The sequence below is a fragment of the Budorcas taxicolor genome, chromosome X (assembly GCF_023091745.1).
Source record: "Budorcas taxicolor isolate Tak-1 chromosome X, Takin1.1, whole genome shotgun sequence".
In the NCBI taxonomy this organism is placed as follows: Eukaryota; Metazoa; Chordata; class Mammalia; order Artiodactyla; family Bovidae; genus Budorcas; species Budorcas taxicolor.
The window spans coordinates 142,359,478-142,431,566 of record NC_068935.1 but is presented as its reverse complement, the minus strand read 5'-3'; the positions used below and the strand labels follow the sequence as shown (position 1 = coordinate 142,431,566).

The 72,089-nt window shown below is 43.4% G+C and overlaps 1 non-coding gene across 1 annotated transcript; it reads right to left on the bottom strand.

The window, feature by feature from the left end:
• Nucleotides 1–57,019: 57,019 nt before the first annotated feature.
• On the bottom strand, nucleotides 57,020–57,092 carry TRNAR-GCG (transfer RNA arginine (anticodon GCG)). Its single transcript has one exon. It is a non-coding gene; the product is annotated as a tRNA-Arg (tRNA).
• Nucleotides 57,093–72,089: the final 14,997 nt, after the last annotated feature.

The following is a 72,089-nucleotide window of genomic DNA, read 5'->3' as shown; positions in this document are numbered from 1 at the left end:
CCTTGTGGCCAAATTAAAATTTAAAAAGAAACAGAAATAGCATTGTGACAAATTCTGAAAAGACTAGGAAAATGATCCACATAGAAACCAATGCAATACTGTAGAGCAATTATCCTTCAATTAAAAATAAATTTTAAAAAATCTAACAAAAACTGCTCACATACATTCCTTCAATGGGCAAGCATTGACAATTATAAATACACATACAACTTGACTTGTTTTTATTTTTTAATGGATTTTGTGTTTACCACTTGGAAATGATATCGGCGTGTCTCTTCGACCTTCATTCTCCAAGGATCTCTAATAGCTTCCATGCCAAGCAAATCCACAGCACACGGATTTACAATTTCATTTCGGCTCCATTAGTTCTGGATGGTGACTCTTTAAGCCTGTTTGGTACATGATGCCACGGAGGAGATTTTGTACAACACTTAGAAGGTTCTTCAGTGTCTTTACTCATCAACAGCTTTCATAACTGCCAGACTTTACTTAGCAATGAATTTATACACTCTCTGCTTTCTTGTTGATTGAGGAGCCTCTTTTATTTCCCCCAAGAGCCCCGGTCGCCGTGACGACTGCCCGTTCAGCTACTATTTCGAGCCATTCTGAACTGATTTAAAATTCAGAAGGTCCTCCGTGCACTTGGATAAAAAGCAGGAGCCCTTTCTGCCCTTTCCACTCTGATAAAAAGCAAGAGCCCTTTCTGTTCACAGGAATAGAATATTTTGTACCTGTATAGCACGAAGGGCTTTAAAATGTGATATTCTGTTTGGTGACATTTGATGAAAGGAGAAGGGAAAGCAATGTTTCACTGAGGATGAGGCGTGTACGGGGGATTGCAGACAGCAGGCAGACCTCCCCAGCTGTTTCTTCCAGTGGTGACATCTCATGTTTTCCCAAGGTTGCCCTGAGCTTCAGCTTATAATAAAGTACTGCAGAGCAAGGCAGGTAAAGAGAGGGGTTTGCCCAGGAGGGGGTCATGCCCAGCCTAATTTATTGTCAAGCGCTGAAAGTGCAGAGACACCCTCTGCAGGGGTCCCTGCCGTAAAGGCGGTCCCTGAGACCTGCCCTCTCGGCGTATGAACGGCTGTGACCATCGCCTTCCGGGGCTTCACGCTTTCATCAGCTCTCTGATGTCTCTCTGAGCAACACCACCCGCGCTCTCCTCCAGCCCATCCTGGGTTACAGAAATATCTGACTTCGTGCTAAGAATAAACCTGCTTGCTCTACTTTCAAACCTAACTTGGGTTACTGGTTGCTTCAGGCAGCACAGAAATATCTGAAATGGCTTGAGCTGATTCCTTTGCATGTACATACCGGTTCTGCTGCTGCTGCTGCTAAGTTGCTTCAGTCGTGTCCGAATCTGTGCGACCCCGTAGACGGCAGCCCACGAGGCTCCCCCATCCCTGGGATTCTCCAGGCAGGAACACTGGAGTGGGTTGCCATTTCCTTCTCCAATGCATGAAAGTCAAAAGTGAAAGGGAAGTCGCTCAGTTGTGTCCGACTCTTAGCAACCTCATGGACTGCAGCCTTCCAGGCTCCTCCGTCCATGAGGTTTTCCAGGCCAGAGTACTGGAGTGGGGTGCCATTGCCTTCTCCGGCATGCCAGTTCAGTCGTGTCCAACTCTTTGCAACTCCGTGGCTCCCCTGTCCGTGAAATTTTCCCAGGCAGGAATACCGGAGCAGGCTGCCACTTCCTTCTCCAGGGCATGTTCCCGATGCAGGGGTTGAACCCACATCCCTCGTGTCTCCTGCATCAGCAGGCAGGTTCTTCACCGCTGAGCCACCTGGGAAGCCCACTGGTCTTAATTACTTTGTAGTTTTAATTTTGGCATGGAAAATTCTACTGGTGGAGGTTATATGTGGTTTCTTTGGCTTCCCGAGTTAGGAAATAAACAGCTGACACTTATATTATACAACTGTGAAAAATGAAGCAAGATCCCCTGGAGAAGGAAATGGCAACCCACTCCAGTACTCTCGCCTGGAGAATTCCAAGGACAGAGGAGCCAAAGACAGAGAATCCTACAGTCCATGGGATCCCAAAGAGTCAGACACGACTGTGCAACTAACTTTCACTTTCATGAAAAATAAAAGTGTTTGTCACTCAGACGTGGCCGACTCTTTGCAACCCTACAGACTGTAGCCCACCAGGCTCCACTGTCCATGGGATTCTCTAGGCAAGAACAATGGAGTGGGTTGCCATTCCCTCCTTCAGGGGATCTGCCCCACCCAGGGATCAAACCAAAGTTTCCTGTGTGTCCTGCATTGGCAGGCAGGTTCTTTACCGGCTGAGCCACCAGGGAAGTCCAGCTGAAACCTTTGACCACTGGTTAGTTAGCAACACACATGACCTTTCTCTAACGATCTTGTCACTGGGGGACTTCCTGGTAGTCCAGTGGTTAAGACTCTGCAGTTCCAACACAAGGGGCCCAGGTTTGATCCCTGGTCTGGAAATTTAAGATCCCACATCCCATGCCAAGGGAGAAAAAATGCTCTCCAAAGAGCCTTTCTTGTGAGCTATTTGGCTCTTGAATGAGGAAGCAAGTCTCCACCCAAGAGACTATTAGACACTTTCAGAATCACCCAAAGCTGTGTTCTTTTTATTTTGCTGAAGTAATTTCCCTCTCTGCCTTGAACTGTACAGTCAGTAAACTGTAGAGTTGGCAGGTGATTAAGTATGAAGAGAACTTCCCGGTAAGGGAAAGGAGGTATGATCTTTTTGCCAAGGAGAGAGGGGCTCTCACGGTGAGAGAATCCCAGATAGAACTGAACTTGGCCTTGAATGGCACGTTGATGACTAGAAAAATCGAGGGCTGTGTTTCAGAGCATAGTTAAGATTTATAAAGTAGTTCATACAAATGACACGTAGCTTTTGTGTGCTTAGTCACTGGGTCATGTCCAACTCTTCACGGTCCCAGGGACTGGGCCCCTCCAGGCTCCTCTGTCCATGGGAATTCTCCAGGCAAGAATACTGGAGTGGGTTGCCATGCCCTTCTCCAGGGGACCTTCCCAACCTAGAAATCGAACCCAGGTCTCCTGCATTGCGCACAGATTCTTTACCAGCTGAGCCACCAGGGCAGCCCCCACATAGTATAGAGGATAGACTTTTGACAGGTCTGACCTATATACTTTGTGGGATTCCCTGGTGGCTCAGATGGTAAAGTGTCTGCCCGCAGTGCGGGAGACCTGGGTTTGATCCCTGGATTGGGAAGATACCCTGGAGGAGGGAATGGCCATCCACTCCAGTATTCTTGCCTGGAAAGTTCCATGGGTGGAGGAGCCTGGTGGGCTACAGTCCATGGGGTCACAAAGAGTGGGACACGACTGAGTGACTTCACTTTCTTTTTCTTTGACAGGTCTGACAGAAAGGACACAGCTTGAGACTTCACTGGTTATTCACTTTCACTGCTAAAGGGCCCAGGTTTAATCCTGGGTTGGGGAGCTAGGATCCCACAAGCCTTGGGATGCCACTGAAAGGAAAGATAAAGAAACATAGTAGTTTTTTCTCATAGACTTGGGGAAACAGTTACTAAAGAAATGATTAAAATAGCCATAGTTACCAAGCACATCCTGTTAGATTAGAAAATTGGGAAATACGACCCAAGTAAAAGTTGTAGGGATTGGAACAGTTCTAAATCTGGGGAGAAAAGAGACTAAAGACAGTAATTGTCTTCATTATTGACACTAATCACGTTGTTCAGTCACCCAGTCGTGTCCAAATCTTTGTGACCCTATGAACTCAGAGTTTGTTCACACTCATGTCCATTGAGTCAGTGATGCCATCCAACCATCTCATCCTCTGTTGCCCCCTTCTCCTCCTGCCCTCAGTCTTTCCCAGCATCACGGTCTTTTCAAATGAGTCAGGTCTTCGCATCACGTGGTCAGAGTATTGGAGCTTCAGCGTCAGCATCAGTCCTTCCAATGAACATTCAGGACTGATTTCCTTCAGGATGGACTGGTTGGATCTCCTTGCAGTCCAAGGGCCTCTCAAGAGTCTTCTTCAACACCACAGTGAAAACTATCCCCCACCCACCTAGAGAAAAGCTCAGGCAGCAGCAAAGAGATCATTAGACACTTAGCCAGTGCAATCAACTATTTATTAATTTAAAAGATTTCCCCAGATAAACACCCAGGAGTGGGGTTGGTGGGTCCCATGGTAACTCTCTTTCTTGTTTCTTAAGAAACCTTCATGCAGTTCTCCATAAATGGCTGTGTCAGTTTACATGCCTATCGATGCTGCAAGAGACATCACCCTCTCCGGCATCCATTTCTGTAGATTTTTTTCTTTTCGATGGCCATTCCGACTACTGCGATGTCGTACTTCACTGCAGTTTCTATTAGAATTTCTCTATTAATTAGTGGTATGGAGCGTCACTCCATGTGTGTCTTGGCCATTTAGGACAACTGCCTTCTGATTTTGATCAGCAGACAGACAGAATAATGCTCTTCTGAGAAAACAGAGAATTGATGGGGTGAACCTAGCGTTTTGCTTGAGTGCGAATTCCTGGTGGGCGCGTGGGTGAGCGAGCGGCTTAGAATAGTCAAGCGGCTCTTCTGAGCTGAGAAGGCGCTGGTCTCATTTGTTAGAACCTCAGGTGGCTGGAGTCTGCTGTGGGGTCAGGCAAGCAGGGTGAGGAAGCTGTACTACCAGGCAGCCCCAAATCTGGAAGGGTGTCCTCTGGTATCTCTCTGTGACTGGGCTGGTATGGACACAGAGCTACAGGTGTTGCCAAGGAGGTGAGCCAGGGAAAGAAAGAGACAAGCAGAAGCGAAACTTTGAGAACTCGAACAGCCTACCCAGTCAGAGCAGGTCCGTCAGGTAGCATCTCATTGTGCATGGCAGAACTCACTTAGTCAAGACAAGCACAGAGACACTCACTTGTAAATGTTCTTGGAGGGACAAATGAGAACATTTTACTAAGCATTTACCTCTAGGAGCCAGAAATGGGCTTCCCTGATGGCTCAATGGGTAAAGAATATGCCTGCAACTTAGGAGACGTGGGTTCGGTCCCTGGGTCAGGAGGAGCCTTGTTGGTGCAGGAGATGGAGGAGATTCAAGTTCCTCAATTTTCTTGCGTCATAGCTCAGATGGTAAAGAATCTGCCTGCACTGTATGAGACCAAGGTTTGATCCCCAGGTGGGGAAGATCCCCTGGAGGAGGAAATGACAACCCACTCCAGGATTCTTGCCTGGGGAATCCCATGGACAGAGGAGCCTCTCATCCCATGGACAGAGGAGTCTGGTGGGCTACAGTCCATGTAATCACGGAGTTGGACACGACTTAGCGACTGAGTAAGCACGAGGCTTCTGCTGCTGCTGCTAAGTCGCTTCAGTCGTGTCTGATTTTGTGCAACCCCATAGACGGCAGCCCACCAGGCTCCCCCATCCCTGGGATTCTCCAGGCAAGAACACTGGAGTGGGTTGCCATTTCCTTCTCCAATGCATGAAAGTGAAAGTGAAAGTGAATTCGCTCAGTCGTGTCTGACTCCTAGCAACCCCATGGACTGCAGCTCACCAGGCTCCTCTGTCCATGGGATTTTCCAGGCAAGAGTACAGGAGTGGGTTGCCATTGCCTTCTCCGAAGCACGAGGCACTGGAGGACCAGTGTTTTGGAGGCACTGAATGGCTTGATGTCTCACGTGGTTGTCCATTTTTAATGATATCTTTTTCCCCTCATTGGATCTGACTTTTGCAATGTACCTTTGAGCCTGTGAGAGTGTTAGCCGCTCAGTCATGTCCGACTCTTTGTGACCCTGTGGATGCTAACCTACCAGGCTCCTCTGTCCGTGGGGATTCTCCAGGCAAGAATACTGGCGTGGGTAGCCATTCCCTTCACCAAGGGATCTTCCCAACCCCAGGTCTCCCACACTACAGGTAGACTCTTTACCATCTGAGCCATCTGACTTTTACAATAAAAAAGGTCAAAATAAGTTGTGTTTGGGAAATAGTATACATCCTTTAGTGTGTTTCTTTTATATGGAGTGTATATATTTCAGATAATATTATATTTCATATAATATTCCATATATGATATTCCATATATCTTGAAATATATGCAGAATGATCTTTTTACATGATTTCTCACCAGTCACTATCGCCATGAAAACTTCAGCTTCCAAAATGTCCTGTTGAAGAAAAATGGCCAAGAAATTAGAAGCCCTGTCTAATAACCTAAAAAACGATGAGGAAGTTCATTTTGGATGGTACACTGTATAGAGAGCGGTCCTTTCAAATGAGGCTTGTTGTCAGAAACAGCTCAAGAAACAGGTTACAAATTCTGCACTCAGGCTTCCTTTTCTGCTGACAGTTTTCTAGGAATACATGTGTTCAGACAGGAATGGGTTTGTAGACATACCCCCCCCACCAGGCTGTGAGGATAATGCGTCCTCAACCAGATTATTGCTGGCCCCAGACCTCTAATGCAACACGAGGAGAATCGTGTTATCAGCACAATTCAGTTTGATAAAGATTGAATTACTAGATGAAGCAACGTTGCGGAAAAGCCCAGAAATTAGGGAGAGAAATTGAGCTAAACAAGAGCAAACAGGACATGCATTTCTTTTCCACGGTTATCCTTAAAGCATCTTAAGGTCTTGGGAGTTTTTGTGGACTAAGGGACTTGAATGCCGTTTCAGTTGTTACATTGAAAAGTGGATACAGTATCAATTATTCGGGATGGTATTATTTTGCTTGACAGGCAGAGTTGAAATGTGTTGATTATTTGTACACATTCTTGGACATCTAGCTTTCCTGGTGGCTCAGCTGGCAAAGAATCTGCCTGCAACGCCAGAGATCTGGGTTTGATCCCTGGGTTGGGAAGATCCCCTGGAGAAGGGAAAGGCTACCCACTCCAGTATTTTGCCCTGGAGAATTCCATGGACTGTATACTCCATGGGGTTGCCGAGAGCAGGACACAACTGAGAAACTTTCACTTCATTTCACTTTGGACAACTAAAGAAATATTTAAGCATCGAAAGGAATAAATCTGAATTAAAAAAAAAAATAGTAAGGGACCACTGGTCCAGTGGTTAGAACTCCAGGCTTCCACTACAGGGGCTGTGGATTTGATCTGTAGTCAGGAAACTAAGATCCCATATGCTATGCAACGTGGGCAAACAAAAAAAGAGGAAGAAAAAATACATCTTATGTGACTCACACATTTTATGGGCAGTTCCATTAAGAAGCAGTTTCCAATGCTGCACTGAACTCTGTGTGTGTGTGTGTGTGTGTGTGTTGAACTGATTTAAGGACTCCAACTCTCAACTTATCTGAAAAGTAACGCATGCCTTCTGCTGGATTTTGCTAAATGTTTTATGTTGAAATGTTAAAGTTTGTTGATTTGGAAGTGAGGAATGTAGCCTTCTATCTTTCAGTATTATTCTCTGTTGTTTCACTGAATTTTCAGCTTCTGTCCACCACTTACGCACCATAAAAGTAATGATAACATGTTTGAGGCGTTCATGTTTCCAAAAAGACCTTTTATTTCTGATTTGTGTGTGTGTGTGTGTGTGTGTGTGTGTGTGTGTGTGTGTGAGCTCAGTTGTGTTCAATTGCTTTTGACCCCGTGGACTGTACCCGCCAGGTTCTTCTCTCCCTGGAAGTCTCCAGGCAAGAATACTGGAGGGGGTTGCCGTTTCCTCCTCCAGGGGATCGTCCCGACCCAAGGATCGAACCCACATCTCCTGCATTGCAGGTGGATACTTTACCACTGAGCCACTAGCTATTTTTATTGACTCATTTTCCCATCTCCTGATGGCTTTCAAAACACCTACCATCTCCTCAGTCTGTTAGGGGAAACTAGCTCACTATCATCCTTTCATGAGTCAATTTTGGTCACTTAGAATAATAGGAGGCTAGTTGTATCACAATATGTTAGTATGTGTGTGTTATATTTTTGCAGTAATTCTGCCACGTAATTGTAAGCAGACACCTTGCCACATACATTGGCGTTTCTATGCTATATTTGCCAAGGCTCAGTAGACAATGAGTAAATAGTCAATCCCCTCTTTATTAATGCTTTCCTTTCTTTAATACAAAATATGTTTACCTGACTACCTTCAGAAGATGGAAAGTTCCTTAGATAGCAACAAACTTCTAGTAAAAGTTAGTCACTCGGGCATGTCCGACTCTTGGTGACCCCATGCACTGTAGCCCACCAGGCTCCTCCGTCCATGGGATTCTCCAGGCAAGAACGCTGGAGGGGGTTGCCATTGCCTTCTCCATTTTCTAGTAAGAGCATATAGAAATGTCAGTGTCCTTCCAATCAATTCTCACCTGTGTCCTTCCAAAATAAGTATTATGCTCTCATTATTTTATGATTAGGTTTGCAATCGTAGTTTCCCTTCTGAAGGCCTTTTTGGAATCACAGGTCCTTCAGCAGGGGGTGAGTTGTTGTTTCTCAGTCATTAAGTTGTGTCCAGTTCTTTGTGATCCCATGGACTGCAGCAACACCAGACTCCCCTGTCTTTTGCTGTCCCCTGAAGTGTGCTCAGATTCATGTCTCCTGAGTCTTTGATGCTATGCAACCATCTCACCCTCTGATGCCCCCTTCTCCTCTTGCCCTCAGGCTTTAGGATTGACTGGTAAGGGTTGGGTAGGACATGAATAAGGAATCACCAAGATCCTATGTAAATTTGGGGGTTTTACCTCACTGTTATATACATACATCAAAGCATCAAATCATATGGCTTAAATATGTGCAGTTTAATATATGTCAGTTATACCTTAATTAATGCGTTTCAGAAACGGGCTCCATCATTAAAACGAATTGAAGATATATAACAGTGTTGTGAAAATTTTCCATGTAATTACTTCTAGCTGCTTACTGACTTTCTAGCTAGTCTATCAGTTATTAAAGAGGGGTATTGAAATCTCTGCTGCTGCAGCTGCCAAGTCAAGTCAGTCTTGTCTAACTCTGTGCGACCCCATAGACGGCAGCCCACCAGGCTCCTCCGTCCCTGGGATTCTCCAGGCAAGAACACTGGAGTGGGTTGCCATTTCCTTCTCCAATGCATGAAAGTGAAAAGTCAAGGTGAAGTTGCTCAGTCATGTCTGACTCAGGGGCCCCATGGACTGCAGCCTACCAGGCTCCTCCAACCATGGGATTTTCCAGGCAAGAGTGCTGGAGTGGGTTGCCATTGCCTTCTCCGATTGAAATCTCTAATTCTTTGCAATTCTGTTTTTCTTTTTTTCCTTCATGTAGTTTGAAGTTCTTTTATCAGATGCATAAGATTGAAGAGTCTTATGTTTGTTCCTCAGCCTTCTGGCTAAGATTAAGTGTGGTATGGGGGTTTCCCAGATGGCTCGGTGGTAAAGAATCCACCTGCCAATGCAGGAGACACAAGAATTGCAGGTTCAAACCCTGGGTGGGGAAGATCCCCTGGAGGAGGGCATGGCAACCCACTCCAGTATTCTTGCCTGGAGAACCCCATGGACAGAAGAGCCTGGCGGGCTGCAGTCCACGGAGTTGCAAAGAGTTGGACAGGGCTGAGTGCACATGTTCTCCTGATGAACTGAACCCTTTATTATTACAAAAAGAGCTTCTTTTTCCAAACAATAGCTTTTGCCCTGAAAGCCTATTTTATCTCATGCTAATTAGAGATTTCTCAGTGCAATTTTGATTAACGTTAGCTTGTTACATTCTTATCACTTTGTCTTAACCTTTCTGTCTATTTTATGTGTTTCTTGTAAACAGAATAAAGTTAGGTCTTGCTTTCTATATGTTCTGAGAATCTATCTTTTAATGAGAAGTTTGTTAAGCTTTTACATCTAAATTGGTTGTAGTCAAGAATAAATGCACGATCACTTTTATTTATTTATTTTTTTGGTCCATCTGTTGTTTGTTCCATTTACTCTCATTTTCCTCATCCTTTTGCATTGCCTGAATGATTCTTATCCTCCCATTGTGTCCCATTTGTCATCATATTAGCTCTAATTCTTTCTTTTACACATTAGCTCAAAGTCTTTTTCTTGTTCTATTAATCATTGACTTAGTTTTTATAGTAAAAGTCTTTAGCTTGTCACAATTTACTTTCAAGTGATATTTATTACATTGCTTCATAGATGGTATAAGAACTCTGGAAAATTTTTACTTCTCTTCTCTGGGAGTGACTAACTTCAGTTTCTCCTCTTCTGAATATAGTGCCATGTCTTCATGCATTTGAGTTTTCCATATGCTGTAAACCACAAACTACATCTTAATTTTTGTTTCAATTTCCAATGATCCATTAAAGAGATGAAAAAATAAAATAACCTTATGTGCTTACACATGTAATTTTTTTTAAAAAATATGTATTTATTTATTTTTGGTTGTGCTGAATCTTCATTGTTACACAGGGTTTTTCTAGGGACACACGGGCTTAGTGGTTCCACAACATATGTGATTTTCTCAGACCAAGGATCAAAACCGTGTCCCCTGCTTTGTACAACCAGGGAAGACACACTCATGTACTTTTTATTGTACTTCTTTATTACTAGGATTAGATCCATATTCCCACCAGGTAAAATTTCTTTTTTTGCATGAAATTTCTTATACTACAGGTCTGCTTCTGATAAACTACCTCAAAATTTCATATGTCCAAAAAAAGAAAAATTTTTTTTAACTCTCTGAAAGCAAGAAGTATTTTTTACTTGGTATCAATTTCTAGGTTGACCATTTTTTGTTTGTTTCAGTTATAAAATTTTCTGTGAGTATTCTTGAAGTCTGTTCTCAGACACGGTTGAAAACAGTTTGATCTTTCTAGATTTTGCTTTTAGGATTTTTTTTTTCCTGGAAGGATCAGAGTTGTACTCTGTGTTTCTTCTCAGTTTGAGTCAAGGGCTCTTGAGGGGGTGAAGTGTAGAGTACACTTAATTTTTTTATATGAACTATTCCACGGGAGACCGGCATGAGAGTGTACGCTGGATTTCAGAGTCTTGAACTCACTGATCAGGGGACCTCAGAAAATGAAATAAGTTAATTGTTTTTGTTGGTCACTTGTTAAGCTGTGTACAGCTCTTTGCAACCCTGTGGATTATAACACTCCAGGCTTCCCTGTCCTTCCTTGTCTCTTAGAGTTTGCTCAGATTCGTGTCCATCGAGTCGGTGATGCCATCCAGCCATCTCATCCTCTGTTGTCCCCTTCTCCTCCTGCCCTCAATCTTTCCCAGCATCATGGTCTTTTCCAATGAGTCAGTTCTTTGCATCAGGTGGACAAAGGATTGGAGTTTCAGCTTCAGCGTCAGTCCTTCCAATGAACATCCAGGACTGATCTCCTTTAGGATGGACTGTTTGGATCTCCTTGCAGTCCAAGGGACCCTCAAGAGGCTTCTCCAACACCACAGTTCAGAAGCATCAATTCTTCGGTGCTCAGCTTTCTTTATAGTCCAGCTCTCACATCCATACATGACCACTGGGAAAGCCATAGCTTTGACTAGATGGACCTTTGTTGCCAAAATGACGTCTCTGCTTTTTAATATGCTGTCTAGGTTTGTCGTAACCAAACAGCTGCTGCTCCATACACAAAGAGGGGTTGCAAGCCTGTGGACTGTAACCCACCAGGCCCTTCCATCCATGGGATTCTCCAGGCAAGGATACTGGAGTGGGTTGCCACTTCCCTTCTCCAGGGGATCTTCCCAACCCAGGGATTGAACCTAGGTGTCCAGCATTTCAGGTAGATTCATTCCTGCCTGAGTCACCAGGGAAGTCCATGAATTTTTACATCCGCTCTTAATATAAAAGGAATGTCACACAGCAGATGTTCACAGGGAAATGATCTATCGTTACATGTATTGCAGTGAAATGATTTATAGTTACGTTGGGTTGTGAATCTTTCTACATAATAAATCTACTAAATGAATACATTCTGATGATAAGCCCTTTAAACTGGAATCTTTACAGTTTGTTTTTCCTTTTTGAGAATCCCACACTTGGTTGAACGTTTATATTCATTGCTCCTTGAAACAAGACTGGCTTTCCCCTCCGAGATATCAGCTTGAGAAGGTGATAATAAAGATAGACATTCTTGTGGTTTTTTACCAGTTGTAAAAAGGAAGCACTTTTAAAAATAATTGTATTTATTTGGGGCAGTGCTGCATTGCTGTGAGTGGGGCTTCCTCTGGTCTCGGTGAGCAGGGGTGCTCTCTAGCTGTGATGTACAGGCTTCTCATTGCTGCGACTTTTTCTGGCTGTGAAACATAGGCTCTAGGAAATTCGGGCTTCAGCGATTGCAGCACGTATGCTCGGTATTTACAGCTCCCAGGCTCTGGAAGAGCAGGACTTGTGGTCCACCGGCTTATTTGTTCCATGGCATGCTGGATCTTCCAGGACCAGGGATAAGACCCACGTCTCCTGCCTTGGCAGGCGGATTTTTATCTACTCAGCCACCGGGGAAGCCCCAAGGTGAACATTTTTGCTAAAACTCTTGTCACAGACACAGCATGTGTGGGATTCAGTCCTTTATTGGGGAGCTGAATCCCACATACCTAGAGGTCAAAGAACCAGAACATAAATATCAAAAGAAGTACTGTAACAAGTTCAAGAAAGACGTTAAAAATGATTAACAGGGGGTGGGGGTAGGGGCAGGGAAAAAAAATCTTGAAAACAGTTTTGCATTTTGGCATTTTCAGATACGACAATATGCTCATTCTTCATTCTTTAATTGTTTTATCATTATTTCTTTTGGCTTTTGCTGATGTCATTTTTTTTAATGCCTTCAAGTACCTAATCATTGCAAATGGAGGACCAGACGTTATACATGAAAGCATAGGAATAACTGTAGGTCTTGAATGACTGTTTCTTCATTCAGGGGGAAAAATAAAATAAAATAAATTGCATTTGCTGCCACTAGATGGCTGTGAGCATTGCTAACCCTAGATGATCACAACATATTTTCCAGGGTTGATTGAGTTTTCACTCTGGTGCTGGGTAGACTTCGTCTACTCACACTTATCACTAGGATATAACTTTCAGGATCTCCATCCAAAAACACAGAAAATCATATCAGTGCCTGTGGGCACTGAATCCAGTCTTTCCTGCACCATGTATGAGGCTATTAAAATATTTGTCCACCATCACAGCATTTCAGCTGCCTCTTCAACAGTTAGGAGACAGTCTTAGGAGAAAATCACCACAAAATGCCCTAAGATTTGACCTAATAACTATTGTCACACTTTAAAAAATTATTATTTTTTTAATTTTTTTTATTTTACTTTACAATACTGTATTGGTTTTGCCATACATTGACATGAATCCGCCATGGGTGTACATAAGTTCCCAATCCTGAACCCCCCCTCCCACCTCTCTCCCCATATCATCTCTCTGGGTCATCCCAGTGCACCAGCCCCAAGCATCCTGTATCCTGTATCGAAACTAGACTGGCGATTTGTCCAGCTTTTCTAGTGTTTTTTTCCATTGTAAATTTTTATCTCATTTCTCTTTGTTGTTCAATCGGGTCCAACTCTTTGCGACCCCGTGGACTGCAGCATGCCAGGCTTCCCTCTCCATCACCAGCTCCTGGAGTTTGCTCAAACTCATTTCCATTGAGTCGGTGATGCCACCCAACCATCTCGTCCTCTGTCGTCCCCTTCTCCTCCCGCCTTCAGCCTTTCCCAGCATCAGGGTCTCTTCCTTTCTCTAGTTTGCCATTATCTGAAAGATACACTCTCAAGAGCTTTTCTAGCCCTTGCGTTTTCATCTTTCTTCGTTGCCAGACCTGTTTTCTGCTGATTGTTTTGAAATTAACTACGGAGAGCAGGAGCTAGTCAAGGTTTCACAGCGTTCTTCAAGCAGCTGAACAAAGCAGGGCTTCCCTGGTTTCCTAATGGTTAGGACCTTGCCTTCCAAAGCAAGGGGTGTGAACTCCATCCCTGGTCGTGGAGGTAGGGGCTCACATGCCTTGTGGCCAAAAAACCCCGAAAAACCTAAGGAAGAGAAACAGTATTGTAACAAGTTCAATAAAGACTTCAAAAATGGTCCCCATCCAAATAAAAAATAAATGACTTAAAGGAAAAGTTGAAAGAATTAAGCAAAGAATGTTACACCACCACTATACTTATTTTTCAGAAAGTCTTTTTTTTTTTAAGAACTGAAGACACAGCATCTGAACATCAGTACAGCTAAAGTGTCGGTGAAATGTGTGTTTCCCAGGTGGCTCAGTGGTAACGAATCCGCTTGCCAATGCAGGAGACTTGGGTTTGATCCCTGGGGTCGGGTAGATCTCCTGGAGAAGGAAATGGCAAACCCACTCCAGTATTCTTGCCTGGAGAATCCCATGGGTGGAGGAGCCTGACAGGCTACGGTCCATGAGATGGCGAAGAGTCAGACACGACTGAAACGGCTTAGCACACAGCTGTCGGACTTGGAAGCAGGTGGGCCTCCCTGGTTGTGGCATGTGGGCATGGTCAGCCTGGGACCTGTGGGACGTTAATTCTTGAAACCCAAGTCCCCTGCTTTGAGAGGAAAGTCCTGACCTCAGGGTTTTGCTTCCTTGTTGGTTTTAATCCCCTAGTTTGGAGAAGGCAATGGCGACCCACTCCAGTACTCTTGCCTGGAGAATCCCATGGGTGGAGGAGCCTGATGGGCTGCAATCCATGGGGTCGCTATGAGTCGGACACGACTGAGCAACTTCACTTTCACTCTTCACTTTCATGCATTGGAGAAGGACATGGCAATCCACTCCAGTGTTCTTGCCTCGAGAATCCAAGGGACAGGGGAGCCTGGTGGGCTGCCGTCTATGCGGTTGCACAGAGTCGGATATAACTGAAGCGACTTAGCAGCAGCTTGATAAAACAGGTAATCTCTAATGGCGGTGATACAACCAATGGGAAACAACTGGTGACTAAAAAGCCTGTTTCTCAGTATTTCCATGACAAGCAAGTCAACTTTCTCGAAACATTTCCTTTCAATTCAGTTCAGTCATTCAGTCGTGTCCAACTCTTTGCGACCCCATGAATCGCAGCACGCCAGGCCTCCCTGTTCATCACCAACTCCTGGAGTTCACTCAGACTCACATCCATCGAGTCTGTGATGCCATCCAGTCATCTCATCCTCGGTAGTCCCCTTCTCCTCCTGCCCCCAATCCCTCCCAGCATCAGAGTCTTTTCCAATGAGTCCGCTCTTCTCATGAGGATTTCCTTTAGACACCATGGTTTAGGAATCTCAAACTTATTTAAATATCAAGTATCCTACTGAAATGGAGAAGTTCTTTTTTTAAAAAAAAATTATTTAATTGGAGGCTAATTACTTTATAATATTATGGTGGTTTTTGCCATACATTGACATGAATCAGCCATGGTTCAGGATGGGGATGTTCTTCCAAAGGAAAGTTCTATTGAAATCACCTTCCCAGTATCTTAGCTACAGTTTGGAGACAATACTGGAATGAAAAAAAAAAAAAGTGATGAATATAAGCAGACTCATGATGTCTCTGAACCACAGGACATGACAGGAAATGGAAATTGTTGTTGATCAGTACTGGAGGAAAAGCTGGAAACCTAGACATTGTATTAAAAAGCAGAGACATCACTTTTGTCCACAAAGGTCTATATAGTCAAAGCTATGGTTTGTTGTGTACAGGTGTAAGACTTGGACCATGAAGAAGGCTGAGTGCCAAATAATTAATGCTTTCGAACTGTGGTGTTGGAGAAGAGTCTTGAGAGTCCCTTCGACTGCAAGGAGATCCAACTAGTCCATCCTAAAGGAAATCAGTCCTGAATATTCCTTGGAAGGACTGATGCTGAAGCTGAAGCTCCAGTACTTTGGTCACCTGATGCAAAGAGCTGACTCACTGGAAAAGACTCTGATGCTGGGAGGGATTGGGGGCAGGAGGAGAAGGGGACGACAGAGGATGAGATGGTTGGATGGCATCACTGACTCGATGACTTGAGTTTGAGTAAACTCTGGGAGTTGGTGATGGACAGGAAGGCCTGGTGTGCTGCAGTCCATGGGGTCGTAAAGAGCTGGACATGACTGAGCGACTCAGCAACAAATATCAGAATGAGAGCCACCAAATCTTTGAAATTTCAATAGTTTTGGGTATCACAGAATTATTCCGTACCCAAAGTAGGAAGACAAACGTTAAGCATTTCAATAAAAAGGGTATTAGTCAAACATCTATTTCAAAAGCAGGTTTTGTGAAAACAGAACGTGCTTCTATGGAGATGTTTTGCATTAATGTGAGGTTTATTTTTAGCTCCCTCAAGGACAGCTGCCAGCTAATGACTGAAAACCTGCAACTCTGTGGGTCAGTGCATCTTAAAAAACATTGCGTTACTATGGAAATTTGTTTTTGGAATGAACTGTGCAAGATTATACCTAACAAATAGACAGAGAGGAGTGCAGTGTTTCACATATCTGTTAGATGAATTCACGGTATTTTTCTAAGCATTATCTGGTATGTGGTAAAACAGTATTATTTGGGGCATAAAGGTTTCCAATTTACATAATTTCAGCGAAAGAGCTAAATATTCAGACTGTGTTCCTTTGTCGGGGAGAGGAAAAACAAAATGTCAAGCCATGGCATTTGTGGAATCTGATACATATTTGGAAAGTGTCAAAACTCGTGTTTTTTTTATGACCAAAGCATAGTAATGTACCTGTTAAAACAGTTTGACCCTGGTTAATTCCTATTAACCGTATTAACTGTTAACCTATATTATTAACGACTAACATTATTATCAGATATTCATGCTTGCTAAGTCACTTCAGTCGTGTCTGACTCTTTGTGACCTTGTGGATTGTAGCCTGCCAAGTTCCTTTGTCCATGGGATTCTCCAGGCAAGGATACTGGAGTGGCTTGCCATGCCCTCCTCGAGGGGATCTTCCCGATCCAGGGATCGAACCCATGTCCCTCACGTCTCCAGCATTAGGCAGGCAGAGTCTTTTCCACTAGCACCACCTGTTAGCAGTTATTAACTGTTCACCAACTATTAACCTGTATCTATTAACCGTATGAACTATGGGCTTCCCTGGTAGCTCAGTCAGTAAGTCATCTGCCTGCAATGCAGGAGACCCAGGTTCAATTCCTGAGTCGGGAAGATCCCCTGGAGAAGGAAATGGCAACCCACTCCAGTGTTCTTGCTCAGAGAATCCCATGGACAGAGGAGCCTGGCAGGCTACAGTCCATGGGGTTGCAAGAGTTGGACACGACTTAGCAACTAAAACCACAAAACCCATATGAACTGCTCACCTATATCAACTCTACGATGAGTGATGAAGTATTGATTCATGATTTGCACACACATCAAGGAAGGAACTTAAACCCATGGTACACGTCCGAGTGGGCCATCTGTTTATGTGTTGGACCGTGAAGAAGGCTGAGTGCCGAAGAATTGATGTGTCTGAACTGTGGTGTTGGAGAAGACTCTTGAGAGTCCCTTGGACTGCAAGGAGATCCAACCAGTCCATTCTGAAGGAGATCAACCCTGGGATTTCTTTGGGAGGAATGATGCTAAAGCTGAAGCTCCAGTACTTTGGCCACCTCATGAGAAGAGTTGACTCATTGGAAAAGACTCCGATGCTGTGAGGGATTGGGGGCAGGAGGACAAGGGGACGATGGAGGATGAGATGGCTGGATGGCATCACTGACTCAATGGACGTGAGTCTGAGTGAACTCCGGGAGTTGGTGATGGACAGGGAGGCCTGGCATGCTGCGATTCATGGGGTCGCAAAGAGTCGGACACGACTGAGCGACTGAAATGAACTGAAACATCACAGCTTGTTCCCCATTCGTGGGAGACTCCAGTCCAAGGAGGATCCCTCTTGTATGCTTCTTGACTTGACGGGCCTGCACATCCTAGGGAACACAGTGAAGAAGTGAGTTTGAGACCTCACAGATACTGCTCTTGAGAAATGATGTTCCAGTTTCTCTCCTACCTTATCTTCCCCTGGAGAAGGAAATGGCAACCCACTCCAGTATTCCTGCCTGGAGAATCCCATGGATGGAGGAGCCTGGCGGGCTACACTCCATGGGGTTTACAAAGAGTCAGACACATCTGAACGATTTTTACTTCATTTATCTTCCCCGCTCCTTCCACTATGGGAACACATAGGATTTTTTGATTAATGATATTTTAGGATTCGTATATGTATATTTGTACAACAGATTAACCTATCTTATTATGTTTGCCTGGCTTTATGAAAACCGGCAAGACTTTAGGATGCTTTTATAACCGCGTTGACTGGCTCTATTTCTAATATAATTTATAACGTGCTTACGTGCTCGGAGAAGGAAATGGCAACCCACTCCAGTGTTCTTGCCTGGAGAATCCCATGGACGGGGGAGCCTGGTGGGCTGCCGTCTATGGGGTCACACAGAGTTGAACACGACTGAAGCGGCTTAGCTTAGCTTAGCTTAGCTTACGTGCTTAGTTTCACCCAACTCTTTACGACCTCATAGACTGTCACCCACCACACATCTTTTCTCCAGGTCTCTGGGTCTGTTTCTTAGATAAATCCATCTGTGTCATATTTTAGATTCCACATACAAGTGATACCATGGAATACTTGTCTTTCTCTGTGTGCCTTACTTAAGTAACTGCGATGCATCCGTGTTGCTGTAAAAAGCTATATCTCGTTCTTTTTTATGGCTGAGTAATATCCCACCACGTATACGTACCGCAACGTTTTCATCCTTTCTTCTGTCAAAGGGCATTCAAGTTGTTTCCATGAGTTTGGGTTTTGTGAATAATGCTCCTCTGGACACTGGGGTGCATGTATCTTTTTTAGTTAATGTTTTCTCTGGATGTTTGGCCAGGATTCTGGTATCAGATAGTAATTGTATCTTTAGTTTCCTAAGGAACCTTCATTGTGTTCCCTATCGTGGCTGTACAAATTTGCATTCCCACCAAAAGAGTAAGAGAGTTCCCTTTTCACCACACCCTCTCTAGTACGTATCGCTTGTAGACACTGTAATCAAGGGGATCATTAAAGTGTGAGGTGATTCCTCACTGTCCATTTGACTTGCATTTCTCCAGTAATTAGCGATGTTGAGCATCTTTTCATGTGCCTCTTGGCCATCTGTATGTCTTCTTGGGAAAAAGGTCTATTTAGGTCTTCTGTCTATTTTTTTTTTTTTTTTTGATTGGGTTTGTTTTTTGTTTGTTGTTGACTTATATGAGCTGAAGAGTCTTTTATAACATAGTGAAAGGGAAAGTGACGTCGCTCAGTCGTGTCCGACTCTTTGTGACCCCGTGGACTGTAGCCTATTAAGCTCCTCCGTCCATGGGATTTTCCAGGCAAGCGTGCTGGAGGGGATTGCCATTTCCTTCTCCAGGGGATCTTCCCGACCCAGGAATTGAACCCGGGTCTCCCATATTGCAGGCAGATGCTTTACTGTCTGAGCCACCAGGGATATGGAACTGCTAAAAACTCGAAAGAGTACAGATGTCCACTAACAGCGGAATGAATAAATTTGTTGTTGTTGTTCTTGTATAGTCCCTAAGTCGTGTCTGACTCTTGGGAACCCAGTGGACTGTAGCCCAGGGGATCCTCCTCACTGAGGGATCAAACCTGTGTCTCTGGCATTGGCAGGTGGATTCCACTGAGCCAGCCGCAAAGCTCTGAATGAGGAAATACATGGAAACTATTTCCTGTAAACACATCCCTGAAATGATGGAAATGAATACCTTCTTGCTACACCACACCTAATCTCCTTTCACATTTGAATGTCTCCACTGTAAGGATGGGCCGAGACATCTGCAGTTAGAGCAAACTTGCAGAATCATTTCCTTGGTGTTAAATCTCAGGGGGAGAAAGTTGCCATTTGGAAGAGAGTAGACATCTCTATCAGAGAAGGCAATGGCACCCCATTCCAGTATTCCTGCCTGGAAAATCCCATGGATGGAGGAGCCTGATGGGCTGCAGTCCATGAGGTCACTGAGGGTCAGACACGACTGAGCGACTTCACTTTCACTTTTCACTTTCATGCATTGGAGAAGGAAATGGTACCCCACTCCAGTACTCCTGCCTGGAGAATCCCAGAGACAGGGGAGCCTGGTGGGCTGCCATCTATGGGGTCACACAGAGTTGGACACGACTGAAGTGACTTAGCAGCAGCAGCAGCAGACATCTCTATGGGAAGTAGACATCTCTTTAGCAAAAGGTAGGCTTGTGAAGTCCTGCTCAGGTTCTGTTTTTTGATTTGGGGATAGTGGTAGTTGTATATTTGGAAGATCCCCTGGAGGAGGACATGGCAACCCACTCCAGTACTCTTGCCTGGAGAATCCCATGGATGGAGGAACCTGGTGGGCTACAGTCCATGGAGGTGCAAAGAGTTGGACATAAGTAAGCATGCAAGCAAGGAGTGCAACACATATCTAATAAACCCATGGAAAACAAAAGTATTGTGCATTTCCTTGCATATAAATTTTATGATTAAAATGCACCTCATTAGGAACTTCCCCAGTGGTCCACTGCATAACACCTTGCCTTCCAATGAGGAGGTAGCAATTCGATTCATGGTCAGGGAGCAAAGATCCCTCATGCCTTGTGGCCAAGAAACCAAAACAGAAAGCAGAAGCAATATTGTAACACATGCAAGAAAGACTTTAAAAATGTTCCACACCAAAAAAAAAAAACCACTTTAAAAAAATTAATACATCTTATTAAAGTGTATGACATTTTAATTTCAATAATCTTAAAGAAGGAAATGGCAACCCACTCCAGTATTCTCGCCTGGGAAATCCCATGGAAAGAGGAGCCTGACGGGCTACACTCCATGGGGTCACAAAGTGTCGGACACAACCGAGTAACTAAGCGAACAATGTGTTTGTGTGTGTGTGTGTGTGGCTTGGCGCATCTGAAAATAAAAAATGGAAGTAGATTCAGCACAGTGTTGCAGATACCTCTGGGAGTATACGTGTACTTTACTGTTTGTTAAGTTTTGTAAACTCCGTGTGTCAGTTTATAGCTATTAAATTTTTAAGGAAAACAGTTGCAGTGAGATTGCAAATAAAACCAGCTCATTTTTGACAGCATTTTCCAATAAACCTCTGTGAAGTTCTGCCACTGGAAAAGGTGAATTTTGTGACAGCTTCAAGTCTGCCTTGCCGGCGAAAATCTGTGGCTATATGCAGTGTATTCCCAATGCAATGGTTTATTTTGTACATTGTAGTTGGTCCCTCTTAATCCCGAATAATCCTCCTCTGGTCTCAATCTCCCAGCTGGTGGCCACTAGTTTATTTTCTGTATCCGTGAGTCTGTTTCTGTTTCTATACATACATTCATTTGCTTAATTTTTTTAGGTTCAACACATAAATGATATCGTATGTATTTGTCTTTCTCCCTCGGACTTAAGTTCACTCAACGTGATAATCTCTAGGTCCATCAACGTTGTTGCAAAGGGCAGAATTTCATTCATTTTTATCTTCCTTCAATTTAGAAATTTCTCCTTTTTCCCCTTCTGCATTTTGCATCTAACCCAACTCCAGTCCTTTTCAATCTCTGTGATCGTAACTACATCAAATAGTTAAAACACACACACACACAGGCATCAACAATGTTAACTGATTTGTCCATAAACTCAGTATAAAACTGTAGGTAACGTTGATTGCTCTTAGATCCCCTTTGTCAATGCGATGAAATGTTCATATCCAGAAAAATAATGCATTCTGTGGCATTCACTTATAAATTTGTATGCGAAAAAATCTTTGAGGTAATAATTCATGAATCGGCTGGTGAGCAGAGGTAACTATTCACAGTGATGCATTTATCTTAAAATAAACAAGCCTAATAATAGACTTTAGGGCAAAACACTTGGTACACAGGGGAAGTTATGTTCTGACAGGATTTTCCAATAATGTTATTACCTAACCAGGTAGACACAAGACAAGTCTGTAGGTGAGTGCCTCTGTAATGGATTCAGCTTGCAGTGGGCATTAATCCTTTCATGGTGCACATTCTGCCGCTTTGTGTGGTCAGACGGAGTGACAGACAGTGGAGCCGCCAAGCGTCAAGCCCCAAGCAGGCACCTGGGAACATCAGTCAGAACCCCTGATGGCAAATGACCAGGTAAAGCCTCAAACCATTTTCACAAACTGACATATCTTTTTAAGCGTTTATTTTTAACTGCAGGATAACCGCCTTAACAATGTTATGTTGGTTTCCGCCATGCATCTACAAGAATCAGCCATAGGTGTACATATGTCCCCTCCCTCCTGAACCTCCCTCCTATCGTCCACCCCATCCCACCCTTCTCGGCTACAGACTGGATCATTTTTATCCACCGATGATGTACAGGAATGTGGTCCAAGCTGGCATCTCTGTGGACCAAGCCCACATCTCTGTGAACAAAGTCTTCATTTCTGTGGGCCGAGCCTGCATCTCTGTGGACCAAGTCCCCATCTCAGTGGACAAAGCCCCCATCTCAGTGGGCCAAGCCTGCATCTCTGTGGACCAAGTCCCTATCTCTGTGGACCAAGCCTGCATCTCTGTAGATGAAGTCTTCATTTCTGTGGACCAAGTCTCCATCTCTGTGGACCAAGCCCCCATCTCAGTGGGCCAAGCCTGCATCTCTGTGGACCATGCCTACATCTGTATGGACCAAGTCCTCAATCTCTGTGGACCAAGCCTGCATCTCTGTGGACCAAGCCCACATCTCTGTGGGCAAAGTTTTCATTTCTGTGGGAAACGCCTGCATCACTGTGGACCAAGTCCCCATCTCATTGGACAAAGCCCCCATCTCAGTGGACCAAGCCTGCATCTCTGTAGATGAAGTCTTCATTTCTGTGGGCCAAGCCTGCATCTCTGTGGACCAAGCCCCCATCGCAGGGGGCCAAGACTGCATCTCTGTGGAAGAAGTCTTTATTTCTGTGGACCAAGCCTGCATCTCTGTGGACCAAGCCCACATGTCTGTGGACAAAGTTTTCATTTCTGTGGGCCAAGCCTGCATCTCTGTGGACCAAGCCCCCATCTCAGTGGACAAAGTTTTCATTTCTTTGGGCCAAGCCTGCATCTCTGTGGACTAAGCCCCCATCTCAGTGGACCAAGCCCCCATCTCAGTGGACCAAGTCCTCATTTCAGTGGACCAAGTCCCCATTTCAGTGGACCAAGCCCCCATCTCAGTGGACCAAGCCCCCATCTCAGTGGACCAAGCCCCCATCTCAGTGGACCAAGTCCCCATTTCAGTGGACCAAGTCCCCATTTCAGTGAACCAAGCCCCCATCTCTGTGGACCAAGCCCCCATCTCAGTGGACCAAGCCCCCATCTCAGTGGACCATGCCCACATCTCAGTGGACCAAGTCCCCATTTCAGTGGACCAAGTCCCCATCTCTGTGGACCAAGCCCCCATCTCAGTGGACCATGCCCACATCTCAGTGGACAAAGTCTTCATTTCTGTGGGCCAAGCCTGCACCTCTGTGGACCAAGTCCCCATCTCAGTGGACCAAGCCCCCATCTCTGTGGGCCAAGCCTGCATCTCTGTGGACCAAGTCTTCATTTCTGTGGGCCAAGCCCGCATCTCTGTGGACCAAGTCCACATTTCAGTGGACCAAGCCTCCATCTCAGTGGACCACGTCCCCATCTCTGTGGACCCAGCCCCCATCTCAGTGGACCAAGTCCCCATCTCTGTGGACCATGCCCACATCTCTATGGACCAAGTCCTCAATCTCTGTGGACCAAGCCTATGTCTCTGTGGTCCAAGCCCTCTTCTCTGTGCAGTATGCTGCTGCTGCTGCTAAATCGCTTCAGTCATATCTGACTCTGTGCAATCCTGTAGATGGAAGCCAACCAGACTCCCCCATCCCTGGGATTCTCCAGGCAAGAGTAGTGAAGTGGGCTGCCATTTCCTTCTCCAATGCATGAAAGCAAAAAGTGAAAGTGAAGTCTCTCAGCCATGTCTGACTCTTAGCGACCCAATGGACTGCAGCCTGCCAGGCTCCTAGGTCAATGGGATTTTCCAGGCAAGAGTACTGGAGTGGGGTGCCATTGCCTTCTCCATCTTTGCAGTATACTTCTTCACAATCTGCCCATTTGGATAGTCATCTTTTTATGGAGATGACTTAACCTTATTCTTATGTCTGAAACTAGAGAGAAAAAAGTTACTGGGCTTTAGGGAGGAAGTTGCAAACATAAATAGCCAGAAAGTGCTATTTTAAAGTTCTGTTTTGGCTGGTACCACACTGTCTTGATGACTGTAGCTTTGTAGTATAGTCTAATGTCCAGGAAGTCTGATGCCTCCAGCTCTAGAAACCAATGCAACACTGGAAAGCAAATTTCCTCTAATTAAAACATACATGAAAAAATTTAAAAATAAAGTTCTGTTTTGGGACTTCCCTGGGGGTCCAGTGGCTAAGACTGCACTACCAATGGAGGTGGCCCCAATCTGATCCATATTCAGGGAACAAGATTCCACACCCCACAACCAAGTGTTCTTATACTGTAGCAGAGACCCAGCACAGCCAAGTAAATAACAATAAATATTAAGAAAAAAAAAAAAGTCTGTTTTCACTCATGCTTGCGTGTATGCTAAGTCACCTCAGTCATGTCCAGCTCTTTGTGACCCCATGGACTATAGCCCTCCAAGCTCCTCTATCCTTGGGATTCTCCAGGCAGGAGTACTCACGAGGTTCAAGCAGTAAAGATATTGTGACTAGCATCATACTGTCAACCAGAAGCCAATATCATAACAGACTTTCCGTCCACACTGTAAAATCCAGAACTGGAATATAATAGTTACCCTGTGAATATGTCCTCGATCAATAATGTCAGGTGGCTCAACTAGCATCTTTAAATTAATTTTTTCTGCATTTTTCATATTTTTAAAATTTTATGAAAGTATAAGTTGATTTGCAGTGTTGTGTTAATTTCTTCTACATGGCAAAATGACTCAGTTATATATATGTATTGTACACTTAAATGCACAAAGTGAGCATTGCCAGCTAAGTTTTGTTTGCACAGGGCTGAGCCCAGGAGACAGCACCTCAGATAGCTCTGAAAGATACTCCAAAGAGGCCAAGGGGAAAGTCAGTATATATGTCATTTTGGTAAAGGCAGGCACTTACTTTTTGCAGAAGGTTTCACTAATCACGAGGAACAGTCATCACCATGAAGGAATTTAGTGCTTTTCTAGATATGAGGTGAGCCACAAGAACTGGGCTCATAAAATCAGCTCCTGAAAATACCTAACTATCTGAAGACCTGCCAGTTTTCCCAGAATGCCTTGTTTCTTCTCTCCACCCTGAGCTCCTTTCAGGGCATGTTGAAGGTCAGCAGCTTGGGGCAGCACTTGATTTAATCCTTGTAGAGGTGGATCACATGTGCCAGTTTGTAGCTAACTGTGTGTGTGCATATATATAAGTATATAAAAATATGTGCACACACTTATATATATTCTTTTCCATTCTTTTTCATATTCCTTTCCATTATGGCTTATCAGAGGATATTGATGATACTTCCCTATACTCTACAATAGGACCTTATTCCTTATGCATATTATATTTACATTAATTTTAAATGGGATGATAGACTTACCGGCGTGAAGATCATGATGTATTCCATAGCCAAGAGTCTTTATATGTACACATGAAGATTTACAAATTGCTTAGAAGGGGAAAAAAAAATTTCCACTAGGATTTAGTTTACAGATTGAATGCCAGAGTAATATAATACACATTTGTGTGTGTGTGTGTGGGGTGCATGCGTGTGTGTGTATGTGTGTGCATCTGGGTGAAAATAACAAGAGGACGATGGAATTGGGAACTCTCAGCATGAAAGAGAAGGGTGACAAAAAAATCTGCCTCCTGAAAATTTGCAGAATATTTTATGGACTTTTACGCTAGAATTCGTAAAAATGAGATACTGACTTTAAAAATTGAATCGTTGATTGGTAACGTTGTGTTGGTCTCTGGTGCACAGCACAGGGATCCAGTTATGCATATATGCATCCACTTTTTTTTCCCCAGACTCTTTTCTTTTGAAGGTTATTCTGAACTATTCAGTATAGTTCCCTGTGCTCTATGGTGGGTCCTTGGTTATCTATTTTATGTACAGTAGTGTGTATATGTTAATCCCAAATCTCCTAATTTTTTCTCCCCCTCCCTTTCCATTTCGATCACCACAAGTTTGTCTGTGTCTGTGGACCTATACCTGTTTCATAGATTAATTACTTTGTGGGACTTCCCTGGTGGCTCACACAGTAAAGAATCTGCCTGCAAGGCCGGAGACCCTGGTTCCATCCCTAGGTTGGGAAGATGCCCTGGAGAAGGAAATGGCAACCCACTCCAGTATCCTTGCCTGGAGAATCCCATGCACAGAGGAGCCTGGCGGGATACAGTCCCTGGGGTCACAAAGAGTCGGGCACGACTGAGCAGCTAACACACTAATTTGTGTCACATTTTAGATTCCACATGTAACCAATATTACATGATATTTGTCTTTTGTCTGACTTCACTTCACTTGGCATAATCATCATCTGCAAATGGCATTATTTCTTTATTTTTATGGCTATGTAATGTTCCATTTTTGGAGAAGGCAATGGCACCCCACTCCAGTACTCTTGCCTGGAAAACCCCATGTTCGGGGGAGCCTGGTGGGCTGCTGTCTATGGGGTCACACAGAGTCAGACAAGACTGAAGTGACTGAGTAAATATTCCGTTTTATATATGTACCATACCTTCTTTAGCTATTCAACTGTTGATGGACATGTATGTTGTTTCCGTGTCCTGGCTGTTGTAAATAGTGCTGCCGTCAACACTGGGGTGCATGAATTTTTTAGTTTTCTTCTTTTCTGGATTTATCCCCAGGAAAAATACTCACTTTTTCAATGAACTATTCCTTTAGTTATTGTATCCTTTAAAAGTTTCTAGCTCTGGGTTTGGGAATGACCTTTAATCTTTATCCAAACTCAATTTGCTTCTTTCAAATGGGAATAACCATACCAGGCTCAAAACTGTTGAAAAAATGTAAATAACATGTGTTAAGCTGTAGGCAGAACTTAGTCCAGTAAGCAATCACTGCTGCTGCTGCTGCGGCTAAGTCTCTTTAGTCGTATCTGACTCTGTGCGACCCCATAGATGGCAGCCCACCAAGCTCCTCTGTCCCTGGGATTCTCCAGGCAAGAATCCTAGACTGGGTTGCCATTCTGAGTGGAACTTATTATGCCTAGTATTCCAGATAATCTAATCTGCCTGACCTTTGTACCAAAAGAAACAAAATGCAGGAGAAAAACATTAGAACAAGGTTCATCATTCTGATTATGTCCTTGTGGTTAATTAATTATTTGCTGAGGGATCTTGAACCAGTTTTCCAGTTCTTCTGGGTCTCAGTTTAGGAGTTTTCTTGTTCTACAATGTGAATAAGTCATAGGAACTCATCTTCACCATTTGTGTAAGCTGTAATGTTATAAGTTCTTGTTATGTCTGTTCTCCAATCAAAAAAAAAGATCCAACTGAGCCCCCGAGGCTGCTTAATTGGCATCATAAGCAATTAGCTTCTTGTTCCTGAAAGACAGGGTGGCCTTCAGCTGTATTTTCACTCTGGCTGCTCTTAGTTAAGTCACGGTTTCATCTTAAATCTCATAGATTTTAAAAGTAACAATCACAAACACAATTCAGTTCAGTTCAGTCACTCAGTCGTGTCCGACTCTCTGCGACCCCATGAACCGCAGCACACCAGGCCTCCCTGTCCATCACCAACTCCCGGAGCTTACTCAACCTCATGCCCATTGAGTCGGTGATGCCAACCAACCATCTCATCCTCTGTCGTCCCCTTCTCCTCCTGCCTTCAATCTTTCCCATCATTAGGGTCTTTTTCACCTCAGAATAATCTTTGACGTTCCCCCAAACCCATGTCCATCGAGTCGGTGATGCCATCCAGCCATCTCATCCTCTGCCGTCCCCTTCTCCTCCTGCCCTCAATCTTTCCCAGCATCAGGGTCTTTTCAAATGACTCAGCTCTTCTCATCAGGTGGCCAAAGTATTGCCGTTTCAGCTTCAACATCAGTCCTTCCAATGAACACCCAGGACTGATCTCCTTTAGGATGGACTGGTTGGATCTCCTTGCAGTCTAAGGGACTCTGAAGAGTCTCCTCCACCACCACAGTTCAAAAGCATCAATTCTTGGGCCCTCAACTTTCTTTATAGTCCAACTCTCACATCTATACATGACTGCTGGAAAATCCACCATAGCTTTGGCTATGTGGATCCTGTGTCAGCAAAGTGATGTCTCTTATGAATTCTAATTTATCTTTTTAAGAGAAAATGTGGAGGAGAGGGCTTCACTGAACAAGTTGATGGAATGAATCTTGAAGTCGGGATCAGGCTTGTCGAGTTCGTTGAGTCTCATTAAAATGCCAGGCAGGAAAGCTTAATTAAGAATGATTAGGCGCAAGAACTGAATATCAAGGAAACCTCAGGATGTCAGAAGCAAAACAGCTAACGACAGATGTAATGCAGAGTGAGTAGGCTTGACATGTAGAGGAAGACATTGAAGAAGATGTATTTCCCCAAAAATGCGTGGCATAATACAACAGGACTGAAATTTTTGGTAACATCAATTCATGTTGATATATGGCAAAACCAAGACAATATTGTAAATATTAAAAATATTAAAAACTTAAAATAAAAATATTAAAAAAAGAAAACTACAGTAAAAAAATAAGTAAATAAATAAAATAATAGGCTAAGTGCTTTGAGATTTTTTTAAAAACATGTACATATAATGTAAGCATACAGTACATATACATGTATGTATAATGTTCCCTGATGCTGGGAAGGATTGAAGGCAAAAGGAGAAGAGGGTGGCAGAGGATGAGATGGTTGGATGGCATCACTGACTCGGTGGACGTGAGTTTGACCTAACTACAGGAGACAGTGGAAGACAAAGAAGCCTGGTGTGCTGCAGTCCACGGGGCTGTAAAGAGTCAGACACGACCTAGCAAGTGAACCACAACAATAAATAATGTGCATATATCTCAGTCTATAGCTAGGCATGAAGAATGGACTCTGGAGTTTAAGGCAGTAAGCAATGTTTGAAAAACTGCTTCTGTAATTGTTATTTTATATTATGCTCAGTCGTATCCCACTCTTTGCGACCCCATGGACTGTAGCCTACCAGGCTCCTCTGTCCATGGGATTTTCCAGGCAATACTACTGGAGTGGGTTGCCATTTCCTTCTCCAGGGGATCTTCCCGACCCAGGGATCGAACCCAGGTCTTCTGCATTGTAAACACTCTACCATCTGAGCCACCAGGGAGTCCTATAGTTGATTAACAATGTTGTTAGTCTCAGGGGTAGAACACAGTGATTAGGTTGTACTCACACATACATCACTTCATTTTCAAAATCATTTCCCACTTAGGTTATTGCAGAATGTTGAGTTTAGCTCCCTGTTGTATACAGTAGGTCCTGGTTGGTTATCTATCTTATATATCGCAGTGCGTGTGTGTTAATCCCAAACTACTAATCCATCCACCCCCCTGGAACCTTTCCTCTTTGGTAACGACAAGTTTGTTCCCTAAGTCTGAGAATCTGTTTCTACTTTGTAAATAAGTTCGTTTGTATCGTGTTTTTAGATTCTGCATTTAAGCGGTGTCATATTTGCCTCTCTGTGACTTAGTATGCCAGTTTCTAGTTCCATCTATCGGGCAGCAAATGGCTTTATTTCATTCTTTTTTTTATGGCTGAGTAATATTCCATCCAGTATGTGTATCATGCCTTCTTTATCCAGTTCTCTGTCAATAGACTTTTATGTTGCTTCCACGTCCTAGCTATTGTAAACAGTGCTGTTACAAACACTGGGGTGTGTGTATCCTTTCGAACCATGATTTTTTTCTGGATAACCTGCTCAGCAATGGGATTGCAGGATCATGCCGTAGTTCTTAAGTTGTTTTTTTTTTTTAAAGAACTTCCATACTGTTCTCCATAGTGGCTGTACCAATTTCCATTGCCACCAACAGTAAGGGGGTTCCCCTCTTCTCCACACTCTGTCCAGCATCTGTCATTTCTGGATTTTTTGATGATGGCCATTCTGATGGGTGTGACCTGATACCTCACTGTAGTTTTGATCTGCACGTATCTAATAATTAGCAATGTTGAGCTCTTTTCACCTGTCTCTTGTCTGTCTGTCTTCTTTAGAGAAATGTCTCTATGGGTATTCTCCCCAGTTTTTTGATTGAGTTCTTTGGTGGTTTTCTTTTTACTATTTTTATTATTGAGTTGCATGAGCTGTTTGTAGATTTTGAAAGTTAATCCCTTGTCGGTTTCATCGCTTGCTAGTATTTCTCTCCCATTCTGTGGGTCTTCTTTTTATTTTGTTTATGGTTTCCTTTGCTGTGCAAAAAGCTTTCGAGTTTAGGAGGCAAGACTATATAATGGAAAAGAGACAAGTCTCTTCAATACGTGCTGCTGTATAAACTGGACAGGTGCGTGTAAGATGAAATTATTACACTCCCTAAGACCACACACAAAAATGAACTCTAAATGGATTGAAAACCTGTATATAAGACCCGATACTATAAAACGCTTAGACAAAAATGTATGAAAAACACGCTGCCATAAATTGCAGCAAAATCTTTTTCAGTCCGTCTTGCTGTTGTTGTTCAGTGAGTCAGTTGTGTCCGACTCTTTGTGACCCCACGGACTGCAGCACGCCAGGCTTCCCTGTCCTTCACCATCTCTCGCAGTTTGCTCAAACTCATGTCCATCGAGTCGGTGATGCCATCCAACCATCTCATCCTTCCTCATAATGTCCTCAATCTTTCCCAGCATCAGGACCTTTTTCATTGAGTCGGCTCTTTGCATCAGGTGGCTTCAGCCTCATCATGAGTCCTTCCACTGAATATTCAGGGTTGATTTCCTTTAGGATTGACAAGTAACGGAAATTTAAAGAAAATAAACAAATGAGCACCAATGATAACTGCATTTCTCAAACTTGAAAATTAAGTATGTGTGACAGAAAAAATAATTGCACTTCCCACAAAAGCTTCCCACCATCTATTTTCTACTAGAAACAGCTTGTTTTTAATTTTCTGTGAATCATTACAACATGATAATAAAAAGTGAAAATCTGTATATGTGTGTTTGGCAAACCGTAGCTCTGAGAACATGCCTCTAAAACTTGACTACTTTTTTTTTTGTTGTTGTTAATTTGAAACAGCTGTTGGAAAATGGCCCCATATGGATGTACATATGAATTTGTATATATGCAGACAGATAAAGGACAGGCAGCTTCCTTACCATTAGTGGTCCCCTGGTGGTACTAGTGGTAAAGAACCCACCTGCCAGTGCAAGAGACATGAGACGAAGGTTCGATCCCTGGGTTGGGAAGATCCCCTGGAGGAAGGCATGGCAGCACACTCCAGTGTTCTTGCCTTGCCTGGAGAATCCCATGGACAGAGGAGCCTGTTGGGCTGCAGTCCACAGGGTCTCAAAGAGATGGACACAACTGAAGTGACTTAGCATGCACACAGATAAATGAGTGGAGACAGAATTAGCTAACTTAAGAGGAAGGAGGAAAATAGAGAAAGAAGAATAAGTGGTTTGGTCAGGGAAAACCAAAGAAAATGGCGTCAAGTACAGTGTTTTTGATACATTTTATTCAAACCCACTGAACCAAGGTCTGATGCACTCAATCCTGTCTGACCATTTGAGACCCCATGGACTATACAGTCCATGGAATTCTCCAGGCCAGAATACTGGAGTGAGTCTCCATATCCTTCTCTGGGGGGCGGGGCAGGGGAATCTTCCCAACCGAGGGATCAAACCCAGGTCTCCCGCATTGCAGGAGGATTCTTTACTCGTTGAGCCACCAGGGAAGCCCCCACCAAGGTCTACTGCACAGTTGTGGAGTTGATTTTTTAAAAATATTATTTATTTATTTTTGGCTGTGCTGGGTCTTCATTGCTGTGCAGGCCTTCTCTGGTTGTGGTGAGTGGGGGCCTTTCCCTTTTAATCCTTGTATTTAAAGTGTTACCATTTAAAGCCAGGGGCTTTCCAGGTGGCTCAGATGGTAAAGAATCTGCCTGCAATGCAGGAGACCTGGGTCCTATCCCTGCATCAGGAAGATCCCCTGGAGAAGGGAATGGCAACCCGCTCCAGTATTCTTGCCTGGAGAATCTCATGGACAGAGGAGCCTGGTGGGCTACAGTCCATGGGATCAAATAGAGGTGGACTTGACTGAGTGACTCATACTATTGTTCATTAACATAATTGGATTAATATGTAATCACTTCATTTATTGTATTTGGGATTTTTTGGTTTCCTTTTATTTCCCTAGCTTTCACCTCTGTGGTTTTAAGAGTGTATCTTAGTTTTTGAAAGTATTTTATTCACTTGTTTTTGGCTGTGCTGAGTCTTCATTGCCGTGTGGGTTTTTCTGTAGTCGCCGTGCTCCGGCTTCTCCTTGTGGTGGCCTCTCTTGTGTTACTCCGGCTCTAAGGCCTGTGGGCTTAAGTGTTGCAACACGTGGGCTCAGCAGTTGTGGCTCCCCGGCTATCGGGCAGAGACTCAACAGTTGTGGTATACAGGCTTAGTTGCCCCAAGGCACATGGGATCTTCTGGGACCAGGGATAGAACCCCCAACTCCTGCATTGATGGCCAGAGTCTTACCCAGTCTGCCACCACTGCAGCCCTGTACTACTGGATTTGAAATTAATTTCATGTCGTTAGATTTTGGCACCTAAATATGAGAAGGTGGCTTTCATCTTGCCCTTTCCATCTTTGTCTTCTGCTGACGTCATTAAGAATCAAGTTCTCTGTCCAACCCCAAAGCTTGGCAAAAGAAAACCCCCAAATACCAAAGCATTTTTATGTTAAAGTTGTCAGGTTATACTGTTCATCTACAGGGGATCCAATTTCCCTCTTACAGCAACTTCTAGACATTATTTTCTTTTTAAAAAAATACATGTATTAATTTTGAATTGGAGGCTAATTACTTTTGCCTCCTAATACTACTAATAGTAATAATATTGTGGTAGTTTCTGCTATACATCAACATGAATCAGCCATAGGCATATATTTGTCCCCTCCTTCTTAAGCCTCCCTCCCACCTCCCTTAAAATCCCTTCCATCAAGAGGATGGATACCCAAAGTGATAAAATAGAAAAAGTATGAAAGTGAAGTGGCTCAGTCGTGTCCGACTCTTTGCGACCTCATGGACTGTAGCCTATCGGGCTCTTTCCTCCATGGGATTCTCCAAGCAAGAATGCTGGAGTGGGTTGCCATTTCTTTCTCCAGAAAAAAAAGTATCATGTGCTATAAACAAGTTTTGCGGAGAATAGAATTTCTTATCACCGTATAAACAGAGCATGACTTCTATAAGTACATGTTCAGACATGGAAATAGCCTCAGTATATACACCCCCAATGGTGTAGTACTATTTATCAAAATGGCATTCAGTATTCCCTACCTCACTACCAGTTTCCACATGCATCGATATCCGTGTGTCTTTGCATGCATATACAGATATGTGTTGTATAGCTGTGTGGAGATCTAACATTAAAAGATTTACCTAGATGTCAAGCTTCCCAGAGTGGCTCAGTGGTAAATTACCTGCCTGCCGATGCAGGAGACATAAGAGATGAAAGTTCGATCCCTGGGTGGGGAAGATCCCCTGGAGGAGGGCACGGCAACCCAGTCCAGTATTCTTGCCTCGAGAATCCCATGAACAGAGGAGCCTGGCCGGGCTACAGCTCAATGAGCACACACTGGCTGACGGCAGTACATAGGGTCACAAAGAATCGGATGTTATCAAATGACAGAGCGATCGCAGATATGCAAATATTTGCTTACACGTGTGTGAGAAACTTCCACGTGAAAGGATCTGGAATTTGAAAAAGAAATGAAGAATATTTAGCACAGAATTTCCCTGGTGGTCCAATGACCAAGACTCTGCACTCCCAGAGCAGGGAGCTCGGATTCGATCCCTGGTCAGGCAAAGTAGAGTCCACGTGCCTTAACTAAAGATCCTACAGGCTGCCACCAAGAACTGGGGCAGTTCAGTTCACTCTGACAAATACATCAAGAGTAAAATGAGCCCAACGTCACTGGATGAAGACATACTGTGTTTCCTACATGATCCATGTAAGGGAGTGGGGTATTTAAAAAAATAACCTTAAGATGCTACGGACCACAGTGGAGCCTTCTTTCATTCTACCTATGGAAGAATGAAGAATTACTACGTTGGGCATGCCTTTGTTGCAAAACTTCATTGTGAAAACAACCAAAAGAATGTGAGTAAATATATATACAAATGGGAGCCATTTGTCAATTTGATTCTGCACGCAAAGCTCTTTACGTATATTTAAGTTGATGGACACTTGCTCCTTGGAAGAAAACCTATGATCAACCTAGACAGCATATTAAAAAGCACAGACATTATTTTGCAACAAAGGTCCATCTAGTCAAAGCTATGGTTTTTCCAGTGGTCATGTATGGATGTGAGATTTGGACTATAAAGAAAGCTGAGTGCCGAAGAATTGATGCTTTTGAACTGTGGTGTTGAAAAAAACTCTTGAGAGTCCCTTGGACTGCAAGGAGATCCAGCCAGTCCATCCGAAAGGAAATCAGTCCTGAATGTTCGTTGGAAGGACTGATGCTGAAGCTGAAACTTCAATCCTTTGGCCACCTGATGTGAAGAGCTGATTCATTTAAAAAGACCCTGATCAGGAGGAGAAGAGGACGGCAGAGAATGAGATGGTTGGATGGCATCACCGACTCAATGGTCATGAGTTTGAGTAAGCTCTGAGAGTTGGTGATGGACAGGGAGGCCTGGCGTGCTGCAGTTCATGGGGTCACAAAGGGCCGGACATGACTGGGCCAGTGAACTGAACTGAACTGAAGTTGATGGAAAGGGATACTGCAAATAAATTTTAAAGACATCATGCAGATAAGTGAATTCTAACATCTGTTCCTTTTTCTGATTGACACCGTGCAGGGACCAGCTTATTCCCCTCGGAGACCTAACATTCAGGCAAAATGAACAACAGAACTGAGAAAACATTTCTAGGAGAGAGGACTAAATCCTAATGGCTGTTTGCTCACTTATGACAGCTGTTTATTCTTCCCTTTTAAATTGATTTCTGTTTATCTCGAGGTGGTGTCATATAATATTGATGACAAAGAACCACTGTAGCCTTTGAGTTAGACTAATTAGGTGCTTGCTTAGTTGTTCAGGGGATAGCTTTCCTGGTGGCTCAGAAGATAAAGTGTCTGCATGCAATGCGAGAGACCCGGGTTCGATCCCTGGGTTTGGAAGGTCCCCTGGAGAAGGAAATGGCAACCCACTCCAGTATTCTTGCTTGGAGAATCCCACGGACAGAGGAGCCGGGCGGGCTACAGTCCACGGGGTCGCAGAGAGTCGGACACGACTGAGCTACTTCACTTTCACTTTCTTAGTTGTTCAGAGGAGGTGAAGTCATTTAAAGGATGATTTCCATGTCTATAACTTTGTAAACATTCCTTCTCCTCCAGATTTATACACAAACAGTCATGAACCTGTGAGCATGTGTGTCCATACAGAGACACACACAGCAGGGTGCTATGGATTGGGGAGTTCACACATGGATATTTACACGTCTAGCTAGAAAGAAAGGTACATTGATTAATGTTGACTCATAATCCATTTATTCATTTGACTTTCCTGAGAATTTATCTGGTGGCTCAGACGATAAAGAATCTGCCTGCCATGCAGGAGACCTGGGTCCTATCCCTGGGTCAGGAAGATCCCCTGGAGAGGGGAATGGCAATCCACTCCAGTATTCTTGCCTGGAGAATCCCATGGACAGAGGAGCCTGGTGGGCTACAGTCCATCGGGGTCACACAGAGTCAGACACAACTGAGCAACTAACAGAGGCAAGAATTCATCACTGTTTTTCTCTCAAGATGGATTCGTCTCTGCAATCCATTAAATGTGGGAAATTGATGTGATCGTTTGAAGAACTCCAAACCCGGAATTATATTTTATCTGAATTGTTGAGGTAATTTGATTATAATAATAAGGGACAACGTGTAGAAAATGACTTGTATTTTCAACCCTTCCAAAATGCTGAGATGCATAAAGTTAAATTGAGAACTGTCAATCATGCATTTCCATGAAACTGTGGAAACGGGAAATGTGTTTTTTTGTAGCAATTATATGCTATTTCCCCCCTCCCCATTAGCAATTTGAGCCAGTCAAAATGCACTGATTTCAACTCCCAACAGTAAGACTACACTAGTTCTCAGGCAGCTGTTTCTGTAGCTTTATGCAGCATTCACACAAATGAACTCCAATAACCAGAGTGATCCTTTTCAAATATACTGACATTCAATTAATAACAGAAAAACAAATGACTCATTTTTAAGTTGCGCAGGGGGCTTCCTTGGTGGCTCAGCAATAAAGAATCCAACTGCCAATACAGGGGTCATGGGTTTGATCCCTGGGTTGAGAAGATCCCCTGGAGGAGGAAATGACAACCGTTTCAGTATTCTTGCCTGGAGACTCCCATGGACAGAGCCGCCTGGTTGGCTAAAGTCTATAGGGTCGCAGAGAGTCGGACATGACTTAATGACTACACAACAGCAATAACCAATGCCCAAGAGTGGGACTTCAGAATCATATGGTAATTCTATTTTTAGTTTTTTAAGGAACCTCCATAGTAGCTGCACCAATTCAGTCAGACCAAAAGTGTAGGAAGGTTCCCATTTCTCCACACCCTCTCCAGCACTGATTGTCTGTGGGTCTTTTGATGATAGCCATCCTAGCCAGTGTGAGGTGATACCTCAGTGTAGTTTTGATTTGCATTCCTTTAATAATGAGCATGACAGAGGAAGAGATGGTTGGATGGCATCACCAACTCGATGGACATGAGTCTGAGTAAACTCAGGGAGTTGGTGATGGACAGGGAGGCCTGGCATGCTGCAGTCCATGGGGTCGCAGAGTCGGACACGATGGAACGATGGAACTGAACTGAATAATGAGCAAAGTTGAGCATCTTTTCGTGTGTATCTCGGCCATCTGTATGTCTTCTTCAGAGGAATGTCTGTTCAGATCTTCTGCCCAGTTTTTGATTGGGTTGTTTGTTTCTTTGACAATGCCAATCTGCTTTGCTTTTTCCATTCCCTGACAGAGCCTTTTTGGACGTATTTGTCCCCAAGATCCGCCCCCTGCTCCCATGGATGTTAGACAAAGCCTATGTCTGATTTTTACAGTACATTTGCTTGTGTTTTATACATCAAAGAGGAAGGTGTTTATGCCTCCCAAGATCCAACTGCTGTCTCCCTGTGGGTGATGTTTCCCTGGTTGAGAATCTACAGTACGGGTAAATAGATTCTACATTAATATCACACAGCTTCAGTGGTGGTTTGGTCTTCTGGACAGATTTAAACCTCCAAGACAACAGTGAGAGGAAGAGATGGATCTCTGAATAGGCTGAATAATCCCACCATTCTTAGTGAAGTGAAGTCACTCAGTTGTGTCCGACTCTTTGCGACCCCATGGACTATAGCCCACCATGCTCCTCTGTCCATGGGATTTTCCAGGCAAGAGTACTGCAGTGGGTTGCCATTTCCTTCTCCATTCTTAAGCCTATGCTTATAAAATACGGAGGTCGTCTTTCTCCCTATGCAAAATCCCTTCCATGCAGAGCTGGTGCCAATAACACACAGAGCCCACTGGTGTCCTGACACTCTGTGATTTATCCACCCTATTTGTGAAGAAGAAGGGAAAGTAACAGGAGGGCAAGCATTTTTTTATATGTTTCAGTGCAGTTCAGTCGTTCAGTCGTGTCTGACTCTGTGACCCCATGGACCGCAGAACGCCTGTCCATTACTAACTCCCGGAGCTTGCTCAAACTCATGCATATCCAGTCAGTGATGCCATGCAACCATCTCACCCTCTGTTGTCCCCTTCTCCTGCCCTCAATCTTTCCCAGCATCAGCGTCTTTTCAATTGAGTCAGCTCTTCACATCAGGTGGCCAAAGTGTTGGAGTTTCAGCTTCAGCATCAGTCCTTCCAAGGAACACTCAGAACTGATCTCATTTAGGATGGACTTTTATATATTTACCTGGAGGAAAGTGAATCCCCTCTCAATGACTCTTATCGTGTATATTCTTCTCAACTCTGTCCCCAAAGAGCTCCATTGACACATTCCCAGACTGGACCATGTCTGTTCAGCCTCTGATTCCTAATTATTTCATTTGCATGTGATTTGTATCATTTTTGCAGCTGTTCCCATAAAAGCCTGCCATTCTTAAGACAAAACCAACTTCAGTATCTTGATAGATACAAAGCTTTGCTCCATTTTGGCAACTGTATCTATGACAGTGGTGTAGCCAGCTGTTAGGCCAGATTAGAATGGCAAGATTTTGTATTTTTTTTTCTGCTTTTTTTTCTCTATTGTATCTTTACAGGTCTTTGTTGTCTAAATAGATTTCTGTAAATATCAAGCAACTCAATACCTTTTCAAGTACTGACCTTGATATCATAACCCACTCCAACACTGTAGTTTTTTTTTTTTTTTTCCCTGAAAAAATACGGAGCGTTTCCTAATCTCTGTGACTCATGAAGCTTTCTCCTGTGTTGGACCGGAATATGATACTTACATTTCACTATAAATGAAAACTATTGTAGGCTTCAAGTCATTTCTCGCATCATGAAAGGAAGTTAAATGATTTTAGTTTGCAATCAGGCGTGAAGGAAAATATATCCGGCAATGAAGCATTAAGTGGTTTGAATGCAGCGACCCTGGCATACATAATAAGTATTTTAATATCAAGAAGGAGAATGTATTAAAATGAGCTGTGTACACTCTTGAAAGCGATACAAGAGTGGTTTTGGATACAATTCTTGAGAAATGAAAGGGATGAAAAAGTAATACATAGAGAAGTCTCAAATTTGGGGTCTTTTTTTTTTTTTTTTTTAACGGTTTGTCCACAGTATAATGTTTACAGGATTAACAAGAAGCTAAAACCTTCACTCAAAATATAGACTGCATGATAATAGGGTAGTTTATTTGAGTATGCATTAAGGTGAAATGTCGACAAGATGACTTAAATCTCACTGAGATGTTGGTTGTCTCATTTCACAGATCTGTTTCCGGCATACTGGCCCTTCACTGAATTATGACTCTCAGAGCATTTACGGTCTGCGAAATTCTGTTTACTTATACGTCTGTTTTTCGCTATTGCGGTTCTTCGTTGGTGCACGCGGGCTTTCTCTGGCAGGGGCTGCCCTCTGGTTGTGCTGCTGGGGTTGCTCCTTGCGGTGGCACCTCTTGCTATGGCATAGGGACTCTAGGGCGTGTGGAGTTCACTCCTTGCCACTTGTGGGCTCCTTAGCTGCAGCTCCTGGGCTTTAGAGCACAGGCTCAAGATTTGTGGCCCATAGGCTAAGTTGCTCCTTGGCAAGTGGGATCTTCCTGGACTAGGGATCCAACTGATGTCTCCTCCATTGGCAAGTGGACCCTTACAGGGAAGCCCTTGGCACAGTTTGAAACAACCATGATCAAAGTAGCTTCTTAAAAATATTTATTTACTTGGCTGTGGTGGGTCTTGGTGGGAGCACTTGGGGGTCTGGGTCGTGCCATGCAGGATTTTCCATTGAGACATACGGGCTTAGCTGCCCCCCAGCATGTAGAATGTTAGTTCCCTGACCAGGGATCAAACCCAAGTTCCCTCCAATGGCAAGAGGGATTCTTAACCACTGGACTGCCAGGCAAGTCCCTGGTTAAGTATTTTTCTTTTAAGTCTTCATTTATTTATTTTAGCCAGAGTGCATTAAGTGTCATGGTTTCCTTGGCCAGATCTCATGGACTATGGAAAAATAAAATCAAAGAATCTCTATCTATTGTTGCAAAATAATAATAATAACAAAAAAGACCTTCTTAATTACGATCATGGCAAATAGATGGGGAAGAAATGTAAACAGTGACAGCTTTTCTTTTCTTGGGCTCCAAAAATCACTGTGGACAGTGACTGCAGCCACAAGAGTAAAAGACTCTTCTTCCTTGGAAGAAAAGCTATATGAAAAACCTAGACACTGTTTTAAAGAGCAGAGACAGCACTTTGCCTACAAAGGTCTGAATACTCAAAGCTATGGTTTTTTAGTAGTCATGTACAGATGTGAGAGTTGGACCATAAAGAAGGCTGAGTGCCAAAGAATTGATTCTTTCTGTGAACTGTGGTGCTGGAGAAGACTCTTGAGAGTCCTTTGAACAGAAAGGACATGAAACCAGTCAATCCTAAAAGAAATCAACCCTGAATATTCGTTGGAAGGACTGAAGCTGAAGCTCCAATCCTTTGGCCACCTGATGCGAAGAGCTGACTCATTTGAAAGGACCCTGAAGCTGGGAAAGATTGAGGGCAGGATGAGAAGGGAACGACAGAGGATGAGATGGTTGGATGGCATCACCGATTCAATGGACATGGGTTTGAGCAAGCTCTGGGAGATGGTGAAGGACAGGGAAGCCTGGCGTTCTGCAGTCCATTGGGTCGCAAAGGGTCGGATCAGACATGACTTAGAAATCTCCATCATAGCTTTGTGTAAGGGGAAGATAATAAAGTTTAAGCTTTTACCAGAAAAAAAACATGCATCACTGACAAGAAAAAGCAGAAGCTGGCTTGCTCCCTGCAGTGGTCCAGTCGTTATTCCCTCGTGCCTGAGGGCTCATTGATTGCTGTGTGCCCAACCTCATTAGACAAGATCAGAAAGATTCTAAACTCTGTTCATGTCGAAGGACTCTGCAGCTAGATATCCCCAAATCCCAGAATTTTACTACTCCCAGGCAGGTGAAGGGCTTTCCTGATAACTCAGCTGGGAGATCCCGTTTCGATTACTGGTTCATGAAGATCCACTGGAGAAGGGATAGGCTACCCAGTCCAGGATTCTTGGGCTTCCCTGTTGGCTCAGCTGGTAAAGAATCCGCCTGCAATGTGAGAAGCCTGGGTTCAATCCCTAGGTTGGGAAGATTCCTTGGAGAAGGGAAAGGCTACCCACTCCAGTGTTCTTGGCTTTCCCTGGTGGGGCTCAGCTGGTAAAGAATCCACCTGCTGATATGAGAGGTGGGAGTTCAATATGGGAGACCTGAGTTCAATCCCTGGGTTGTGAAAATCCCCTGGAGAAGGGAAAGGTGACCCACTCCAGGATTCTGGCCTGGAGAATTCCATGGACTGTATAGTCCCTGGTGTCGCCAAGTGTCAGACACAACTGAGGGACTTGCGCTTCAAGCAGGTGAAAAAAAGAGTCACGTTCATTCACGATCCGTCGGCACACGTGCTAAACACAGAGACCTTCTAAAGCAGTAGAGATGATGGATAAAGGGTTCCAGTGGATGGAGGTGGTCACAGCTACTTGAGACTTCGGTGTCATTTTTATAAATTGACTGGATTGCATGTAATGTGGTATTTCTTAGGTTCAGCGCTCACACTTTTTTTTTTTAATGTGAGCTTTTTGGGGGGACAATTTTCATTCTTTTTTTAAAAGAAATTTGTATTGATTGATTTTTGATGGTGCTGGGTCTTTGCTGCTGAAGGGGCTTTTTCTAGCTGCAGCGAGCAGGGTCTACTGTGCAGTTCTGAAGTGCAGACTTCTCATTGCGATGGAGTCTGTTGTCACAAAGCTCAGACTTTAGGGCACTGTGAGTTCAGTACTTGCAGCTCCTGAGCTCTAGAGCACGAGGAGTTGGGGTGCACGGGCTTAGTTGGTCCACGGCATGAGGGATCTTCCCGGTTCAGTGATGGAACCTGTGTCTCTTACATTGGCAAGCAATTTCTTTAACCAGTGAGCCACCAAGGAAGCCCTGATAGGGACTGTTTTTAAAGTCTTTATTGAATCTGTGACAATATTACTTCTATGGTTTATGTTCCCGTTTTTTTTTGACAGGGAGTCATGTGGGATCTTTGCACCCTGACCAGGGATTGAACGCACATGCCCTGCATTGGAAGGCAAAGTCGCAACTATTGACTGACCGGGGAAATGTCCCACACTCATTTTTAATCCACATCATCATGTTGAATGAAGTCACAGCTGAACACACATTTACATGCAGGTTCTGGTAACTCGATGACACGCACTTGCTTCAGAGCTGGTTGAGGTCCCACATGAGAAAGTTCTCATTTCAACCAAGAGGGTTCCAATAGGGTAACAGTTCTTGCAGCCTTGCATACAGGGAGTATGGTGTTAGTTGCTCACTCGTATCTGACTTTGTGACGCCATGGACTGCAGCCCACCACGCTCCTCCGTCCATGGGATTTCTCAGGCAAGAATACTGGAGTGAGTTGCCATTTCCTTCTCCAGGGGATCTGCCCAACCCAGGGGTTGAACCCAGGTTTCCTACAGTGGCAGCTGGATTCTTGAGCATCTGAGCCGCCAGGAAAATCCTGGTATCCGGAGCTTGGCAGTAAATAAACCATTTCAGAGAAGAGTGAGGGGAAAGGCTACCCACTCCAGTATTCTGGCCTGGAGAATTCCCTGTATAGTCCATGGAGGGACTGTATAGTCCATGGGGTCACAAAGAGTCGGACATGACTGAGCAACTTTCACACTTTACAGACTATAGCCTGCCAGGCTCCTCTGTCCATGGGATTCTCCAGGCAAGAACACTGGAGTGGGTTGCACTTCCAACCTGTGTCTCCTGCATTGCACGGGGATTCTTTGCCCTCTGAGGCCCCTGGGAAGCCCAGTATGATCATTCTTTTCACATTAATGCTTTTCCATCCGTGTCTTTAGATTTCTATCCATTAAAAATTAACTGCCTACAGCAGTGTCTTGCCTTTTTTTTTTTTTTTTTCAATCAGCCTGAAAATCTGTCTTTTAACTGGAGCACTTATTTCATACAATGCAGTTTCACCTGGACACATTTCAGTGGGTCAGCTTGACATTTATTTTCTGTTTGGTCCATCTGTTCTTTTTTTCTCTCTTATTTCTTTTCCACATTCTTCTGTATTTAGCATGCTGTTTGTACTTGAACTGTTTATTATTTTCAGACATTTTCCCAGCATTTATTCCAGTGATTACAATATCCCTGTTAGACTCTTTTTGTCCTTGTTGTTCAGTGGCTCAGTCATGTCCGACCCTTTGCGACCGCATGGACAGCAGCACAGCAGGCTTCCCTGTCCTTCACCGTCTCCTGGAGTTTGCTCAAATTCACGTCCATTGAGTCGGTGATGCCATCCAACCATCTCATCCTCGGTCGTCCCCTTCTCCTCCTGCCCTCAGTCTTTCCTAGCATCAGCGTCTTTTTCAGTGAGTACACCTTTCGCATCAAGTGGCCAAAGTATTGGAGTTTCAGCTTCAGTCCTTCCAATGAAATAGTCAGGGTTGATTTCCTTTAAGATTGACTGTTAGTTAATGCTTTTTAAAAAAAATGCATTTTTTCACACAAGTGAAGAAACCCACAACAGGAAAATTGCATTTACGTTCCTCAAGCCGTTCTTGGTGCCCTCAGGAAATAGACTTCTACAATGTCATCGTTCTCACAGTGTATTTGAGTTTGTTTAGTAATGGTTCTAAAGGAAGTCCATGTTTATTCAAATAGCGTGTGCGTTTACCTGCATGTCGACATTCCTGTCGATGTTCATTCCTTCTCCCTGGGTCTGCAGATAAATTGCTCATTTTTCAGAAGCTGCCTTTATTTCACCTTACTTAGGAAAGTAATTTTGATATAGAATTCTATATCTATTTTTTAATGCTTCCACATGAATGCCTTTCCAAGTTCATCGATCTTTCAGTTGTATACAATTCTCTGTGATTCCCATTCAGTGACTGGACTTCAAATAGTTCTTCTCAGTTCCAGAATATTTTCTTTTTTACAGCACTCTAATCTTTCCTAAAATTCCCCCTTTTTTTTCACTTACTGTATTTAGTTCTTCCTAAATTGTGTTTTGATGATTGATAATAATTATTTTAAACTCCTTGTTTGATTCCAAAACATGGGGCATTTGTAGATTTTTTTTTTTTACTACACACTGATTTTTTTTTCCTTTAGGATAGTCTAAAATATTTATATCATTGTATTGGTACAGTTGTATATCAAAATGAGTGGCTTAAATAAACATTAGTAGTTTAAAACAGACCTTTAAATAATTGTATTAAAAATTAAAATTGATGAACTAAGTATTTCCTGAAATTGATAAAGGAAGAAAGAAGTCATATATTGGTATTGTAGGAATGAAACATGCAATTTAGGGAATTAACAGGCATATGACAACAAAGGATTTTTTTGTCAAGTTTGGAAACTATTGGTGAAATTTTGTAAAGAATAATACATAGAAGTCATAAGTTTTTTTTTTTTTTAAGCACAAGATAAACTGTGATACAAAACTGAAAATAAAAAAGTATTATCCTCAATTAATATTATAAAAGGATATCAGACAGCTGTGTCTATATCTATGTGCATATCAGCAAACAGGCGGAGAAGGCAATGGCACCCCACTCCAGTACTCTTGCCCGGAAAATCCCATGGACGGAGGAGCCTGGTGGGCTGCAGTCCATGGGGTTGCTAAGAGTCGGACACAACTGAGCGACTTCACTTCCCTTTTCACCTTCATGCATTGGAGAAGGAAATGGCAACCCATTCCAGTGTTTTTGCCAGGAGAATCCCAGAGACGGGGGAGCCTGGTGGGCTGCTGTCTATGGGGTCGCACAGAGTTGGACACAACTGAAACGACTTAGCCGCCACAGCAGCAGCAAACAGGTAAAAATTACAAATTCCTAGAATTATATATTTTATCAAAAATTCAGTGAGAGAGCCAGTCTGAAGAATCTCAGGCTCTTTGGAAAGTGAACGAGACCTTAAAATCCCCAACAAAGTAAACAAATAGGAAGATGGCGTTCATGGGAAACACATCTAGCTGTTGGCTTCCCAGATGGTGTTAGTGTTAAAGAACCTGCCTGCCAGCGCAGGAGACGTGGGTCCAATCCCTGGGTCAGGCAGATCCCCTGGAGAAGGGCAGGGCACCCCAGTCTAGTACTCTTGCCTGGAGAATTCCACGGGTGGAGGAGCCTGGTGCACCACTGTCTGTGGGGTCACAAGAGTTGGACATGGCTAAAATAGTAATGTGAAAAGCAATGAGTACAATGGAGCACAGAAAATATTAAGAAGGTTGTACGACACAGCGATAATAGCAAAGTAGAACTTCTTGAGAGTAACCGAGATATAGGATCGCCAGGAGGCACAATGTTGCCATCTCTTGAGAAGAATGGATAGTTCTTCAAAAGCAGAAATGTATAGCTCTTACGTCTCCAGAGTGCCTTCCGCCTTGGATTAGCAATGTCCGGTGTCAAAAATCCAGTCAACATCTAGCAATCAGGTGAAGAAAATGCCCTGGGGAAAAAATATTATGAATATTAAGAATATTATTGAAGGAGGAAACATACAGAACAGGCTCTGTCTTGAAAGCTGGACTCCATCTCGGGCCGGACTGTGGACTTTGAGCTCTATGCCTAGTATCTATGGAAAGGACAAAGGAACTGGAAAAACCAGGCCCCTGGAAAGAAGAGCCCCAGGGCTCATACCTAGACTCTCCGAGGCCTAAAAGAATTATCTGTGTAACCGAATCGAGTCATACAGTTATGCTCATTGGGGTATGACCACAGGTCTATTGATAATTGTACACCATTAACTACACAGGCTTAAGGCATACGAATCATGGGTTAAGTTTGATTGTATCTTTCTTTCCCTTTGTTCAGACTAGTTTCTGGGAATTTGGGGAGTTGGATTTCAGCACGTATGCTTAAGGTATATACGATTTTCACAAAAACTGGTCGGGGATCCTTGGCTAAGGGGAGACTCTGCCTTGGGCCTGCCGGTGTAATCAACTGCACTCAACCATCTGCATCGTCCTTCTGAGTGAGTTTGTTTCCTGGAACATGTGGCTACAACATTATAACTAAAAATAGGTATCCTGTTACGGGCTGAACTCTGGTCCTCCTCTGTTGACATTCATATGTTGAAGTCCTAAAGCCCCCGAACCTCAGAGTCAGACTGTATTTGAAGCTGAAGATCTTTAAAGAGCTGGTGAAGCTAAAAATGTGGTCACTTGGGCTGGGCCCTGACCGCATAGGACCAGGGTCTTTATAAGAAGAGGCGATCAGGACATACAGGCACACACAGGTTATAAGAAGAGGCAATCAAAACACAGAAGGCACACACAGGGACGACCACGTGGGGACATGGAGCAGACAGCCGTCAACACACCCAGGAGAGAGGTCTCAGGAGGAACCAGCCCTGTCCACACCTGGGTCTTGAACGTCCAGCTTCTTGGTTGACTTTCAGACTTTTGGAGTGAAAACTAAAAGTGTAGCATTCTTCTACCAAAGTAGAATTATTATGACTGATAATAATAGTTTTCTGGCACCTGGCAAACCATTCATATGTTAATTTCTTTCCTTTCTTGTTCATTGACCTCTCAGAAGTAGGGTTACTATATTGAGATTTTAAGTCACAAAGTAATTGTCATCACAGAACTGAGGCCGAAGTCTTTAGGAACTTGTAAGTCCCAACTTTTCCTCTATGACAAGCCACCGAGCCATCCCTGGAAATACCCTTTTTCCTCAAGAGACAGCAGCACACGTTTCTATGCTTCTCATATGTAAATGCCCCCACTCTGAGTTTAACGTTCCTTTTGTGATTTTTTTTTCCCAAGGGAGCAGACAGTGTGACCAAGAAATAAAGCACATTAAAAAACCTCAGAGCTCAAAGGAATTTTATTTCCTCTCCTCTACTTTATGAAGTGAAAGTGAAAGTCGCTCAGTTGTGTCCGACTCCTTGCAACCCCATGGACTATACAGCCCATGGGATTCTCCGGGCCAGAATACTGAAGTGGGTAGCCTTTCCCTTCTCCAGGGGATTTTCCCAACCCAGGGATTGAACTCAGGTCTCCCATACTGCAGGTGGACTCTTTACCAGCTGAGCCCCACCAGGGGAGCCCAAGAACACTGGAGTGGGTAGCTTATCCCTTCTCTAGAGGATCTTACCAACCTAGGAATTGAACCCGGACCCCCTGAAATGCAGGCACATTCTTTACCAACTGTGCTATCAGGGAAGCCTTTATGCAGTACAAATATTTTCAGTTATTAGTGTTGACCAGCTCTGTACCACTGACACACTGCAAGGAAATGATACTTATCTCTATCAGTTTTATTTTCCCACTTGATCATCTCGATTGAAGGGCAATCCTGTGACACTCAGATTTTGAATACAATCTCTGTTTAAGTGAGATTTGAGTATAAGGACCAGGAATTATTCAATTGTCTGTTACAGATTTTTTTTTAAAAATTAATTTTTGTCCGTGCTGGACCTGTCAACTAAAAAATATAGTCACAACATGAAAGTAAAGAGTTATTTTGTTTGGTGGGAATGTTTAGGACTCCAAGGGTAAGGTGAGTGTAGACAAAAAGAGAATGAGATGGGCATTCAGGCAGAAAAACATTCATTATAAGGAAGAAAGGAAAGGACTGGCTTTAGAGAAAAACCAGTGCTCACCCTTTGCAGCCAACCCTTCTCACAACCGTATGGATGGGAAATTGTGCCCCAAAGGAAGGGTAGCCTTAGTTTATCTTTAGCCTGCCGCTGGGGTCTTTGCAATCATAGAGTCGCAAGCGGGGGGTGGGGGGGGGGTCTCACAATCAGGTGGTCATACAGTCTTGAGAAAGTGTCATCAGCAGGGAAAAATAGGATATCACCTTAAGGAAGATAAACACAATACCCACCAAGGCTATGTGGCCACTGTGACTTTATCCCTCATTTTTCAGGTCACCACAATGGACCATTTTTAAACTATATGCTATGAACCCCTTGTGGACCCTAACACCACCCAGGGAGACAGCATCTCTGAAGCTCTGAGAAAATGGCTCCCAGGAGGCAGGAGGGGGAAGTCAGGCTATGTACAAGTTTGCAACAAATGGAACAGGTAGGATACATCAAAAGGATACATCAAAGATCAGGTATCAAGTTAAGGAAGTTAGCTTTCTGTGAACTGGAGGATGCAATCCTCTGGGCTCAGTGAGTTCGCTCCTTTCATAGGCATCTCTGCTATCTGGGGCCAATCCTGTTTCCTTGTTCATGTTGCTTCTTGTATTCATTCCCCCAGCTCCTCATCAGTCACCATGGGGGTGGTGTATTGCAGTTTGGGGAGCCCCCACTCACATTTCAGTTCAGTTCAGTTCAGTAGCTCAGTCTTGTCCAACTCTTTGGGACCCCCACAGACTGCAGCATGCCAGGCTTTCCTGTCCATCGCCAACTCCTGGAGTTTACTCAGACTCATGTCCATCGAGTTGCTGATGCCATCCAACCATCTCACCCTCTGTCATCCCCTTCTCCTCCTGCCCTCAATCTTTCCCAGCATCAGGGTCTTTTCCAGTGAGTCAGTTATTCACATCAGGTGGCCAAAGTATTGGAGTTTCAGCTTCAGCATCAGTCCTCCCAATGAATATTCAGAACTGATCTCCTTTAGGATGGACGGGTTGGATCCCCTTGCAGTCCAAGGGTCTCTCAAGAGTCTTCTCCAACATCACAGTTCAAAAGCATCAATTCTTCGGTGCTCAGCTTTCTTTATGGTCCAACTCTCACATCCATACACGACTCCTGGAACAACCAGCAATCTCTGATAGCTGTAACATTTCTTGTCGATTAAAATGGGAGCAGGTATTTTCCTTTCACAGGTCTTTGTTGCTGTGTGGACTTTCTCTAGTTGTGACAAGCGGGGGCTATTCTCTAGCTGCTGTGCAGGGCTTCTCATTGCAGTGGCTTCTGGTGTTGGGGGACATGGGCTCTTGACTACAGGCTCAGTAGTTGTGGCCCCTGGGGTTAGGTACCCCATGGCATGTGGGATCTTCCCGGACCAGGGATCGAACCTGTGTCTCCCAAATTGGCAGGCTGACTCCCAAGCCCCAGGGAAGTCCAGTGGTCATTTCTTCATGCATATATATATTCTTGGACTGAGAAAAATTGGTGAGATGGTGTGCCGCTTGTTGAAGAAGGATGGTGGTGGGGTGGGGGCAAGATGCTTGGCATTCCAGAATTAATGACGAGCTCATAAAATCAGCGAGAAAACTAGCTTTCCATGTTTTCCTCAGGGTGGCCAGAAAGAAACGAAACATATTGCAAGAGCTTTTGCAGTGGCCTTCTGAAACGAAGAAAAGAAGCTTCCTAAACAGGAGTGCAAAGTATTTATTCTTGGATGCAGTTCTCATCAATAGGCAGGAGAGTGTGGTTCTTGTGTTTATCTGAAATTACAATACGTTCACGGTGTTATCCAGCCATCATGTGTCCTGGAAAACTAAAGATCTTGCAAAGAGAGGTGGGGGAGCCCAGAGTTTTACATTTGATTTTCATATGCATTATTTTAATTCTCTAGTATTTAAAGAGTGTCACTAGCATCCCTTTCTTTTCTTTTTTTTTTTTTTTAACATTTTTGAAATTTCTTGTTCTGTATTTATTTTCAATTGGAGCATCATTTCTTTTACAACGTTGTGTTATTTTCTGCTGTACAACAAATAGGATCCGGCCCATGTATACATATATCCCCACCCTCTTTAGTCTCCTCCCTTACCAACCTCCATCCCACCCGTCTAGGTCATCACAGAGCAACAAGCTGAGCTCCCTGGGCTATACAGCAGCTTCCCACGAGATGTCTAGCTCACACACAAAAATGTATATACGTCAGTGCCGTTCTCTCCGTTCGTCATCTGCTTTCCTCCCTGTGTCCATGACTCTGTTCTTTACACCGGCATCTCTGTTCCTGCCCCGGAAACAAGTTCGTCTGTACCATTTTTCTAGACTCCACACACATGCATTAATGTCACCCAGCAGTCCCACTGCTGGGCACATGCCCTAAGAAAAATCATAACTCAAAAAAGACATGTGAACCCCAGTGTTCATTGCAGCACTGTTTATAATAACCAGAAAATGGAAGGGCTTCCCAGGTGACAGTCTTTGTAAAGAATCCACCTGCCAGTTCAGGAGATGTGAGAGATGTGAGTTTGATCCCTGGGTCGCAAAGATCCCCTGGAGGAGGAGATGGCAACCCATTCTAGTATTCTTGCCTAGAGAAGCCCGTGGACAGAGGAGGCTAATGGGCTACAGTCCATGGGGTTGCAGAGAATCGGACATAACTGAGGGACTTAACAACGGACAGGCAAGCAACCTCAATGTCCATTAATGGATGAATGGTTAAATACGGTCTGTATATACAATGCAATACCACTCAGCCATAAAAAAGAATGAAATTGGGTAATTTGTAGAGACATGGATGGACCTAGACACCATTATACACATTGAACTGACGTTCTTTTTTAAACCATGAAAAGCATAGCTGTTTAACCTAACTTGATTTTCAAGCCACCTCTCTTTGCCTTCTGTGTATTGTATTCACGGAAATAATTACAAAAGAATCCTGAGTTCTTTCGTTGGAAAGAGAAAGCCTAGTTTAATTTTATTTTACTGTAAAAAGATTGATAATATCCATAATCACCTACCAGACCAACATCATCTACCAGCTAACATGCTATATACTGGCTTTGCCAACCCTTTATAAAACTGTACTTCTTATGTGAAAATAGCACTTTGGCTCACTTTGCAAATCTGAGAAGGAAGGAAATTAATGTACATTCCGTTTAGAGTATGGGTTCCCTGGTGGCTCGTCAGTGAGGAATCTGGCTGCAATGCAGGACACCACCTGTAATGCGTGAGACCCAGGTTCAGTCTCTGGGTCACGAAGATCCCTGGCAACCCACTCCAGTATTCTCGCCTGGAGAATCTCATGGACAGAGGAACCTGGCAGGCTACAGTCCGTGGAGTCACAAAGAGTTGGGACAGGACTTAGTGATTAAACCAGCAATAAGATTTTTGGCCGTCTGAACTATAACATATTCTGGTATGTGTGTGAATGCTTGGGGAACATAATACACTGTTTGTAAAGAGTCCATATTATTAGCAGAAGCCAAAAAAGCTAATAGGCCGCTTAATTTTACACATTAAACACTAAAACTCTAACCCATTGAAACTTGTGCTTTGATAAAAAGCACCAAATTGTTGTCTCTTCATTTTCCTTCTAGAATGAAGTGCAATGGGAAGAGTTTATATAATAGTATAAATATTGACTCTCAGTTATGCAGAACAAAAATCAGGTTAAATATATGTCACTTGCACTGGTATGGTTACAGCTATTAGTGCTGTAAGCAGATGTAGACATTTCACTAGGCTTTGTGGCTATGGATTGTCGAGCTGAGAAACATTCACAGCTTGGAAGTTGTGAGCTATGTTCCATTTCGTGGGAAATTTTAGGACTCTCGAGTGTGGGAAACAGAATCTTAAGGAACCCTGCAAGAACTGCTCTGAGGAGGTGAGTAGGGGAGTGAAATGATGGAGGAGATTTGCAACAAAGGGCAGGTCATCTGAACATCCAAAGGTGACCGTTAATGAAAGAAAATCAGATATCCCAAGTTAAGGAATTGTGTGTTTTTCTACATATGGTAAGATGCAAGAATCTGGGCTCACTGAAGTCATTCCTTTGATCCACACCTCAGCCATCTGGGGCTAGTATCCTGTGTGTTCACATCGTCAGCTTCCTCGGGGCTCACCTTGGGGAGTGGCTGCAGTCTGATGGCAGATATTCTTTTTGCTGAACTTCCTCAGGGCTCACGAGGTCTTATTTGATGTGGCTACAATAGCTGTCTATCTGTCAATGGGCAGTTAAGTTGTTTCCATGTCTTGACTGTTTCAATAGTGCTTCTATAAATATATTGGAGAAGGAAATGGCAACACACTCCAGTATCCTTGCCTAGAGAATCCTGTGGACAGTGGAGCCTGGTGAGCTGCCGTCTATGGGGTCTCACAGAGTTGGACATGACTGAAGTGCATAGCATTCATAGCAGTGGCAGCTATGAATATATAGGTGTGTGCATTTTTTGAATTATAGTTTTCTCTGAATATGTGCCCAGGAGTGGATTGGCTGGATCAAATGCTAGCTCTATTTTTCGTTTCGTTTTTTTTAAGGAACATCCATACTGTTCTGCACAGGGGCTGTACCAATTTACATTCCCCTCAACAGGGCAGGAGGGTTCCCCTTCCTCCTCATCCTCTCCAGCATCTGTTTGTGGATTTTTTTTTTTTTTTTTTGGTGGTAGCCATTGTGACCAGTGGGAAAAGCAGGGATTAAACACAGGCCCATTGTGATCAGTGGGCTTCTGTGGTGGCTTAAATAGTAAAGAATCTGCCTGCAATAGGGGAGACCTGTGTTCAATCCCTTGGTTGGGAAGATCCCCTGGAGAAAGGAATGGCAAGCCCCTCCAGTGTTTTTGCCTTGGAGAATCCCACAGACAGTGGAGCCTGGTGGGCTACAATCCATGGGGTCCCCCAAAGAGTTGGACACGACTGGATGACTAACACTCTGACCAGTGTGAGGTGATATCTCATTGTAGTTTTGACTTGCATTTCTCTGATCGTTTGCAATGGTGAGCATCTTTTCATGTGCCTCTTGGCCTTCTGTATGTCTTCTCACAAAGGAGTGTTCAATCTCTCAGAATATGGCATGGAGAGCTTAAGTCCAAGGTTACCATCCCAGTTGTCCCACTAACTGTGATTGGAGGAATATTTTGTTGTTCCCCTCCTAGCAATTTTAAGAACAGAGTTTTACCTCATTACCTTTATATTTTGTTAAACAAACAAACAAACAAACAAACATGTCTCTTAGACCCAGTGTCAGAAATGTGGCTTCAATCCAGTTGGCATCATACAAGGAAATATAGAGGTCTTTAAGACATAACTTGCTTCAGAGGATGAGACGGTTGGATGGCATCGCTGATTCAGCAGACATGAGTCTGAGCAAACTGCAAGAGGTGCTCAAGGACAGGGAAGCCTGGCGTGCTGCAGTTCATGGGGTGTCAAAAAGTCAGACATGACTTGACGACTGAACAACCTTTAGGTTATAGTTATTTCTTTGCTGTTATTATCTAGGTGATATTCGAGGGTTACAAATACCTTTAGAGACCAGATAAACAGTTGAAAAACATTTCCACTGTAACCAGCTGTTTTGGTGGGTTTCCCCAGTAGCTCAGATGGCAAAGAATCTGCCTGCAGTGTAGGAGACCCAGATTCGATTCCTGGGTTGGGAAGATCCCCTGGAGAAGTGAATGGCAACCCACTCCAGTATTATTTCCTGTATATTTTTGGTACCATTCTGTAAGCTCTACACAATGACATTTTTATGAGTGTGCTTGAGTACATTTCTCTATAATTAAGTACCTAAGAATGGGAGTTTAGCCCCATAAAATTGACCACCATCAATTTACTCACCACCAAAACTCCCTGCCCTTTCTCTCAGGCTTCCCTAATAATAAGACTGCATTTAATAGCTTGCGCTTGTGTGTGTGTGTTTTTAATGCCAGATGTTCTGCCATTTATTGAAACAAGAATATGCCATCAATTGTAATCTTTGCAAACAACAAAACAGCTTGGTGATAGCCCCAAAGCATTAAAATGTTAAAATGGTATATTAGATCATCTTTTTTTTTTTTTTTTTTTCCCAAGCAGGGCCTATAGCCTAGAATTTTATGCCTGTGTAATTCTTTGTGGAAGCAAATTGGAAATAGAAGGTAGGGTTTATCTGGTACACAGTTAATGAGTATCATTTTAGATGGCAGCTATTCTTAAAAACATGATCCTATATTAAGAGATTAGAGTATCAATCTGTCTTGATGGACCTTAAAAGTGGTTTCACTTCCATCATCATTATGACTATCATGATGCTCTTTGTCTTTCCCCTTCTGGAAGGAGGCAAAAGTATATTGAATAAGCACATAACCTTCTTCTTCTAAGATGTGATTTTTTTTTCTGTAATACATACTGCCTCCAGTGTAAATACATTTTTTTTTTTTAGAATCGTGGTTACACTAGGTGCACTGAAAACTTTATTACTATTCTCATAAAGAGAAAACATATGTGATGGAAGATAAATTTTAAAAATTTATTTTCTTGGCTCATTTTGATTTATTTCTGTTTCTGTTAGTCAGTGACAGATACCAGGACAAAATAGCATAGGCTGGATGGCTTCAACAACAGAGGTTGTCTCAGAAACTCGGAGGCTCTTATTCTGAGACCCAGGTGCGGGCAGAGCTGGCTCCTCCCAAGGCCTCTCTCTGTGTCCTTACATGCTCATTTCTCTGTGTGCGTCTCTGACCCAATCCCTACTTCTTATAAGGACCGCAGCCCTATGGGATGAGGACCTATCCCAGCGACTTCATCTTAACTTCATCCCCCTTCCTTTTTTTTTTTTTTTTTAAATTTAAAACATTTTGTTTCTTTATTTACTCTTTCTTTCTTTCTTTCATTTGCTGGTCTGGGTCATTACTGCTGTGCACGGCCTTCCTCTAGTTTTGGCGAGCGGGGGGACTCTCTAGTTGTGATGTGTGGCCTTCTCATCACAGTGGCTCCTCTTGTGGTGGAGAATGAGTTTTAGGTACGCAAGCTTCAGGACTTGCCCCACAGCCTGTAGGAACTCGCTGGGCCCAGGATTGAACCCATGTCCCCTGCATTGACCACTGAATCACCAGGGAAGCCTCTAAGTCCTTCTCTGACTTTGATTCTATACAAACCAAAGCCTCATCTGTTTCTCTGCTCTGAAATAACGTATTTTGATATACAAATGGAGACCACGTTTCCTTTTCTTCTGATTATATAGAATCTATTCTTCTACCTACGTCTCTCATTACTATTTAGGGGGAGAGAAATTCCATAATACTCTCACTATGAACACCAGTTTTAGAATTCTGCTAAAAGGAAAATGGATGTAAATTTTCAGAAAGGAGCTGGCATTAGATATTAGTAGGTATTTGAAGTCAACTTTTAAAATTAGTTGCTAAGTCCAACTTTGTGACCCCAGGAACTGCAGCATGACAGGCTTCCCTGTCTTCAAATTCATGTCCATCGAGTCGGTGATGCCATCTAACCATCTCATTTTCTGCTGCCCACTTCTGTCTTGCTCTCAGTCTTTCCCAGCATCAGGCTCTTTTCCAATGAGTCAGCTGTTCGCATCGGTGACCAAAGGACTGGAGTTTCAGCTTCAGCATCTGTCCTTCCAATGAATATTCAGGATTGATTTCCTTTAGGATGGACAGGTTGCACCTCCTTGCAGTCCAAGGGATTCTCAAGAGTCTTCTCCAGCACCACAGTTCGAAAGCATCAATTCTTCAGTGCTCAATCTTCTTTATGGTCCAAGTCTCACCTCTGCACATGACTACTGGAAAAACCATCAGTTCAGTCCAGTCACTCAGTCATGTCTGACTCTTTATGACTCCATGGACTGCAGCACGCCAGGCTTCCCTGTCCATCACCAACTCCCGGAGCTTGCGCAAATTCATATCCATCGAGTCGGTGATGCCAACCAACCATCTCAGCCTTTGTCGTCCCCTTTCCTCCTGCCTTCAATCTTTCCCAGCATCAGGGTCTCTTCAAATGAGTCACTTCTATGAGTTTCCAATGGGTCAGCTATGTGAAAACCATAGCTTTGACTATATGGACCCTTGTCGGCAATGTGATATCTCTGCTTTTTAATACACTGTCTAGGATTGTCATGGCTAGAATACAGTTTAAGAATTTGCAAATTGAAATTTATCCTGTAGAAGTGCATCTCTAAACATTTCTCTTCCTCCAGTCTCCAAATTTCATCAGTCCTGTGGGAGTTTCCTTGTTGTATATGGATGTATTTTATTTTGCTCCAAATCTGACAACAACATTGTATCTGTACCATTTACTTTCTGCCCTTCCTGTAGCAGACTCATAAAAATATTATGAAGACATCATAAAGTTAAATATTTAACTTCCTTTTAGGTCTTATGGAGAAAATTACAAATTTTCCATTACAGATGACAACTTCTCCAGTCAACACAAAATCTTCCTCTCGAATCCGTGGGGAGGAGACTGAAACCTCTTGCATTTTTGCCTTACATGTAGTTACCAAATTATTCTTTCTGCCTTGGTTTGTCAGGCAGTGAAATATAAATCTGTTTCTTGGGATAACCAGGGGATTTTTGAGAGCAGGACAAGAGAAAAGAGAATTAGGAGGCATATATCTTTCTGGGAATAAAATATAACTTTGTAAGAATGAAAATGCCAGATTTTATCAGTTGATCACTTTTAAATTATAAAAGAGAATACATGTGTGCTCTTTGGCTTCAGTAGTATCTGACTGTTTGCAACCTCTTTGACTGTAGCCCGCCAGGCTCCTCTGTCCTTGGGATTCTCCAGGCAAGAATACTGCAGTGGGTTACCAGTCCCTCCTCCAGGGGATCTTCCTGACTCAGGGATCAAACCTGAGTCTTCTGAGACTCCTGCATTGCCGGTGGTTTCTTTACCACTGAGCCACCCCATACATAAGAATAGAAAGGCTAGAAATTGGCTACTTGGGGTTTTTCTTCTTTATCTCATTAATATCTGTTGGTCTCTCATTTTCACTTGATGCAAATTTGACAATATCACTGACCCCCTCCCCTCACCATAGACCTTCTAGAAAAACTATACTCTTACATCAGTGGCTTACTGTAAAGAAAGCTGAGCACCAAACAGTGGATGCTTTTGAACTGTGGTGTAGGAGAAGACTCTTGAGAGCCCCTTGGACTGCAAGGCTCCTAAAGGAGATCAGCCCTGGGTGTTCATTGGAAGGACTGATGGTGAAGCTGAAACTGCAATCCTTTGGCCACCTGATGTGAAGAGCTGACTCATTGGAAAAGGCCCGGATACTGGGAAAGATTGAAGGCAGGGGGAGAAGGGGATGACAGAGGATGAGATGGTTGCATGGTAAATTCAGGGAGTTGGTGATGGAGAGGGAGACCTGGCGTGCTGTAGTCCATGGGGGTCACAAAGAGTCGGACACGACTGAGCGACTGAACTGAACTGAATGACGTTAGGTGGATTCTTAGCCTGAGCTTGATGGAATTGTGTAGAAAGCTGTGCAATGGATCTTACTTGGGAATAGGGTCACTGCAGATGTAATTAGCTCCAATGAGGTCTTACTGGAGCAGTAAGTGCTAGTCACTCAGCCATGTCCAACTCTTTGAGACTCCATAGACTGTAGCCCATCAGGCTCCTCTGTCCATGGGATTCTCCAGGCAAGAGTACTGGAGTGGGCTCTAGGGGATCTTCCTGACCCAGGGATTGAACCTGGGTCTCCTGCATCGCAGGCAGATTCTTTACCAGCTGAGCCACCAGGGAAACCCAGAGGAGATGCTGGTTATACATCTTAGATGTTGTATGAGTATTCATGCTCATTACTAGTCCAACAGACTTTGTCCAGTTCTCAAACTAAAGAGAAGAAATGTTATCAAGGGCTTTTTTTTTTTTTTTTGAAATAAAGTTGAATTAGGGCTTCCCTAGTGTTTCAGCTGGTAAAGAATCCACCTGCAATGTGGGAGACCTGGCTTCAGTCTCTGTATTGGGAAGATCCTCTGGAGAAGAGAAAGGCTACACACTCCAGTATTCTTGCCTGGAGAATCCCATGGACTATATGGTCCAGGGGGTCACAAAGAATAGAACACAACTGAGTGACTTTCACTTTCAAAGTTGGTTTGATTTTTTTTTTTTAAACTCTGGAGTAGGAAACGACAACCCACTCCAGTGGGACCTTGCCTGGAGAATCCATGGATGAGAGGTTCTCATTATGTATTTTACGTATCAGTTCAGTTCAGTTCAGTTCAGTTCAGTCGCTCAGTTGTGTCCGACTCTTTGTGACCCCATGAATCGCAGCACGCCAGGCCTCCCTGTCCATCACCAACTCCCGGAGTTCACTCAGACTCACATCCATCCAGTCAGCGATGCCATCCAGCCATCTCATCCTCTGTCGTCCCCTTCTCCTCCTGCCCCCAATCCCTCCCAGCATCAGAGTCTTTTCCAATGAGTCAACTCTTTGCATGAGGTGGCCAAAATACTGGAATTTCAGCTTTAGCATCATTCCTTCCAAAGAACACCCAGGGCTGATCTCCTTCAGAATGGATTGGTTGGATCTCCTTGCAGTCCAAGGGACTCTCAAGAGTCTTCTCCAACACCACAGTTCAAAAGCATCAATTCTTCAGCACTCAGCCTTCTTCACATCCATACATGACCACAGGCAAAACCATAGCCTTGATTAGACGGACCTTAGTCGGCAAAGTAATGTCTCTGCTTTTGAATATGCTCTCTAGGTTGCTCATAACTTTTCTTCCAAGGAGTAAGCGTCTTTTAATTTCATGGCTGCAGTCACCACCTGCAGTGATTTTGGAGCCCCCAAAATATAGTGTCAATATATAGTTATGTATTTTACATATAGTGTCAATTAGAAAAAAAAATTGTGTGTATAATAAAGTTGGTTTGGTTTATATTTTTAATTTTTTCTTTATTGGAGCACAGTTGCTTTGCAACGTTGTGTTAGTTTCTGCTGTACAGCAAAATGAGTCAGCTCTACATAAACCCCCTATACATATAAGGGTATGGGATATAGGTATATCTATATATACAGATATAGACATATATACCTCGGACTCGATGGACCTGAGTCTGAGTGAACTCCGGGAGATGGTGATGGACAGGGAGGCCTGGCGGCTGCGATTCATGGGGTCGCAAAGAGTCAGTCATGACTGAGTGACTGAGCTTTACTGAGCGACTGAACTGAACTGAACTGAACCTATGTATAGCTGTATAGGGATATACGCCTATACACATATCCCCTCTCTTTTGGATTTCCTTCCCATTTAGCTCACCACAGACCAGTAAGCAGAGTTCTCTGTGCTCTACAGTAGCTTCTTATGTGTTATCTATTTTATACACATTATCAGTCATGTAAATATGTCCATCCTAATGTCCCAGTTTATCCCATTCTCCCTCCCCCCTGCCCTTGGTGTCCATCTGTTTGTTCTGTGTGTCTATGACTCTGTTTCCACTTTGCACAAAAGCCCATCTCTACAATTTGTCTAGATCCCACATAAAAACAGAATTATAGGATACTTGTTTTTTTTTTTTTTTTTCTTTCTGACTTCCTTCGCTCTATATGACTGTTTCTAGGTCCATCCTGGTCTCTACAAGTGTCACAGTTTTGTTCCCTTTTATGGCTAATATTCCATTTTATTCGTGCACCACAACTGTATCCATTCCTCTGTGGATGGATATGTAGGTTGCTTCCATGTCTTGGCTATTGTAAATAGTGCTGCGGTGAATATTGGTGTGCATGTGTCCTTTGGCCCATCTTTTCTCTGGATGCTTCTTCCTTGGAAGAAAAGCTATGACAAACCTAGACAGCATATTTAAAAGCAGAGACATTAATTTGCCAAGAAAGGTACATCTAGTCCAAGCTATGGTTTTTCTTGTAGTGAAAGGTTGTTGCTGAACCATGCAAAGACGCTGAGATTCTTGGCCTCCGGAGGACAAGAATTCAAGCCGGGGCCAGCGACGAGTCTTGATCGCTTGGAGCTTTTGTGTAGTAAAGTTTTATTAAAGTATAAAGGAGATAGAGAAAGTTTCTGACATGGGCATCAGAAGGGGACAGAAAGAGTACCCCCTTGCTAGTGTTAGCAATGGAGTTATATACTCTCCAATGAATCCAAAGAATGTCTGGAGGTTGTAAGAACCTCACCAGACCTACTCCCATAATTTACATTTTAAGATAATAGAATTAGGCAGAAACTTTAATCCAGAGACTGTCCTCAGGCAGGATACATTATTGTTATATAATTCTTGTGAAGACCAGACCTACTCCCATAATTTGTAAAGAGCAATATTACATAGGAACCTGGAATGTCAGGTCCATGAATCAGGGCAAATTGGAAGTGGTCAAACAGGAGACGGCAAGAGTGAACATCGACATTCTAGGAATCAGTGAACTAAAATGGACTGGAATGGGTGAATTTAACTCAGCTGACCATTATATCTACTACTGTGGGCAGGAATCCCTTAGAAGAAATGGAGTAGCCATCATGGTCAACAAAAGAGCCTGAAATGCAGTACTTGGATGCAATCTCAAAAATGACAGAATGATTTCTGTTCATCTCCAAGGCAAACCATTCAATATCACGGTAATCCAAGTCTATGCCCCAACAAGTAATGCTGAAGAAGCTTAAGTTGAATGGTTCTATGAAGACCCACAAGACCTTTTAGAACTAACACACCCAAAAGATGTCCTTTTCATTATAGGAGACTGGAATGCAAAACAGGCAAATTTGGCTTTGGAGTACAGAATGAAGCAGGGCAAAGGCTAATATTGTTTTGCCAAGAGAACACACTGGTGATAACAAACACTCTGTTCCAACAACACAAGAGAAAACTCTACACATGGATATCACTAGCTGGTCAACACTGAAATCAGATTGATTATATTTTTTGCAGCCAAAGATGGAGAAGCTCTATACAGTCAGCAAAAACAATACCAGAAACTTACTGTGGCTCAGATCATGAATTCCTTATTGCCAAATTCAGACTTAAATTGAAGAAAGTGGGGAAAACCACTAGACCATTCAGGTATGACCTAAATCAAATCCCTTATGATTATACAGTGGAAGTGAGAAATAGATACAGGAACTAGATCTGATAGAGTGCCTGATGGACTATGGATGGAGGTTTGTGACATTGTTCAGGAGACAGGGATCAAAACCATCCCCATGGAAAAGAAATGCAAAAAAGCAAAATGGCTGTCTGAGGAGGCCTTACAAATAGCTGTGAAAAGAAGAGAGGTGAAAAGCAAAAGAGAAAAGGAAAGATATAAGCATCTGAATGCAGAGTTCCAAAGAATACCAAGGACAGATAAGAAATCCTTCCTTGGCGATCAATGCAAAGAGACGAAAACAACAGAATGGGAAAGACTAGAGATATTTTCAAGAAGATTTGAGATACCAAGGGAACATTTCATGCAAAGATGGGCTCGATAAAGGACAGAAATGGTGTGCACCTAACAGAAGCAGAAGATATTAAGAAGAGGTGGCAAGAATACACAGAAGAACTGTACAAAAAAGATCTTCATGACCCAGATAATCACAATGGTGTGATCACTCACCTAGAGCCAGACATCCTGGAATGTGAAGTCAAGTGGGCCTTAGAAAGCATCACTACGAACAAAGCTAGTGGAGGTGATGGAATTCCAGTTGAGCTGTTTCAAATCCTGAAAGATGATGCTGTGAAAGTGTTGCACTCAATATGCCAGCCAATTTGGAAAACTCAGCAGTGGCCACAGGACTGGAAAAAGTCAGTTTTCATTCCAATTCCAAAGAAAGGCAATGCCAAAGAATGCTCAAACTACTGCACAATTGCACTCATCTCACATGCTAGTAAAGTAATGCTCAAAATTCTCCAAGCCAGGCTTCAGCAGTATGTGAACTGTGAACATCCTGATGTTCAAGCTGGTTTTAGAAAAGGCAGAGGAACCAGAGATCAAATTGCCAACATCCACTGGATCATCAAAAAAGCAAGAGAATTCCAGAAAAAACATCTATTTCTGCTTTATTAACTATGCCAAAGCCTTTGACTGTGTGAATCACAATAAATTGTGGAAAATTCTGAAAGAGTTGGGAATACCAGACCACCTGACCTGCCTCTTGAGAAACCTATATGCAGGTCAGGAAGCAATAGTTAGAAGTGGACATGGAACAACAGACTGGTTCCAAATAGGAAAAGGAGTACGTCAAGGCTGTATATTGTCACCCTGCTTGTTTAACTTATATGCAGAGTACGTAATGAGAAACTCTGGGCTGGAAGAAGCACAAGCTGGCATCAAGATTGTGGAGAGAAATATCAATAACCTCAGATATGCAGATGACATCACCCTTATGGCAGAAAGTGAAAGAGAAGAGTGAAAAAGTTGGCTTTAAGCTCAACATTCAGAAAACGAAAATCATGGCATCTGGTCCTGTCACTTCATGGCAAATAGATGGGGAAACAGTGGAAACAGTCAGACTTTATTTTTTTGGGCTCCCAAATCACTGCAGATGGTGATTGCAGTCATGAAATTAAAAGACACTTACTCCTTGGAAGGAAAGTTATGACCAACCTAGATAGTATATTGAAAAGCAAAGATATTACTTTGCCAACAAAGGTCTATCTAGTCAAGGCTATGGTTTTTCCAGTGGTCATGTATGGATGTGAGAGTTGGACTGTGAAGAAAGCTGAGCGCCGAAGAATTGATGCTTTTGAACTGTGGTGTTGGAGAAGACTCTTGAGAGTCCCTTGGACTGCAAGGAGATCCAACCAGTCCATCCTAAAGGAGATCAGTCTTGGGTGTTCATTGGAAGGACTGATACTGAAGCTGAAACTCCAATACTTTGGCCACCTCATGCAAAGACTTGACTCATTGGAAAAGACTCTGATGCTGGGAGGGATTAGGGGCAGGAGGAGAAGGGGACGACAGAGGATGAGATGGCTGGATGGCATCACTGACTCGGTGGACATGAGTTTGAGCAAGCTCCAGGAGTTGATGATGGACAGGGAGGCCTGGTGTGCTGTAGTCTGTGGGGTCACAAAGAGTTGGTCATGGCTGAGCAACTGAGCTGACTGACTGGCTCCCATGATTCACATTTTAAGGTAACAGAATTAGCCAGAAGGTTTAATCCAGAGACTGTTCTCAGGCAGGATATATTATTGTTATATAATCCTAAGTTTGTCCTTTTTTCCGCCTGGAGAATTCCAGACCCCTCTCTCCTTGGGGACCTCTAGACTTCTTACCAGCCTGCCTAGGAAATGACTCTCTCAGTAGTCATGTATGGATGTAAGAGTTGGATTATAGAGAAAGCTGAGTGCAAAGAATGGATGCTTTTGACCTGTGGTGTTGGAGAAGACTCCTGAGAGTCCCTTGGACTGCAAGGAGATCCAACCAGTCCATTCTAAAGGAGATCAGCCCTGGGTGTTCTTCGGAAGGACTGATGCTGAAGCTGAAACTCGTGGGGTAGCAAAGAGTCAGACAGCACTGAGCGACTGAACTGAACTGAACTGAAGTATCTTCAGTGATTTGAACTAAGTAGGATTTTAAATTAAACATCACCTACAAGTGACCATATAATGAGAGTTTACTTTGCTTGGGGAAATACATGTCAATAATATCAAATTCAGCATCCATGGCAACCCAGTGACAAACACATGTATGTAAACCACGAGATAGAAGTCGTTCCAGGTTGATGGCAATGTTCAAATTACAGGATTCATTTTGCTGGAGAACTCAATTTAAAATTTCATGAAAGGTTTTCTGCTCACATGTCAAAGGCCACTTCTAATGAAGGGTAACAGTTGGGTAATGATTGAAATTTATAAGGCATAACTTTCAGCATCTGTTTTTATTTTTTATTTTTCCTTTGGATTTTCATTAACTGGATGGTAGGCAGTCATTTAGGGTTTCATTTCATGGGAAAAGTATATGCTGTCTATATAATTAGCAATATTTTATTTTTCCACCAACTTGCTGAAAGTCATCTGATGGCATCCTATTTTCACTTTGCAGTAATGGGTGCCTTTGTCAGTGAGAGAATACAGATAAATATCAGTGTCAAAAATGGAAGAAGAAAGAGTACCTGTTTACTTGAGGGTGTTATTTGCCTGAATCGCTGTGAATGTTAGGTATAGATGAGCGGGAAAATGACAGAATTAAAAATTAGTCTTCCAGTCTGTGCTTTTAAAAATTATTTTTTAAACATTTTTAGGAAATTAATTTTTGAGTGCACTGGGTCTTTGCTGAATCCACTATAAGGTGGATTCTTAACCACTGGACCACTTAACAACCAGGAAAGTCCTTCCAATCTGTGTTTGAGCCACAGTCTGTGAAATTCCTATGAAGGGCAAGAAGATGTTATCATAAATACCCGCATACCCTCAAATTATACAGCATCCTGCTTTGTCTTTTCTTCCTGCAGCTTTTGCCTGGAAATGATATCCGGCTTCCTCAGATATGATTGTTCTAGACCAGGGGCATACACACATTTAGGGAGATGGCTGTGTCGACATGTTGTCAATTACCACGATTCAGTTGTGTCCTAGAGATTAAGAACTTGTCAGGTGACCCGTCAGTCAAACGTATGTATGCTTAGTGCCTTAGTCTTTGTGACCCCATCGACTGTAGCCCACCAGGCTACTGTAGACCACCAGGGAGGCCCAGGAAATATACATTTTTCAAGCTAAATCATTTCTACAGAAACTCAGTTTCAAGCAGACAATATCCCTCCTACCCATCGCTAGAGATACCAGATGTCAATTGAGTCTATACCATCCCAAGTTTGCTTGGCATAAAAAGGTTCGGATATGATCATAATGCTGAGGCCTGGCTTGGAGAATTTTGAGCATTACTTTACTAGCGTGTGAGATGAGTGCAATTGTGCAGTAGCTTGAGCATTCTTCAGTGTTGCCTTTCTTTGGGATTGGAATGAAAACTGACCTTTTCCAGTCCTGTGGCCACTGCTGAGTTTTCCAAATTGGCTGGCATATTGAGTGCAACACTTTCACAGCATCATCTTTCAGGATTTGAAACAGCTCAACTGGAATTCCATCACCTCCACTAGCTTTGTTCGTAGTGATGCTTTCTAAGGCCCACTTGACTTCACATTCCAGGATGTCTGGCTCTAGGTGAGTGATCACACCATTGTGATTATCTTGGTCATGAAGATCTTTTTTGTACAGTTCTTCTGTGTATTCTTGCCACCTCTTCTTAATATCTTCTGCTTCTGTTAGGTGCATACCACTTCTGTCCTTTATCGAGCCCATCTTTGCATGAAATGTTCCCTTGGTATCTCTAATTCTCTTGAAGAGATCTCTAGTCTTTCCCATTCTGTTCTTTTCCTCTATTTCTTTGCATTGATCACTGAAAAAGGCTTTCTTATCTGCCCTTGGTATTCTTTGGAACTCTGCATTCAGATGCTTATATCTTTCCTTTTCTCCTTTGCTTTTCGCCTCTCTTCTTTTCACAGCTATTTGTAAGGCCTCCCCAGACAGCCATTTTGCTTTTTTGCATTTCTTTTCCATGATGTTCAAGCTGGTTTTAGAAAAGGCAGAGGAACCAGAGATCAAATTGCCAACATCTGCTGGATCATCAAAAAAGCAAGACAGTTCCAAAAAAACATCTATTTCTGCTTTATTGACTATGCCAAAGCCTTTGACTGTGTGGATCACAATAAACTGTGGAAAATTCTGAAAGAGATGGGAATACCAGACCACCTGACCTGCCTCTTGAGAAATCTGTATGCAGGTCAGGAAGCAACAGTTAGAACTGGACATGGAACAACAGACTGGTTCCAAATACGAAAAGGAGTACGTCAAGGCTGTATATTGTCACCCTGCTTATTTAACTTCTATGCAGAGTACGTCATGAGAAACGCTGGACTGGAAGAAACACAAGCTGGAACCAAGATTGCCGGGAGAAATATCAATAACCTCAGATATGCAGATAACACCACCCTTATGGCATGAAGTGAAGAGGAACTAAAAAGCCTCTTGATGAAAGTGAAAGAGGTGAGTGAAAAAGTTGGCTTTAAGCTCAACATTCAGAAAATGAAGATCATGGCATCTGGTCCCATCACTTCATGGGAAATAAGTGGAGAAACGGTGTCAGACTTTATTTTTTTGGGCTCCAAAATCACTGCAGATGGTGACTGCAGCCATGAAATTAAAAGACGCTTACTCCTTGGAAGAAAAGTTATGACCAACCTAGATAGCATATTCAAAAGCAGAGACATTACTTTGCCAACTAAGGTCCATCTAGTCAAGGCTATGGTTTTCCTGTGGTCATGTATGGATGTGAGAGTTGGACTGTGAAGAAAGCTGAGCACCGAAGAATTGATGCTTTTGAACTGTGGTGTTGGAGAAGACTCTTGAGGGTCCCTTGGACTGCAAGGAGATCCAACCAGTCCATTCTGAAGGACATCAGCCCTGGGATTTCTTTGGAAGGACTGATGCTAAAGCTGAAGCTCCAGTACTTTGGCCACCTCATGCGAAGAGTTGACTCACTGGAAAAGACTCTGATGCTGGGAGGGATTGGGGGCAGGAGGAGAAGGGGACGACAGAGGATGAGATGGCTGGATGGTATCACCGACTCGATGGACGTGAGTCTGAGTGAACTCCGGGAGTTGGTGATGGACAGGGAGGCCTGGCATGCTGCGATTCATGGGGTCGCAAAGAGACGGACACGACTGAGCGACTGAACTGAACTGATGATCATAATGGGCTTCCCTGGTGACTCAGATGGTAAAGAATCTCTGCCCGCAATGCAGGAGATGAGGGTCAGATCCCTGGGCTCGGGAGGATCCCATGGAGGAGGGGATGGCAACCCCCTCCAGTATTCTGGCCTGAGGAATCCCATGAACCGAGGAGCCTGGAGGGCTACAACCCATGGGATTGCAAAGAGTCTGACAGGACTGAGCAACTTTCACCTTCATAATCGTAATAGTCACAGAAGCAGAAGAAAAATTAATACGCTTTATTTTGCACTTTCCCGTGATTTCATCCAAGCCAGCAGCATTCTGCTTAACTTGAGGTCCTGGATTGCTCGCTTGTCGCTCTTTTCAAACTGAAGTCGCTGCCTGTTTAGACCTGTGCAGATTGCATCCAGGATTGCAAAGATTCGTGAGAGCAGAATTGCAGATGATCCCATTTTCAACCACTTAGCTGAGAAGATGTCTTCTGTGTGGTGTGATGATCACTTTGCAACGCGAGGATACTCTTTTTTTTTCAATTTTTAGGTTGACTTTCCGCTTCATCTGGTAAAAATTCTGCAGTGTGAGTCTCTTAGAGCCTGAAGCTAGAGCACTGCTATCAATTCTGCAGACACTTTGCTTCCTTATGACCCATCCTCGAATTTCTGGCTGAAGCCCAATGAAATGTCCTATAAAACTATTTTAACTTATGTGACCATGCTGTCACTGAAACGTCACATGATTCTCTTTCACTAGCTGAAGGAAAATGATGTACAAAGTATATGTTACAGCATGCTAAATGTAGGCTCTGTGGGTTACTACAGGTCTTTAGAATTTAAGACATCTTTTTAAAATATGTATTTGTTTATTTATTTGGGCCCCACAAGTTGAGTTATGGCATGTGGGCTCTGGCTCCCTGACCACAGATCAAAGCTGGGTCCCGTGGATGGGGTGCTAGGTGTCTCAGTACCTGGACCACCAGGGACGTCTTTAGACTTCCTGCATAAATGAAAGCTGGTACCCACTTGACTGTCATCTCCTCGACTCCCCCTAGCCCCAAGCCTACGTGCAGCAGCAAAGACCTGCGGCTGCTGCTGCTAAGTCACTTCAGTCATGTCCGACTCTGTGCGACCTCATAGACGGCAGCCCACCAGGCTCTGCCGTCCCTGGGATTCTCCAGGCAAGAACACTGGAGTGGGTTGCCCTTTCCTTCTCCAATGCCTGAAAGTGAAAAGTGAAAAGTGAAAAGTGAAACTGAAGTCGCTCAGTCGTGTCCGATTGTTAGCGACCCCATGGACTGCAGCCCACCAGGCTCCTCCATCCATGGGATTTTCCAGGCAAGAGTACTGGAGTGGGGTGCCATCGCCTTCTCTGGCAGCAAAGACCCAGCACAGTTTAATTTCGTTTAATTGGAGTGAAATTGCTTTACAGTGTTGTGTTGCTTTCTGCTGCACCACAACACAATCAGCCATAAGTATGCCTCTATCCCCTCCCTCCTGAGCCTCCCTTCCTCTCTCCCCACCTCCTAGGTCATCACAGAGCACCAAGCTGAGCTCCGTGGGCTATAGAGAAGCTTCCCACCAGCTATCTATTTTACACACGGTGGTGTATATACGTCTGTCCACCAAGTCTGTTCTTTAGGCCTGTCTCTCTATTCCTGCCCTGCAATGCAGGAATTGTCCCTTCGTCAGGGAACTATATCCCACATATTGCAATTGATGTTTGCATGCCGCCACTAAGAGTTTGCATACCAACACTAAACATTCTGCATGTTGCAATTAACTCCCACAGTTCAGTTCAGCTCAGTCGCTCAGTTCAGTTCAGTTCAGTCACTCAGTGGTGTCTGACTCTTTGCGACCCCATGAACCGCAGCACGCCAGGCCTCCCTGTCCATCACCAACTACCGGAGTTCACTCAGACTCACATCCACCCAGTCAGTGATGCCATCCAGCCATCTCATCCTCTGTCGTCCCCTTCTCCTACTGCCCCCAATCCCTCCCAGCATCAGAGTCTTTTCCAGTGAGTCAACTCTTCGCATGAGGTGACCAGTATGTTGGAGTTTCAGCTTCAGCATCAGTCCTTCCAATGATCACCCAGGACTGATCTCCTTTAGGATGGACTGGTTGGATCTCCTTGCAGTCCAAGGGACTCTCAAGAGTCTTCTCCAACCACAGTTCAAAAGCATCAATTCTTCGGCGCTCAGCTTTCTTTATAGTCTAAATCTCACATCCGTGCATGCCCACTGGGAAAACCATAGCCTTGACTAGATGCACCTTTGTCGGCAAAGTGATATCTCTGCTTTTTAATATGCTGTCTAGTTTGGTCATAACTTTCCTTCCAAGGAGCAAGTGTCTTTTAATTTCATGGCTGCAGTCACCATCTGCAATGATTTTGGAGCCCCCAAAAATAATGTCTGCCAGTGTTTCCACTGTTTATCTATTTGTCATGAAGTGATGGGACCAGATGCCATGATCTTACTTTTCTGAATGTTGAGCTTTAAGCCAACTTTTTCACTCTCCTCTTTCACTTTCATCAAGAGGCTCTTTGGTTCTTCACTTAACTCACACAAGCCTCAACTAAGACCTGGTGCAGCCAAATAAAAAAAAATTTTTTTTAAACTACTTCATTCAAATCATGCCACTTCAGCTATCATCTGTATGGGTACCATTGACACCTCATGCCTGCCTCTCTTATCACCTGGCATCACCTTTGGCTTTATCTCTCACGCAAGTGCATTTATTTGGAAGAACTTAAAAAGTTGCCATCTGCATAGAGGATTGTCCAGAAAACAATGTAGCCGCTACAGCTTTGGGGTCTTTCTTTCAGGAAAGGAAACGAAAAGAAGATGATAATCGGTGTTTTGAGAGGCAGCCCATGTTTTCGGCTGCAGGTGGTGGTTCTTTTTGCTTGTTATGATGTCTGTCCTCCGCAGAACCCAGGTGCTTGTGCAAAGTGAGAGGGATGAGAGTGAAATTCATCTGGTGGAGACTTCAGTTGCAACTGCCATTCAAATGCAAGCTCTTTTATCTCTCCGGAGAAACAAATGAACCAAACGCAGACACCTGGCCCTCGGAATGCAGCTATTGTGTCAGCAACTGTAACCATCTCGGCTCTTCCTTTTGTTCATTCACTGTCTCAGTTAGCAACAGGGTCTAATAGACATTGACTCTGTGGTAGCCTCACCCACGTTATGTCTTTATCATCCTGACAGCTTTCCACCTCTCTGCATCAATGTCGAGCTTTACGGTTTTGATTTTCTCCGTATCCCGGATTCGTCACTACCTTGATGCGGGTGGAAACGGAAACTTATGGAAGTCCAGTGTTTGCCATGGGCGATTACCCTTGTTAGTAGTGTCTTTGTCTGATGTGACAAAGGGCCATAGACTGGGGGGTCTTAAGCAACAGGTATTTATTCCCTTCTGGTCCCGGAGGCTGGAACTCTGACATCCAGGTGCAGGCAGGGCTGGTTCCTTCTGAGGCCTCTCTCCTGGGCGTGTCGACGGCCGTCCGCTCCCTGTGTGCCCACGTGGTTTGCCCTGTGTGTGTCTGAGTGCTGACCTCCTCTTCTTATGAGGACCCCAGGCCTTTCGGAGTATACTGTTGCTCAGTTGGTAATCCGTGTCACGCTCACTGTGACCCTATGGACTGCAGCACCCCAGGCTTCTCTGTCCTTCACTACCTCCCAGAGTTTGCTCAAGTTCATGTCCATCACATAGGGACAGTGAAAGCAAAAGGTGCTCAGTTGTGTCCGACTCTTTGTGACCCCAGGGACTATACAGTCCATGGAATTTTCCAGGCCAGAATCCTGGAGTGTGTAGCCTTTCCCTTCTCCAGCGGATCTTCCCAACACAGGGATCGAACCCAGGTCTCCCCCATTGCAGGTGGATTCTGATAGCTGAGCGACGAGGGAAGCCCAAGAATCCTGGCGGGGGTAGCCTTTCCGTTGTCCAGGGCATCTTCCCAACCCCGGGACTGAACTCAGGTATCCTGCACTGCAGGCCGGTTCTTTACCAGCTGAGCTAACAGGGAAGCCCTATTGAAGAAAAAGTAGCTGTTATCCCCCTCAAACGAATGGCTCACTCATATTCCCTATATTGCTAAGTTTCACCCAAGGGTCATACATTTTTTCAGCATGAAGATTTCATTATTTTTGTCTCCTTTCCAAGGCAAGACAACACTTTTCAAGTATGTTAAAGACACTGTGTTTATTTTTACCGTCTTATTCTTGTTGTTGCAAGGAAATTGAGTCAAAATATAGACAGTATGTGAAATGATTTGTCTGAACGGAGTTTGAATAAAGCATGCTGCCTTCACAACCGCAAGAGTTTGGAAAGCTTCTGTGGGTAATTCTTTGACAATTTAATACCAAGTCCAGCTCCACTCCGTAGCTTTTGAACAGCAGACATGAATCACAGTGCTGGAAGCAATGATACCAATTAGTGAAGTTGGGTGACATGTTTTATTATTCTTCTTAGAAAAGAAAGGGAACACTGGAAATAGAAATTGGCAAGGGTAGCATCCATCACAGCTCCGCTCGTGAAATATTCATTTCAGTATGCACATAATTCTTGGCCGTATTCTCACCCCTCTTCTGTCCTTAGAGGGTTTACATAATAGCCGAGTTTTTACCTAAATTACAAACCGACAGGCCAAAAAAAAAAAAAAAAATCTCTATAAAGGTTCTGCTGACTCCTAGGGGGTGCAGTTGGTAAAGAACCCGTCTGCCAATGCAGGAGACACAAGAGACATGGGTTTGATTCCTGGGTGGGAAAGATCCCCTGGAAGAGGGCATGGCAACCCACTCCAGTATTCTTTTCTGGAGAATTCCATGGACAGAGGTGCCTGGTAGACTAGAGTCCACGGGGTCACAAAGAGTCGGACACACTGAGTAACTGAACGTGTATGCTGATTCCTAAGCATTGCTCAGTGGCCAGGTTCCCTTAGACTGTGATAACCTAGCCAGCAGCTCACGGAAAGAAGGAGAAATGGAGAAAAATGGACTACACAGACATCTTTTCTGGATGTAAATTAGACTGAATCTGCTTGCAACTCCTCTCCTAGACCTTAGGAAAATTATGTCTGCATGGATTCTCAGTAGAAAATGCTCCAGGTAGAATAATTTCATAAACCTTCAGGTCAATTATTTTTATTAATTTAAATCAAGTGAAAAGCTTATCATTTGAATTTTAATTTTAAATTAGCTTCATTTGCTTATAAATGAAAGGAAATTAACTCAAAGTAATCACTACAGTATGAGTGTGCATTATTACAGGAAAATTAGAGGGATGCAACTGGGAACATTGAAAACAGATTAGAAATACATGTAAATAGAATTGTCCCCTAGATTATTTTGTTCTTTATAAGTACCCATGATTGACTTTGGAATAAGACATCAAAATTTCTCTAATGTGATACATACTTTCATTTATAATTATTTGACTTGATTTTTTTAGGTTTTAAAAAATTAATTAACTTATTTTAATTTTAATTGGAGGCTAATTTTTACAATATTGTATTGGTTTTTGCCATACATTGACATGAATCAGCCATGGGTATGATTTTAAACTTGTTTTGTTCAGTTTTCTGGTCTCCCAGAGAAGTTCTAAACATACATTCAGTAATCATTTTAATTAAAATTTTTTTTTAATTTAAATTTTTGCCCCAAACTGCCCAAGAGACTAATTCACCACCTTACCCAGAAGAAATATCCCTATCTTTTGAATTAGACTGAATTTTTGACTCTATATAGAAATATTTCAATCTCACAGTTATGTTTGAGTAACCTTTTCTTGATATAATGTATCTCCATAGGAATAAGCCTGCAGGTATTTATTTTTGCATATACGTAGAGCACCTGCACAGAATGAGAAAATGTGACTTTCTCATATTTCTTTATATATACAGCATGGGTTTTTTTTTTTTAAATCTATTTTCTATTTAAGTATAGTTGACTTACAGCCTTATGTTAATCACTGCTATATAGTAAAGTGATTCCGTTATACATACATACATTCTTTCTTATATTTTTTTTCCATGATGGTTTATCACCGGATATTGAATAGAGTTCCCTGAGCTGTACGGTAGAACC